The sequence below is a fragment of the Arachis hypogaea genome, chromosome 1, assembly GCF_003086295.3.
Source record: "Arachis hypogaea cultivar Tifrunner chromosome 1, arahy.Tifrunner.gnm2.J5K5, whole genome shotgun sequence".
Lineage (NCBI taxonomy): Eukaryota > Viridiplantae > Streptophyta > Magnoliopsida > Fabales > Fabaceae > Arachis > Arachis hypogaea.
The window spans coordinates 50,944,306-51,016,394 of record NC_092036.1 but is presented as its reverse complement, the minus strand read 5'-3'; the positions used below and the strand labels follow the sequence as shown (position 1 = coordinate 51,016,394).

General features: G+C 38.0%; 3 non-coding genes and 1 pseudogene across 3 annotated transcripts; 2 read left to right on the top strand and 2 right to left on the bottom strand.

Moving 5' to 3' along the window:
• The first annotated feature begins 5,087 nt into the window (after window positions 1-5,087).
• LOC112713491 (small nucleolar RNA R71) lies at window positions 5,088-5,195 on the top strand. The gene has a single exon (XR_003158468.1). It is a non-coding gene; the product is annotated as a small nucleolar RNA R71 (small nucleolar RNA).
• A 17,564-nt stretch (window positions 5,196-22,759) lies between these two features.
• LOC112723761 (uncharacterized) lies at window positions 22,760-34,839 on the bottom strand (annotated as a pseudogene).
• Window positions 34,840-40,853: 6,014 nt separating this feature from the next.
• On the bottom strand, window positions 40,854-40,962 carry LOC112717179 (small nucleolar RNA R71). The gene has a single exon (XR_003160598.1). It is a non-coding gene; the product is annotated as a small nucleolar RNA R71 (small nucleolar RNA).
• Window positions 40,963-64,716: 23,754 nt separating this feature from the next.
• On the top strand, window positions 64,717-64,820 carry LOC112713700 (small nucleolar RNA R71). The gene has a single exon (XR_003158675.1). It is a non-coding gene; the product is annotated as a small nucleolar RNA R71 (small nucleolar RNA).
• Window positions 64,821-72,089: the final 7,269 nt, after the last annotated feature.

The window sequence follows — 72,089 nt, the reverse complement described above, 5'->3', positions numbered from 1 at the left end:
TTTGTAGAAATTGCACCAACCGGGAAAGATGATGATGAGTCTGGTGTGGATTCAGATTAAGCATGGTGACTGTTTGGTTTTTATTTGTTTTAAAGTGACTGTTTCGGTTTAAAGTATGTTTATTTTTGTTGTTTTGCTAGACATTTTTAATTGTCTTTATTTTATGTTTAATTAAGTTGAATTGTATTGAATGTGGATGTAATATATTCTTGTTATTCTAGTTTATTGACGGTTTTAAAATTCATTTTATGGTAATTTAAATATTAATTATTAGGTGTAAAAAAACCAAAAAAACCGACCAAACCAAACCGCTGTTGGTTCGGTTCGGTTCGGATCGGTTGTTTAAACAGCAGCCAACCGAATGGTTGGTATCATTGTAAAATCGATCAGGTCGGTTCGGTTGGTTTTCGGTCCAAAACTGAACCAAACCGAACCGATTACACCCCTATCTATAGGAACTTAGAATTTTAGATAGTGTTATTAATTCTCCAAGTTCAGTACGTTGATTCTTGAACACAGTTATTTTATGAGTCTTGGCCGTGGCCTTAAGCACTTTGTTTTCCAGTATTATCACCGGATAGATAAATGCCATAGACACATAACTGGGTGAACCTTTTTAGATTGTGACTCAGCTTTGCTAAAGTCCCCAGTTAGAGGTGTCTAGAGTTCTTAAGCACACTCTTTTTGCTTTGGATCACGACTTTAACTATTCAGTCTCAAGCTTTTCACTTGGACCTTCATGACACAAGCACATGGTTTGGGACAGCTTAATTTAGCCGCTTAGGCCTGGATTTTATTTCCTTGGGCCCTCCTATCCATTAATGCTCAAAGCCTTGGATCCTTTTTACCCTTGCCTTTTGGTTTAAAGAGTTATTGGCTTTTTTTGCTTGCTTTTTCTCCCTTTTTTTCTTTTCTCTTTTTTTTTGTAAGCTTCTTCTTTTTCACTGCTTTTTCTTGCTTCAAGAATCAATTCTATGATTTTCAGATCATCAATAACATTTCTCCTTTTTCATTATTCTTTCAAGAGCTAATATTTTTAACATTCATAAACAACAAGATAAAAAATATGCACTATTCAAGCTTTCATTCAGAGAACAAAAAGTATTGCCACCACATCAAAATAATTAAACTAGTTCCAAGATAAAATTTGAAATCCAAGTACTTCTTGTTCTTTTGTAATTAAGCATATTTTTCATTTAAGAGAGGTGAAGAATTCATGGAGTTATTCATAGCTTTAAGACATAGACACTAGACACTAATGATCATGTAATGAAGACACAAACATAGATAAACCTTCAGCATAAAGACAAAAAACAGAAAAATAAATAGACAAGGAGATTAAGGAATGAGTCTACCTTAGTGAGGGTGGCATCTTCCTCCTCTTGAAGAACCAATGGTGCTCTTGAGCTCTTCTATGCCTCTTCCTTGCCTTTGTTGCTCCTCCCTCATAGCTCTTTGATCTTCTCTAATCTCATGGAGAATGATGGAGTGCTCTTGGTGTTCCACCCTTAATTGGTCCATGTTGTAACTCAAGCTTTCCAAAGAAGTGTTGAGTTGCTCCCAATAATTGTGTGGAGAAAATTGCATCCCTTGAGGCCCTCAGGGATTTCTTGATGAGGGACTTCCTCATGCTCTTGTTGAGTGCCATAAATGGGCTCTCTAGTTTGCTCCATCCTCTTCTTAGTGATGGGCTTGTCCTCTTCAATGAGGATGTCTCCCTCTATGACAATCCCAGCTGAATAGCAAAGGTGACATATGAGATGAGGAAAGGCTAATCTTGCCAAAGGTGAGGGCTTGTCAGCCACCTTGTAGAGTTCTAGAGGTATGATTTCATGAACTTCTACTTCCTCTCCAATCATGATACTATCGATCATGATGGCCCGATCCACAGTTACCTCAGATTGGTTGCTAGTGGGAATGATAAAGCGTTGGATGAACTCCAACCATCCTCTAGCCACAGGCTTAAGATCCGGTCTTCTCAATTGAACCAGATTGCCTCTTGAGTCTCTTTTCCATTGAGCTCCTTCCACACATATGTCCATGAGGACTTGGTCCAACTTTTAATCAAAGTTGACCCTTCTAGTGTAGAGGCATGTGTTTTCTTCCATCATTGGCAAGTTGAACGCTAGCCTCACGTTTTCTGGACTGAAATCTAAGTATTTTCCCCGAACTATTGTAAGCCAATTCTTTGGGTTTGGGTTCATACTTTGATCATGGTTCCTAGTGATCCATGCATTTGCATAGAAACTCTTGAACCATTAAGATTCTAACTTATTGAATGGGGTTGGCAAGAACTTCCCAACCTCTTCTTTGGATCTCTTCTTCGGATCTCTTGTCGGATCTCCAGATATTCGCCCTTTTTGAGCCTAAAAGGGACATCAGGGATCACCTTCTTCTTGGCCACAACTTCATAGAAGTGGTCTTGAAGGACCTTTGAGATGAATCTCTCCATCTCTCATGACTCAGAGGTGGAAGCAATTGCCTTCCCTTTCCTCTTTCTAGAGGTTTCTCTGGCCTTAGGTGCCATAAATGGTTATGGAAAAATAAAAAGCAACGCTTTTACCACACCAAACTTAAAATATTTGCTCGTCCTCGAGCAAAAGAAGAAGGAAAGATGTAGAAGAAGAAGAAAATAGAGGAGATGGAGGGTGTATAGGGTTCGGCCAAGATGGGAAGAAGGTGTTTGTGATGTGTGAAAATGAAGGAGTGAATGGGGGTATTTATAGGGAGAGTGGCCGAATGGTTTGGGTGGGTTTGGGAGGGAAATAGTTTTGAATTCTGAAGGTGGGTGGGGTTTTTGGGGAAGAGTTAAGGAAGTGATTGGTGAATGATATTTGGGGAAGAGATATGGAGGTGATTGGTGAAGGGTATTTGGGGAAGAGTGTTGTAGAAAGGTGTGAAGAGGAGAGAGAATGAGTTGAGGTTGGTGGGGATCTTGTGGGGTCCACAGATCCTGAGGGGTCAAGGAATTCTTCATCCCTGCTCCAATTGGGCATTCACAATGCCTTAGAGTGCAATTCTGGAGTTTAAACGCCAGTTTGCTGCCTTTTTCTGGCGTTTAAACGCCAGCTTTCCTTCCTATTCTCGTGTCTAAACGCCAGTTTGTTGCCCTATTTTGGCATTTAAACGCCAGTCTGGTGCCCTATTCTGGCGTTTAAACGCCCAGAAAGGTGCCAGATTGGGCGTTTAAACGCCCATTTTGCTACCCTTACTAGCGTTTAAATGCCAGTAAGTCCTTCCTCCAGGGTGTGCTATTTTCAATGCTATTTTTGATTTTTTTCTTTATTTTTGTAATTGTCTTTGTGACTTCACATGATCATCAACCTAAAAGAAAACAAAATAATATAGATAAAAATTAAAATAAAATTGGGTTGCCTCCCAATAAGCGCTTCTTTAATGTCAATAGCTTGACAGTGAGCTCTCATGGAGCCTCACAGATGATCAGAGTATGGTTGAGATCTCTGAACACCAAACTTAGAGTTTGGCTGTGGCCTCCCAATACCAAACTTTGAGTTTGAATGTGGGGGCTCTATTTGACTCTGTATTGGGAGAAGCTCTTCATGCTTACTCTTCATGGTTACAGATGGAGAACCTTGAGTCTTTACTACAAGGCATTCTTCATTCACATGAAGGATCAACTCTCCTCTGTCAACATCAATTACAGCTCTTGCTGTGGCTAGGAAGGGTCTTCCAAGGGTGATGGATTCATCCTCATCCCTCCTAGTGTCTAGGATTATGAAATCAGCAGGAAAGTAAAGGCCTTCAACCTTCACTAGCACGTCCTCTACTAGTTCATAAACCTTTTTCAGAGATTTATCTGCCATCTCCAATGAGAATTTGGCAGCCTGTACCTCATAGATTCCCAGTCTCTCCATTATAAAGAGGGGCATCATGTTTATCCCTGACCTCAGGTCACACATAGCTTTTTCAAAGGTTATGGTGTCTATGGTACAGGGTATTAAGAATTTACCAGGATCCTGTTTTTTTAGGTAAATTTTGCTGAATCAATGTATTCAGTTCATTGGTGAGCAAGGGAGGCTCTTCCTCCTAAGTCTCATTACCAAACAGCTTGGCATTCAGCTTCATGATTGCTCCTAAATATTGGGCAACTTGCCCTTCAACAATGTCTTCATCCTCTTCAGAAGATGAATAGTTATCAGAGCTCATGAATGGTAAAAGAAGGTCCAAGGGAATCTCTATGGTCTCTGTATAAGCCTCAAATTCCTTTGGTTCCTCATTAGGGAATTCCGTACTGATATTGGACGTCCCCTGAGGTCTTCCTTATTGGGATTCACGTCCTCCTCCCCTTCTAAGGTTTCGGCCATATTGATTATATCAATGGCCTTGCACTCTCCTTTGGGATTCTCTTCTGTATTGCTTGGGAGAGTGCTATGAGGAGTTTCAGTAACCCTTTTACTCAGCTGGCCCACTTGTGCCTCCAAATTTCTAATGGAGGATCTTGTTTCAGTCATGAAACTAAGAGTGGCCTTAGATAGATCAGAGACTATGTTTGCTAAGCTAGAAGGATTCTGCTCAGAATGCTCTGTCTGTTGCTGAGATGATGATGGGAAAGGTTTGCTATTGCTAAACCTGTTTCTTCCACCATTGTTATTATTGAAGCCTTGCTTCTGTTGATCCTTCGATGAAAAATTTGGATGATTTTTCCATGAAGGATTATAGGTGTTGCCAAAGGCTTCACCCATGTAATTCACCTCTGCCATTGCAGGGTTCTCAGGATCATAAGCTTCTTCTTCAGAAGATGCTTCTTTAGTACTGTTGGATGCATTTTGCAATCCATTTAGACTATGAGAGATCATATTGACTTGTTGGGTCAATATTTTATTCTGAGCCAGTATGGCATTTAGAGCATCAATTTCAAGAACTCTTCTCTTTTGAGGCGTCCCATTACTCACAGGATTCCTCTCAGAGGTATAAATGAATTAGTTATTTGCAACCATTTCAATAAGTTTCTGATCTTCTGCAGGCATTTTTTTTAGGTGAATGGATCCACCTGTAGAATAGTCCAGTGACATCTTGGAAAATTCAAACAGACCATGATAGAATATATCTAATGTGGTCCATTCTGAAAGCATGTCAGAAGGACACTTTTTGGTCAGCTACTTGTATCTTTCCCAAGCTTCATAGAGGGACTCACCATCTTTTTGTCTGAAGGTCTGAACATCCACTCTAAGCTTGCTCAGCTTTTGAGGAGGAAAGAACTTGGCTAAGAAAGCCGTGACCAGCTTATCCCAAGAGTCCAGGATATCTCTAGGTTGTGAGTCCAACCATGTTCTAGCTCTATCTCTTACAGCAAAGGGGAAAAGCATAAGCTTGTAGACTTCAGGATCAACTCCATTGGTCTTAACAGTATCACAGATCTGCAAGAACTCAGTTAAAAATTGATAAGGGTCTTCTGATGGAAGTCCATAAAACTTGCAGTTCTGTTGCAGTAGAGAAACTAATTGAGACTTTAGCTCAAAATTGTTTGCTCCTATGGCAGGGATTGAGATGCTTTTTCCATAGAAGTTGGAAGTTGGTGTAGTGAAATCACCAAGCATGTTCCTTGCATTGTTGTTTGGTTTGGCCATGATTGTTTCTTTTGCTGCTTCCTTTTTAAAAATTTCAGTAAGGTCCTCTTCAGAGTTTTGTGCTTTAGCTGCTCTTAGCTTCCTCTTTAGAGTCCTTTCAAGTTCAGGATCAGCTTCAACAAGTATGCCTTTATCTTTGTTCTTACTCATATGAAAGAGAAGAAAACAAAAAATATAGAATCCTCTATGTCACAGTATAGGGATTCCTTGAGGTGTCAGAGGAAAACAAGAATGGAAGGATGAGGTAGGTAAGGAAGAATTCTAACACACCAAGAGAGATGGAGTTCGAATTGATAATGGAGAAGGAACGTTAGTGGTTAAATAGAAAAAGATAAGAGAGGGGGGAGAAATTTTCAAAAATTAAAAGAATAAAATTTAAAATGAATTTTTGAAAAATTGGTTGTGGTTTTGAAAAAGATAAGAAATAGTAAAACAAAAAAAATCAATTAGTTAGTTGAAAAAGATTTGAAAATCAATTTTTGAAAAGATAGGAAGTTTAGAAAAGATTTTTGAAATCAATTTTTTTTTGAAAAAAGATATGATTTGAAAAAGATATGATTAAAAATATATGATTGAAATTTATTTTGAAAAAGATTTGAAAAAAAAATTAAAAAGATTTGATTTTTGAAAAAGATATGTTTGAAAAGATATGATTTTGAAAAAGATATGATTGAAAATATTTGATTTGAAAAGGATTTGATTTTTTAAAAAAAATATGAAGATTTGAAAAAGATTTGATTTGAAAACAAAATTTCTCTCCTTGTGTCATCCTGGCGTTAAACGCCCAGGAGCTGCATGTTTTGGGCGTTTAATGCCCAATTGTTGCATGGTTTGGGCGTTTAAACGCCCAGCCAGGTACCCTAGCTGGCATTTAAATGCCAGTTTTTCTTCTTCAATGGGCGTTTTGAATGCCTAGCTTTTTCTCTGTAATTCCTCTACTTTATGTTCTTGGATCTTCATTTTGCTAAATCCTTTATTCAAGAAGATATGTTTTCAATTTTAAAAAATAACAAAATGAGTTAAAACATATAATTCTTGGATCAAAACACAAGATATATGCAAGAACATTATGAACGTCAAGATGAACACCAAGAACAATCTTGAAGATCAAGATGAACATCAAGAACTCGGTTTTCTTAATGAAAGAAAACATGGAGGACACCAAACTTAGAACTTTCTCGTGTTTGGGCCATATGAATGCAAGAATGAATATGTAGAACATCATGCAGTGCAAATCAATAAATCATGAAGATTAAACAAGGCAATTCATCAAGAACGACTTGAAGATCATCAAGAACACAATGCATGTGTTTCAAAAATTGCAAGTCAATTAAAATCATGCAATTGACACCAAACTTAAAATTTGGCCCTAGATTCAAATAACAACCATGAAATATTTTTGAGTTTTTATGATTTTATGAAATTTTTTTTTGGATTTTTCAAAAATTATTTTGAAAAGAACGAAAAAGAAGAAAAAATTTTGAAATATTTTTGAAAACTTTTTGAGAATAAAATAAAAATTGAAACAAAAAGAAAATTACCTAATCTGAGCAACAAGATGAACCGTCAGTTGTCCAAACTCGAACAGTCCCTGGCAACAGCGCCAAAAACTTGGTGCACGAAATTGTGATACACAATGGCGCCAACAACTTGGTACGCACAATTGTAATCTCAACTTTTTTTCACAACTTCGCACAACTAACCAGCAAGTGCACTGGGTCGTCCAAGTAATAAACCTTACATGAGTAAGGGTCGATCCCACGGAGATTGTCGGCTTGAAGCAAGCTATGGTCACCTTGTAAATCTCAGTCAGGTGGATTCAAATGGGTTATGGAGTTTTCATAATTAAAAGATAAATAAAACATAAAATAAAGATAGAGATACTTATGTAATTCATTGGTGGGAATTTCAGATAAGCGTATGGAGATGCTTCATCCCTCTTGAATCTCTGCTTTCCTACTGCCTTCATCCAGTCCTTCATACTCCTTTCTATGGCAAGCTGTATGTTGGGCATCACCGTTGTCAATGGCTAATTCCCGTCCTCTCAGTGAAAATGGTCCAAATGCGCTGTCACCGCACGGCTAATCATTTGTAGGTTCTTGATCATGTTGGAATAGAATCTGGTGATCCTTTTGCATCTATCACTACGCCCAATACTCGTGAGTTTGAAGCTCGTCACAGTCATCCCTTCCCAGATCCTACTCGGAATACCACAGACAAGGTTTAGACTTTCCGGATCTCAGGAATGGCCGCCAATAATTCTAGCTTATACCACGAAGACTCTGATCTCAAGGAGTTGAGGGCTCTGTTGTCAGGAGAGGCAATCAACACGCATGAGTCAGGAGTCCAAGAGATACACGCTCAATCTTAAGTAGAACGGAAGTGGTTGTCAGTCACGCGTTCATAGGTGAGAATGATGATGAGTGTCACGGATCATCACATTCATCAGGTTGAAGTGCAAGCGAATATCTTAGAATACGAATAAGCATGAATTGAATAGAAAACAGTAGTAATTGCATTAATACTCGAGGAACAGCAGAGCTCCACACCCTTAATCTATGGTGTGTAGAAACTCCACCGTTGAAAATACATAAGAACAAGGTCTAGGTATGGCTGAGAGGCCAGCCTCAAAGTCTAAGGAAAATATATCGTCCAGAATGTCTCTATGATCCAAAGATGAAAATACAATAGTAAAAGGTCCTATTTATAATGAAACTAGCTACTAGTGTTTACAGAAATAGGTAAATAATACAGAAATCCACTTCCGGACCCACATGGTGTGTGCTTGGGCTAAGCATTGAGCTTTACACGTGTAGAGGCTTCTCTTAGAGTTTAAATGCCAGCTTTGGTGCCTGTTTGGGCGTTTAACGCCAACTTTTATACCAGCTCTGGCGTTTTAACTTCAGAGTAGGACAGAGAAGGGGCGTTTGAATGCTAGTTTTCATCGTCAAAACTCGAGCAAAGTATGGACTATTATATATTGCTGAAAAGCCCTAGATGTCTACTTTCCGACGCAATTGAGAGCGCACCATTTTGAGTTCTGTAGCTCCAGAAAATATACTTCGAGTGAAGGGAGGTCAGAATCCAACAGCATCAGCAGCCCTTTTTCAGCCTCTGAATCAGATTTGTGCTCAGGTCCCTCAATTTCAGCCAGAAAATACCTGAAATCACAGAAAAACACAAAAACTCATAGTAAAGTCTAGAAATGTGAATTTTACTTAAAAACTAATAAAAATATACTAAAAACTAACTAAATCATACTAAAAACTATATAAAAACAATGCCAAAAGCGCATAAATTATCCGCTCATCTGTTACCAAATTTCATTTTCCCCCAATTTCATAAAACCTAGAATATCGAAGCTGGGTTCTCTTCATTTTCCTCCAATTTCACGTGTCTGAATGTTGTTCTCACTCCCACTCTCGAAGCTGTGATACCACCTCTCCCTCCGCCTCTTCGAACTCTCGTTCCGCCTCTTCGATCTCACAGTTCGTGAACCGAAACCACAATCCGGTGTTCTCACTTTCACTCCAGCTCATGTTGTCTCGCCTCTGGTTCATCCTCTCATGCCGTCGTCTTCTCGCCTGCACTGCCGTCTTTTCGCCGGTTTCATCGTCTGCTCGTCCCACGACCTGGTAAGTTCCAGTTCTCTTGTTTAGTTAGTTTCTTGCTCCTTAAATCTTCTTTAATCTTTACGTAATAATTAATTTGCTATATAATTATTAGTTGATTTAAGTTTTTAATTGGTTATTTAGTAGTTAGGTTTTGAATTTAGATTTTCATTTATCGATCTCGAAACATGTTTATTTTCTTATTAAGTTGTTAAAAATCATACATTATTAGGTTTTCATATCCTCTGTTTTCTAGTTGTTTTTTCTTACTAAGTTAGGATTCTAATTTCTAATTTCTGTTTTGTTTGATATTGTCAATTGGAAAAACTCATATATTGATTCTAGATGAAATTGTTGTATAGAGTAGTAATTAATTTGATACAAAATAAGAAGATTTAAAAAAGATTTTATGATAACAATTCTAGTTCAAATGAAATCAGACATGGTGGACTTGCTGTCAAACAGTGATAAGGTATGGTCTCTCACTCTTTCTTTAATTTATTTTCTATTTTTCCCCTTGAAAAATAGTAGAATAGGTATTTTCTTTAAAGCTGCTTCTACTGTTATTCAAATCCTTCTGAATTTATTGTTTGTATTTACACAATTTTTCTGATGTGCTGCTGCGATGAATTCTGTTTTTTTAGTAGACTCTAGTTATGTTTTCTTCTCTTTTACCTCTTTAGTTTTGTTTGAATATTTTGACAAATAGAACTGGAATCTGTGTAATCTTAAATCCTCAATTTGATTGCTGCTGGCATAGAAGGACTCATATATAGTTCTTTAAAATTGGACAATTTAATATCACTCTTAATCGGGTTTGCCTCTTTATTAACTTTTTTTCCTTCCAATTTTCCATTTCTGTTTTTGTTAACCAATCTTTGCATAATGCTACTAGACTTGATTAATTAGTATGAGAGGATCAGAATGTTTATCTTATTCTTTCAATTTTTCAAAAAAAAAAATCCAAATATTAAGGAGCTGAGTCCATGAAGGTGAATGAATGATAAAGTAATTAAACCTGTTGCTATACACAAAAAATATGAACAGTTGAGCTAATTATATATGTGTCACACTTTGCTCATAGTCATTCTTTTAAGCTACTTTTTAGAAGGTAATAATAGAAAGCTAATAAACTTTTTTGCTATAGCAATTATGTTTTGCAGCCAAGCTAAACTGATAAATAATGCTTTAGTTTCTGTGATGAGAATAATGAAATATAGATGGAGATTCAGACTTGAGAGTACAGAAATTTAAAGATAAATGAATTACAATAAAGAAATAATATTGTTGAAATATAATAGTATGAAATAAATTGTTGGCATGTAGCTAGTGGGATTCACACTCTTATATCTTACTAGAAAGAGGTTAATAGTGTAGTGACCCGTGAACCTATCTTTGGGCTATTTTGTCATGTTCTTTTCAACTTGTATATTTATGTTGGTTCCTAAATTGATGGTACTTATTGTTCCCTATTATTCACTTTGATACTCTGCATTCTGCAATGTTTGAGTGATCAATTCATCAAGTATGTGCTGTGCACTCACCTTACCTCATCTCCACAACTCTACACTCAAAATCAAAATCATTCATTCCCTGCTTGCAGCTTCTTGTAACTAACAAAAATTATTACTACATCCAGATTAATTGATAAATTTATTATCTAATATTTGCTCAACCTATTTAATTTCGGTTACTCCTTTCAATTTTTGCCACATAAGTTTCAGATTTTTACACAGATTCGGATACTCCTTTGATTTGGTGTTATAGTGAGTTGTCCTTGTGTTGGACTTTTGGCTGCTTGTAATTATTGTTCAGTCTATGAAGGTGGAAACTTTACTTCGAATTCCAGACCACCTGCAGAGGTGATTTCATGATTATTTTTCTTCAGATTTTATTTCTGCCCACTATATGAGTTCTTATTAATTTTTTGTTTGATGTGCATCAGATGAACTTGGTTGAAGATGAATTTGGTTGACTGGTTTAAGGGAATGGTAATAAGTCATCGCAGCGATGAGCTAGTCAAGCAGATAAATACATTTTTCTAGGATTAGTATAAGGACTAAGTTTTTTATGTATAGTATCATTTTTCTTTTCTTTTTTATATGGAATGTTTATAGAATTTAAGTGTTATAAGTATTTTTTCTTTTTTCATTTTATTTGCATCACGAAGCAAATTTGTACAATGATTATTGATTAATGAAACAGGCTATAAAAGTTTCATTTTGTAAATTTGTGAATTTAATGAAATATTTCATGTTGTAGTAATTAATTTTAGTATATTTATATCATGTATAATGTAAAATAAAAAATAAAAAATAGTATAATATAACTAAAAAAATGTTACTAAAGATCTTTTGTAATATTTTTTAAGTGTTACAAAAAATATTTATGGTAACATTTTTTGAAGTGTTACAAAAAATATCTTTGGTAATATTTTTCTAAGTGTTACATAAAATATTTATTGTAACATTTTTTAAGTGTTACAAAAAATATCTATGGTAACATTTTTTCTAAATGTTACAAAAAATATCTATGGTAACATTTTTCTAAGTGTTACAAAATATATCTATTGTAACATTTCTTTAAGTGTTACTAAGAAAGATCTATTGTAACATTTCTCATAATATTACTATAGAAGATCTATTGTAACATTTTTATTAAATGTTATTAAATCTTTATAAAAATATTAGTAAAACTCTTTAGTAACATAGGGTATATTTAACATTTGTTAAAATGTTACTAATATACATAGTTAACATTTTAAAATGATTTAGTAACATTTTTTAAATGTTAGTAAAAGTCAATTATGTAGTAGTGACTCAACTTTAAAGAAGTCGGGATCGAAGATTAGCTGGCAGACAGATAACCCTTATTCAAATAAGTAACTGCCCCTAAAATCTCTCAACTCACTTCCAGGAGCCATATCTCAACTTTCCTAAGATAAAGGGACGGTTATCCACCTGAAAAGGTGGAACTACTCCAACGGTGGTTATTGGTTCACCACTATAAATACCCTAACACCTTTCAGGTATCTCCAAGTTCCAATATTCTCTAAACCTGCTAAAACCCTTTGCTGACTTAGGCATCAGAGTGTCTTTGCAGGTATCACCCCCATTCCTTCATACACTCTAGTCGGACGGCGGCTCCCAGACGTAAACTAAGTCAGAGACCATCTCATCTTGATGTTTGGGCCAACCTTATAAGCCCAATCCATTAAGTTTAGGTTACCCACGTAACATTGGCGCCGTTACCGGGGACACGAGAGATCAACCAGTAATGGTGGAAGACTTGCACGAAGATGGCAATACAGCATCCAATTCCGAGCAAGAGAACCAAGACGTTGGAAATGACGACAGGGATATAATCACTCATCAAGGGGTGACTAACCAGCATAGAAAAGGCACTTCAGGGGTAAAAGACCTGAAGGTAAACTCCTCTGAAGGGTGCGAATCAGGAAAGGAAGGACAGCCCCATGCGGCTGACTTCATGGGATTGTTCCACGGCCACCAGGGGCGCCTGGAGCAGCTAGAGCAAGAGCTAGAACGACACTGAGAAGCAGAGAGAAATTTGAGAAGTGAGATCGAGCGACCAAAGGAGCTTGAAGAAAAAGCTCTTGAGACTAGAGTCTGCGCTTCGAAGTCGAAACGTTCGCAGTGACCGAGAAGTCTCTTCCTTGGGAGGGGAAGATCCGTTCAGTGAGGATATAATGAGGGCAAAAGCGCCAAGAAACTTTAAAAGCCCCGATATGAACCTCTACAACGGAACTACGAATCCAAAGCATCATTTAAGCAATTTTAAAAGTCGGATGTACCTAGCCGACGCTTCTGATGCTACTCGCTGCAAGACTTTCCCGACAACCCTAACTAAAGAAGCGATGAAGTGGTTCCATAATCTCCCCTCGAGGTCAGTTAGTAGTTTCGACAACCTCTCGCAGAAGTTCCTCATGCGATTCTAGATCCAAAAGGATAAAGTAAAGCACGCACCGAGCCTCCTGGGAGTAAAACAGGAGGTCGGAGAACCTTTAAGGGACTACATGGAAAGGTTCAACAAAGCGTGCTTGGAGATTCAAGACCTGCCCACGGACGCAGTGATTATGGGCCTAGTAAATGGACTCCGAGAAGGTCCCTTCTCCCAGTCCATCTCGAAAAGGCACCCGACCTCCCTGAGTGATGTACAGGAAAGAGCTGAGAAGTACATCAATATGGAGGAAAATGCCAGGCTCCGAGAGCCAATTTGGCGACCTGGGCACTCTCACTCATCAAAAGAGAAAGCGAAAGAGCCCAAGAAAAAAGAGGAAGTCGGCCCTGAAAAGCCTAGGAGATACCACTCCTATACTCCTCTACGAGTTTCCCTAGTTGATGTCTACAGGAAAATTTGTCATATTGAAAGACTACCACCCCCAAGGCCCATCAAAAACAAAGGGGGGGGGGAGTCGTGGCGACTACTGTGAGTACCATAAGCTATATGGTCACTCAACAAATGATTGTTATGACCTCAAAAATATGATAGAAAAGCTGGCTAGAGAAGGTCGGCTAGACAGATATCTCATGGAAAGGTCGGACCATCACGGCAAAAACTTGGTGCGGTATTTTATAACCCACACTACTAACCGGCAAGTGCACTGGGTCGTACCAAGTAATACCTTACGTGAGTAAGGGTCGATCCCACGAAGATTGATAGATTAAGCAACAATAGCTGATTGATTGGCTTAGTTGGGCAAGCAGAAATTGGTTTTGAGATGTTCAAAAGGTTTAAGTTCGAATTCAGAATATCAAAAGTATAGACAATTAAATAAATTGGGAATAAAATATGGAGAAAATAGTTAAGGCTTCAGAGTTATCTATTTTTTCCGGATTTACTTTTCTTACTAACTACTTTAATTATGTAGGATTTAATTTATGGCAAACTATATGTGACTAGACCCTAATTTCTTAGACTTTTCTAGTCTCCTCTAAAATTCATTAACTGCCAATTCCTTGGTCAATTAGTTCCAATTAGAAGCTACATGATCAAATTCCAGTTTGCATGCCACATAAATTCTAATTACCCAAAAATAGAAGGATTATATGTCACGTATCCCGTTAAATCCAGATAATTAAAATTTAGGAGAATATGTTTTCAAGCGGTTGTTCAAGTAAAGAGCTTTTCCAAGTTTTACAAGAACTCAAATAGAAGGAGGGCCATACTTCCGTTCCACCCAAATTCATAAAATAAAGAGCGAAAATAATTCTTAAATTATAAATCCATGCATAAATTAAAATAGAAAAAGCAATAAAATCAATCCATACAAATAGGCAGAGCTCCTAACCTTAACAATGGAGGATTAGTTGCTCATGGAATGTGAGATGTAAATTTGTATAGAATTCCCTAATGGAATCCCCTAATGTAATCTCTCTAATAGAAGAGAAGTCTCCCCTTTTTATAACTAATCCTAATTAATTTAAAATCTAATATTTAAAATTAAGATAATATCTTTTCCTATTTTAAAAACAAATTTGAATTTAAATCAGAATTAACTAACTCCTCCGCGTCTTGTAACGTGGGGACCGCTTCACTGGATCCGTGCCTAACTTGGGTGCTAAAATGGGGCCCAGAAATCACCCCCTAGCAGTTTCTATATTTTTTGCACGTGGTGCATGTCATGCGTACGCGTCGATGGTCTTTTCCGCAAGTCACGCGGACGCGTCGGTCTCGCGTACGCGTCGCTGAGCAAATCTTCAAGTCATGCGTACGCGTCAGTCACGCGCACGCGTCGCCATGGATACCTCCAATTCACGCGCACGTGTCAGGCACGCGTGTGCGTCACTTCTCGCAGCCATCTCTTTTGATTCTTGTGTTGCAGAAACTCCATCAAATCCAGCCGAATGTTACCTAAAATAAATAAAATTGCACAAAACTCAAAATAGCATCCATAGTGGCTAAAATATAATTAATTCTTAATTAAACTCAACAAATTAGATGCAAATTCACTAGGAAAAGATAGGAAAGATGCTCACGCATCACAACACTAAACTTAAATTGTTGCTTGTCCTCAAGCAACCAAAACTAATATAAGCTTAGGATGTGAATTTGCATGAGAATGAGAGTTCGATTAAGCCCATGTCTCTTCTTATAGTGGGGTTTACAACTGCAATCCTGAATAGTTTTGGCATTTCACTTTATCCTTTAAAGTTCAGAATGATTGGAATCCATAGGAACTCAGAATTCAGATAGTGTTATTGATTCTCCTAGTTCAGTATGTTAATTCTTGAGCACAGCTACTTTTATGAGTCTTGGCCGTGACCCTAAGCATTTTGTTTTTCAGTATTACCACCAGATACATAAATGCCACAAACACATAACTGGGTGAACTTTTCAGATTGTGACTCAGCTTTGCTAGAGTCCCCAGTTAGAAGTGCCCAGAGTTCTTTGGCACACTCTTTTTACTTTGGATCACGACTTTAATCGCTCAGTCTCAAGCTTTTCACTTGACACCTTCACGCCACAAGCACATGGTTAGGGACAGCTTGATTTAGCCGCTTAGGCTAGGATTTTATTCCTTTGGGCCCTCCTATCCATTAATTCTCAAAGCCTTGGATCCTTTTTATCCTTTTTTAGTTTAAAGGTTTATTGGCTTTTTCTGCTTGCTTTTTTTTCGCAAGCTTTGTGTTTTTCAGTGCTTTTTCTTGCTTCAAGAATCAATTTTATGATTTTTCAGATTATCAATAACATTTCTCTTCTTTCATCATTCTTTCAAGAGCCAACAATTTTAACATTCATAAACTTCACTTTCAGAATTACAGAAAATACCACCATATTTAAGTAAATAAGACTACTCTTTAAAATTAACTCAATTTCTCATGCAATACATACTCTAAATTTTTTTTCAAGCACTTAAGGGAAAACTAAACTAGTCCTAGGATTCTCACTAATAAAGGATCATGCAACAAACAAAGCAAAATAACAGAAAATTGGAACATAACATAGAAAAAGAGGGGAGGAATAAAGATGAAAGGAACTCAACCACCTTAGTTATCCTAGCGGTCGCTTTATTCTTCAGGTTGTGTTCCTTAATAAAGATGATTCGCCTCCCTTTTGTGCTAGAAAACCTATAAGCGTAGCGTCAACACCAAACTTAAAGGTTTGCTTGTCCTCAAGCAAAGAAGAACTGAAAAATAAAAGAGATAAATATTATGAGGAGAGAAAAATAAAAGGATAAAAGAATAAGAGAGATTTAGGATTGGGAGAGAGATAAAGAAAACTAGGCGGCGCAAGTGACGCATACGCGTGCTGCACGCGTACGCATGGGTTGCAAATTTTTCATAATGATGCGTAAGTATCAAGCACGCGTCCGCATGCCCTTGATTTTGTGCGATTTGCACGAAGCCCGCCGCGCTCCCGCGTGACTCTCTGTTCGCATGGCTTGGGAGCCAAATTTTCATACGACGCGTTCGCATTGTGCACGCGCTCGCGTGGATGGCCATATGTGCAACTGACGCGAATGCGTCAGTCACGCGTTCGCGTGCCCAAATTTGTGCTTTTAGCATACTTCCTACCCCAAGCCAGCACAACTCTCTGCCGAAACACTCTTTTACGTCGAATTTGCAGGTCACGCGTTCTCGTCGGGGACGCGCCCGCGTGAATGGCGAAAATCACAAACGACGCGAACGCGTGGGGTACGTGAACGCGTGGGATCGTTTGTGCGAAAGGCTCCATTCTGGCGCAACTCTTGTCAAATTTTATTTTTCACACACATGCATATGACGCGTACGCGTTAGCGACGCTTGCGCGTCATGTGCTCTTCTTCTCTCTCTTTTTTTATCCGCTTCTTATTCTAAAATAGCTGCATGATCAGAAAATTAGTAAGAACTCAATAAAAATCAAATAAGCAAGAAAACTACTACTACAAAAAAAAACTAAGAATGAAAAGGAACGATCATACCATGGTGGGTTGTCTCCCACCAAGCACTTTTAGTTAAAGTCCTTAAGTTGGACATGTGGTGAGCTCCTTGTCATGGTGGCTTATGCTTGTACTGATCCAGGAATCTCCACCAATATTTGTATTTCCAATGGCTACCAGTATCCCAAACTAGGCGCCTAACGCCTTTGAACAAGTTGAAGTAAGTGACAAGACCCCAAGAGTGTTGATTGTGGGAATGAATTCCAGGGTCCTAAACCTTGCTTTTACACTCGTCTTCTTCTGGATCACCATTGTTCCCACCGGGTGGCAAGCAATCTGAATTCTCACAGAGATATCCAAAAAACCTTCTAGGCCCATTCAAGTAAGCTCTACACCAATCCTTGCACTTCAATTTAGAGCATGCAACCATATTGAACCTTGCTTGACATCTCTTGCCACTAACCATCTTCCTCTTACGCTTAATGCCACAAAGAGCTATAAGTTGACCATCCGTCTCTAGTAGCCCATATTCAAGTGGGAAAGCAAAGGTTAAGGATAGGAATTTTACCCACTTAAATGTTGTATTGGATGGTGATGGCTTTGGAAGAGGTCTTGCAAGCTCCACTCCTTTGTGTTCTTCTTTGAATTCTTCTACCTCTTTGCAAGCTTCCTCAATTTCAACCTCTTCTTCTTGGTAGCTTTCTTCTAATTCAATCTCTTCTTCATTGCTTACCAAAGGCATGGGAGGTTGTGCATCTTTGTCTTCTTCCATATGTGAGGGTGGAAAGTTCTCTAATTCACTGGAGTATAAACTCCTTTGATTGGTTTCCTCACTTTCTTCCATAGGATCTTGCATTGTATCTCTTGGGAAGGAACTTGCTTGTTCCCCTTCCTGGTTCTTGATCATCGTCTGCACATAATACTCTACATTTTTGACACTCGTCTTTATATCATGTAGGAATTCATTCATGAGGAGCTCAAGATCTTATGGTATTTGAGATGAATAAGGAGATGGTGGCTCTTGATATGCATAAGAAAGAAATGCTTGTTCTTGATATGAATATGGAGGTGGTGGCTTTTGATAGTTGGAACATGGAGCATTAAAGTCTCTTTGGTTTTGACCTTACCAACCAAAATTTGGATAGTTCCTCCATCCACTATAATATGAATCACTACTCGGGTGTGAGTAGTAACCCATGTGATCTCTCTCCATTATTTTTTCTTAGCACAAAACACCAAAAATGATTAAACACACCATGTGGTAAATAGGAAAGCAAAGAAGACAGAACATACTTTTTTATTATTATTTTTTTGAAAATATTTTTTTGAATTTTTTTTTGAGAAAAATTACTACGGGGACACCAAATTTAATTTCAAGCTTAATTTCTATCCTTGTTGGAATTTTCTCAAGTGTAGTATCAAAAGGTTGTTATTTTCACTTAGTTAACCCTTACTAAATAAAGGAAAGTCAAGTGATTGAGCTAACTCTTATTCACAAATCCTAATCCTCTCCCTTAGGAAGGACTACCGTTAGTAAATAGAGAATTAGCCAACAACTTCCAATTTAACTAATCACTTGAGCATTCCAACTCAAGTGTCTCCTTTTAATCATCCCCCACGTCAAGTTGGGAATCTACTCTATCAACATGCATACCATCTTCATTGTTGGGAGAAGGGAGTAGAAAGGAGACATGATAATAAAATTGAAAGTAATTAAATAAATAATAAAATTAAATGAAAAAGTACTCTTTGAGAAAGCAGTTAAGGTTTCAGAGTTATCTAATTTCCGGATTAACTTTTATTACTAATTAATTTAATCATGAAAGATTTAATTTCATGGAAAATTATATGTGACTATACCCTAATTCCTTAGACCTTCCTAGTCTCCTCTAAAATTCATTAATTGCCAATTCCTTGGTCAATTAATTCCAATTAGAGGGTGATGATCAATTTCTAGTTTATATGCCAAAAGAATCCTAATTCTCCACAAATAAGGGGATTATATGTCAAGTACCCCTTTAAATACAAACAATTAAAAATTCAGTATAATATGTTTTCAATCTGTTGTTCAAGTAAAGAGCTTTTCCAAGTTTTACGGGAACTCAATTAGAACATGGGTCATACTTCCATTCCACCCAATGTTCATAGAATAAAGAATGAAAATAATTATTGAAATATAAATCAAGACATGAATTAAATTAAAAAGATCAAACGAATCAATCCATGAAAATAGACAGAGCTCCTAACCTTAACAATGGAGGATTAGTTGCTCATGGTTCAGAGAAGAAAAATAAGGGTTCTGGAAAAAAAGGTGTACTCCCTTTTCTAAATGTACAGAGTTCCTATTATATCTAATCCTCATAAATTTAAAATCTAATTATCTAATAATAATTTCTTTTCCTAAAAATAAGATTTGAATTTAAATTCAAATTAATTAACAAGTCTTCAGCTGATGGGTGGGGACCACTTGATTTGTCCATTCTGCAGCTTCTAATCTGTGTTTTCTGGGCTGGAAACTGGGTCAAAACGTGGCCCAAAATCCACGCCAGCGATTTTTGTAATTTCTGCAGATCGCGCACGTCACGCGTACGCGTCAGTCACGCATACGCGTCACTGGTCTTCTTCACAAGTCACGCGGACGCGTCGGTCATGCGGACGCATCGTTGAGCAAATCCTCAAATCACGCGTACGCGTCAGTCACGCGTACGCGTTGCCATGGATACTCCCTGATCACGCGCACGCGTCAGGCACGCATGCGCGTCGTTCCTCGCAGCAATCTCCTTTGATTCTTGTGCTGCAGAAACTCCGTCAAATTCCGCCGAATGCTACCTGAAATAGATAAAATTTCCCAAGACTCAAAATAGCATCCATAGTGGCTAAAATATAATTAATTCTTAATTAAACTCAACAATTTAAGTGCAAATTCACTAGAAAAAGATAGACAAGATGCTCACGCATCACCCACCACCGTAGAACCCAAAAAGACATATACATATAATCTCGGGAGGATTCGGTGGAGGCGGCCTCACAAAGTCATCTCGCAAGAGGCACCTGAAGGAAGTCTACCAGGTCGGGGTGAAGTTCCTGACCTCCTAACCATCTCTTTTACTAAAGAAGATGGGCAAGGCATCATTCCTAGACATGATGATCCAGTTGTGATAACCATGATCCTTGCCAATGCCCATCTTCACAGAACCCTGGTGGATCAGGAAAGCTCAGCCGACATCTTGTTCAAACCGGCATTTGATAAGTTGGGATTGGAGGAAAAGGAGTTAAGAGCTTACCTTGACACCCTGTATGGGATGAGGGATGCACCAATAAAACCACTAGAATTTATACCCCTACACACAACTTTTGGAAAAGGGAAAAATCCAAAACTCTGAGTATCGACTTCATAGTCGTCGATGTGGGTTCAACCTACAATGCCCTAATAGGCAAAACTACCCTAAATCGGCTCGGAGCAGTGGTGTCCACCCCCCACCTTTGCATGAAATTCCCAACACCAGAGGGAATAACAATTATTAGGGGAGACCAGAAATTAGCAAGAATGCTACAATGAAAGCCTGAACCTGAGAGGAAAGGATAAGGAAGTGCACACAATTGAGCTTAGAGGGATCAGAGCTAAGGAAGAGTTGCGACCACAACCCGGGGAAAAACTGAGGAGGTACAGGTAGGAGAAGAGGAAGGAAGAAACTCTAATGTAGGAGCCAACTTGAAAGAAGATTTGAAGCAGAAGCTTATAAGGCTCTTACAAGAGAATTCCGACCTCTTCGCCTGGAAAGCCTCCGACATGCCATGGATAGATCCCGAACTCATGTCACATAAACTGTCAATATACCCCGATTCGCGACCTGTTCAGCAAAGAAGACAGAAGCTCGGACTTGAACGAGCTCAAGAAGTGGAAGAGCAAGTAAAAGCCCTCCTAGAAGCCGGCTTCATCAAAGAAGTCAAGTATCTGGCATGGCTTGCAAATGTGGTGCTGGTCAAAAAGCAAAACGGCAAGTGGATGCTGTGCGTCGATTACACTGACCTGAATAAGGCATGTCCTAAAGACCCATATCCACTTCCAAATATTGATACCTTAGTAGACTCCAGCTCGGGATATCAGTACTTGTCGTTTATGGATGCGTACTCGGGATATAACCAAATTCTGATGTATAAGCCGGATTAAGAAAAGACATCTTTAATCACACCAAAAGCCAACTATTGCTATGTGGTCATACTTTTTGGATTAAAAAATATAGGGGACACATATCAAAGGCTAATGGATAAGGTGTTTGCACCTCACCTTGGGAGTTTAATAGAAGTCTATGTAGACGACATGCTAGTGGAAACCAAGGATGAGGCCAACCTCTCAACCGACCTCTCGCAAGTCTTCAACACCATTAGGATGCATGGGATGAGATTAAATCCTGCAAAATGTACCTTCGCAGTGGAGGCAGGAAAATTTCTAGGATTTATGCTTACACAAAGGGGGATTGAAGCCAACCCTAACAAGTGCAAAGCAGTCCTAGAAATGAAAAGCCCGACATGCTTAAAGGAGGTCTAGCAGTTAAATGGCCGACTTGCCGCCCTCTCTAGGTTCTTGGCGGGATCAGGATTAAGATCCTTACCACTCTTCTCTCTACTAAGAAAAGGATGACAGTTCGAATGGACTCCGGAGTGCGAAGAACCATTCAAGGAATTCAAAAGATTTTTAAGCCAACCTCCCATTCTGACCCGACCTAAAGTTAGGGAAGAACTCGTCTTGTATTTGTCTGTAGCCGACAAAGTTGTAGCATCAGCTCTAATACAGGAAGACGAGGTCGGACAGCATCTTGTGTACTTCACCAGTAAAGTCCTACAAGGCCCTGAGTTAAGGTATCAAAAACATGAAAAGTTTATGTATGCCTTGATTGTAGCCTCTCGAAGGTTACGGCCTTACTTTCAAGTGCACACAATAAGAGTTTGAACGAACCAGCCCATGAAGCGAATCCTTCAGAAAACCGATATTACGGAAAGAATGGCTCAATGGGCCATAGAGCTATCAAAGTTCGACCTCAAGTACGAAACTTGGACAGAAATCAAAGCCCAATGCCTCACCGACTTCGTGGCAGAATATGCAGGAGATCAAGAGGAAGCCTCCACAGCATGGGAGCTATACGTGGATAGATCCTCCAACAAAGTTGGAAGCGGTGCAGGCATAATACTAGTCAACCAAGAGGGAAATCAAGTGGAAGTCTCCCTCAAATTTGAATTTCCAGCTTCTAACAATCAGGTAGAATATGAAGCCTTGATTGCAGGATTAAAGCTGGTAGAAGAAGTCGGTGCGACCAAAGTAGTCGTGTTCAGCAACTCTCAGGTGGTGACCTCCTAACTAAACAGAGAGTATCAGGCTAAAGACCCCAACATGAAGAGGTACTTAGATAAAACCTTGGAGTACCTTGGACGATTTACTGAGACCGAGGTTAAACACATAACTCGGAATCTCAACAACAGAGCAGACGCCCTCTCCAAGCTAGCTAGTACCAAGCCAGGAGGGAATAATAGAAGCCTAATCCAAGAAACTCTCCAAGAACCCTCAGTTACAAAAATAGAGGGCAGACAAGATGTCCTTGAAGTATCTGGATTGGACCTCAAATGGATGAACCCACTAATCGAATATATAAAATTCGACATCCTACCCAAAGAGGAAAAAGAGCCTAAGAAGATCTTGAGGGAAGTACTTTGTTGAAAAATATCCTTTATATAAGGGGGATCTCAACACCATTATAGAGGTGTGTCCCGACCTCAAGGACGACAGAAGTCTTGGAAGAAATCCATAATGGTATCTGCGAAAATCATTTCGGAGCAAGGTCTCTGACTAGGAAAGTCATACGAGCCGGGTTCTACTGGCCCACCTTGCAAAGAGATGCCACTGAGTTCGTAAAGAGGTCTCAACCATGCCAAATGCATGCAAACTTCCACGTCACTCCCCCCGAAGAGCTCATAAGCATAACTTCTCCATGGCCTTTTGCAAAATGGGGATTGGACCTGTTAGGACCCTTTCCTCAAGCGCTTGGACAAGTAAAATACCTAATAGTGGGGGCAGACTACTTCACGAAGTGGATCGAAGCAGAATAATTGGCCACCATCACCACCCAGAGAAGTAAAAAATTCCTCTACAAGAACATTATCACAAGGTATGGGCTACCTCACTCCATCACGATGGATAATGGCACTCAGTTCACCGATTCTACCTTTAGGAACCTAGTAGCCAGTATGAAGATCAAGCATTAGTTCATCTCGGTAGAACACCCACAAGCAAATGGACAAGTCGAGGCAGCCAACAAAGTTATACTGGCAGGGTGAAGAAAAGGTTGCAAGATGCAAAGGAAGCATGGGCTGAGGAGCTCCCTCAAGTACTATGGGCTTGGACCACACCTTAGTCTGCCATAGGAGAAACACCCTTCCGACTTGCTTATAGCGTAGAAGCCATGATACCAGTTGAAATCAATGAGCAAAGTCCAAAGGTAAGCTTCTACGACGAGGTTGGAAATATACAGGGGCACAAAGAAGAACTCGAACTACTCCCCGAAGTTCGAGAACAAGCCCAGTTAAGAGAAGCAATGTTAAAGCAAAGGATGACAAACAGATACAACAAAAAAGTCATTCGAAGAAGCTTCGCCCCGGACGACTTGGTCTTGATCAGAAATGGCATTGGAGTTAACAACTCTGGGGATGGAAAGCTTGCTGCCAACTGGAAAGGGCCATACAAAATTAATGAGGTCCTAGGAAAAGGCTACTACAAGGTTACCGACTTGAACGGCATTGAATTACCTAGGTCGTGGCATGCTTGTAATATGAAAAGGTACTATAGTTAAAAGCGAACTCCACTCCCTGATGTAACCTTTTTCCCGACTTCATGGTTTTTTTCCCAAAAAGAAGGGTTTTCCTGAAGGAAATTTTAACAAGGCATCAAAGTGGAGGCTAAGGGGCAACAATTTTCAACCCCTTAGTAGCAAAAAGTACCTTTGTGAATAAATAAAGATCTTTTTTCTACATCTCTTTGTAAATTCCATTTAAATTACTATCATTTTTCTACAAAACGCGCCGAACTTAAGCTCGACAAAACGTGAAAATCCCATGACCGACCTAAGTGGTCGTCAGGATAAAACGACGAGATACAAGTCGGCGTAAAGAGGTTATACAAGCAGATCATGATAACTCAAAAATATCACGACCAATAAGTCAGAAAAACCGAGAAGAATTAAAATGTATCGCAAAAATAACGTAAGTTATGAACAATTCTTCTAAGAAAAATTTGAATTCATAAGGAATACCAAAAAGAGATCAAAAGGAAAAAACTTCAAAAAAGGCAGGAACTGTCTCAAGTCTTTGAAATATCCAAAAACTTAGACAAAATACAGCCTGCAGGATAAAAGGTTTTTTCAGAAAAAAAAGATAATAGAGGTTTTCTATAAGAAATCTAGCAAAAGAATATGGCAAAAGCATACGCACACAGGATATTTCTTAAAAGCCCTTATCCAAAAAGGGCAGATTAATGAAGTAACTTTTTAGTTAACGGCCATAACAGGCCAGAAAAGTCAATAACAAACCATCATAAAAACGACAAAAGAAAAAATTGTTCTACAAGGGGCCCATAAGTCGGGCTCCAAATAGCTCAATTCAATTAAAAGAAGAAAAATTAAGAGTCACCTGAAGGGAGAAAAGTTGGATCAGCAGCAGGGGAGGACGGAGTAGTCTCTTCGGCAGCAAGGGTCGGAACATCCAAAGACGTCGGCTGAGACCCCTCCAGTTGTTCCTCATGAGGAGGAGACTCACAATTCTTTGGCCACGAGTCTTCAGCTCAGAGTCTGTCTCGGGTCGGGGAGGAGAAACGATAGCCGCGTTCACAACAATCTTATCAGGATCAAGAGGGGAGAGATCCAGGCCAGGAGCAATCACTCCGACTTGCTCTTTAAAAATTCTCCAGGACTCTTCCGAGCTCTCCGCCATGGAGTCCTCTAACTTTTGATAAGCCTCCCGACCTTTCTCCAACTCCCAATTGAGATTGATGTTCTCAGTAAAGACCCTCACATAATTTTGCTCCGCCTTCTCCTTCAGACCCTCCGCCATGGCACACTGGCCCATCAACCTCTTCTCCCTCTCCTAGAGTCGGGTCCTTTCCCCCTGCAGCACAACAACCTCTTCCTTAAGCTTCTTCTCCTCCTCCTAATAAAGGAAAATCCTCCCTTCCAACTCCTCAACCTTTTGGGTTGAGCCCAATGAGCTCAGGGGAGTTTTTTCCAAAATATCAAGGAGCTTCTTGCATACTCCAGCCGCCTGAACACTCTCCTGAACTAAGATATTGAGATGGTTTTGAACGGAAGCAACATCCATATTAATTCGTGTATGAGGATAGATGTGATTTCGAACAAACTTAGGGCCATCAAAATTAGCTTCCTCAGAAAAAGAAGAGTCAGACTCTGACGTCTTGCGCTTCTTCTTCTCGGGTTCAGGAGGAGTTTGGATGGGGGGAGAAAGAGAAGAGGCAGGATCAGAAGTTATTAAAATGGGACGAGAAGAGTTAGAACCTTTCTCCACCATTTCTAAAAAAGGAGAAAACAAAGAATTAGTCTACAAATCAGAAAAAGTAGGAAATAGCAAATCGGAGGATTACAAGTTGGCAGGGTATCTAAATCGACAACAAAGCTACCTAATTGGATCCGCACAAAACTCGAAGACCCTTGATGAAACTTCTTGGTGTCCAGATTAGGGGCCCTTCCCCAAACTTCTCAGAAGAATCCTACAACAGCCTCCTCAACCTCATCTAAGTCATCCAGACCATACTTTTCCATAGGAGAAGCCTCTAACCAGTATAGAGGAAAGCGGGGAGAAGAATTTTTGTACAGAAAAAAGGGATGGTGACCCTCTACGGCTTGAACTTTAAAGAAAACGATTTAGAAATCATGAAAAGATTTATCAAAAATGGAGAAAACTTTCTGACCTTGAATGGCCCGGAAAGAAATCAACTATTGCTTATTATTTTGCCCACTAAAAGGCTTGGTCATATGAAAGAGATAGAAAAAGATCTTCAAAGAGGTCGGGAAGCCCAACTCTCGACTAACAAGCTGGTAAATTTTCATAAAACCCCAAGAATTGGGGTGGAGCTGAGTGGGAGCAACTCGGCAATGGTTCAAAACCTCTATCTCAAAGTCAGAAAAAGATAAAAAAAAAACCCAGACGGGTGAAAAGACTCTCATACATAAAAAAGAAATGAGGGTCAGTATCGGTAGCCCTCCCAAAACAAACCCGGTCTTCGGGACCCGGGGCCAACAACTCATACTTAAGCTCATCCTCCTCTAAAAGGCAAATCCTATGAAGAACACGAAGTTTGGAGAGATAGTTGGTATCCACTAGGGGTTCTTCCCCAAGAATAGTAGCATCCACCCATTGCGAAAGAAACTCGAGAGAAGACATCTTTTGCAGTAAAAAGAAGTAGGTAAAAAGACAACGAGACCTACAAAGAAAAACGAAAAGGAGATCAAACACAGTGACCCTAAAGGATCAAAGCAAGCCCCACAATAAAATAGAATCACTAGGCTTACGGATAGACTCGCTATGAACACGCCAAAACTCCTCTAAAAATACAAAGTAGAGCATTCAATAATGAAGAAGAGAAGGCTAACCTTTGTATATGGAGGTAAAAGCAAGCAGGAACAACAGTGAAGCACTCCAAGAAGGAAGAGAAAAAGCTTTCTCCTTGAGAAAATGAGGATTCTGGGTAAGAGATTTTAGAAAATGAAAAAAACAGAAGAAAGAGACGGAAAAGTATTTATAAATACGCCAGGGGAAAAATAGTAAAACGAGGCTATCATTAAAGATACGCGCCGTTACCAATGTAACTGCTCCCCACGTGTAAATACGAAACCCCTAATAGATGCGACGTTTGATTAGATGCAACTGTTGAAAATTTTTAAAATCACGTCGGTTCTCACTTCACATCGGCTACAAGCCCGAGATCAAATACTCGAATCCAACTCATACCTAAAAGAAATTGGATTCAAGTAGGGGCATTATTCATACCCTGACCCAACATTAGGGCCCAAGTCCAAATGAGCCAAAAAGGCCAATCTAAAGATTGGCGTTCGCTACTCACCGGCCTCCTCAGAAGAGGTCGGGTTCGACACGCACTCCACTTTAAGGAAGTCGGGATCGAAGATTAGCTGGCAGATCACCCTTATTCAAATAAGTAACTGCCCCTAAAATCTCTCAACCCACTTTCAGGAGACCTATCTCAACTTTCCTAAGATAAAGGGATGGTTATCCACCTGAAAAGGTGAAACTACTCCAACTGTGGTTATTAGTTCACCACTATAAATACCCTGACACCTCTCAGGTATCTCCAAGTTCTAATATTCTCTAAACCTGCTAAAATCCTTTGCTGACTTAGGCATCAGAGTGTCTTTGCAGGTACCACCCCATTCTTTCATACACTCAAGTCGGACGGCGGCTCACAAACATAAACCAAATTGAAGACCATCACATCTTGACATTTGGACCAACCTTACAAGCCCAATCCATTAAGTTCAGGTTACATACGTAACAGTTCATATCGTAGTTAATATTTTGAACTTGCGAATCGCATGCACCTTAAAAAACATACAAGTTTATTTATAAATGTATATATCTCTTTAGAGAAGGTATTTATACTCAAATCTAATTAAAAATCAAACAAATACATTAATTCTTATCGTACAGAGAGATATAATATTTGAATAAATTTGAATATGCTTGAATACAAATATTTTCAAACAATAAAACATAGAGTGGCTATAACAAAATACAAGCACATTCGAAGACCAAATGAAAAATAAAAAATCAAATTTAAGAATAATCATTATATAATTAAAGAAATGAAAACATGGGTGAATTAATAATAACAAATGATGAATTCTCGTTTCTACTTTAAAAAGATTAACTTCGATTAGAAAAACCAAAAAATAAATTATTATTATATGAAATAAGTAAAGAAAAAAAAACAAATTAAAAACTAAACAAAAGATTTTGAATCTTGAATATTTACACATTTACTCATGAACTATAACTATATAATGTTCAACTGTATATGGATTTAAAAGAGAATTGACAAAATTATTAAAAAGTTATGGTTAAAAATATTGAAATTATTGACAAATTTTACTATAATTAATTATTAATTATGAACAAATTTTATAATCAATATATAATATTTTTCATAAATAATATTTAAAAGAGAAACTCATAAAAACTAATACCAAAATGTGCTACATCAACATATTTGATGTCAAAATATTATGAGTTTAAAATATAAAAGTAATATATGAAAAAAGTTATTATATATTTTTGATGTATACATAGCATGTTGTTTGAAATAACAGTAATTTTTTGACAAATGAAAAATTCAGACACTGATAAAAATTATCATAAAAAGTTGAAACTAAAATTATACTTATACAAGATAAGTTTTATTCAATAAAAATGATAAATTATTAAAGAGTAAAGTATCGTTTTTATCCCTAACGTTTAGGGTAAGTCTTAAAGTTGTCCCTAACATTTCAATCGTCCTATTTAAGTCCCTAACGTTTCAAAATTGACTCAATGTTGTCCTGCCGTTAGGGATCCGTTAACAGAATTGACGGTGGGACAAAATTGAGACGATTTTGAAACGTTAGGAACTTAAATAGGACGAAAATGTTGGGAACAAAAACGATACATAAAAATAAATTTTAATTTAATTTTATCTTTTAATAATATCAATCTTTTAATTACATCTAAGTAAATTATACTTAATTACATTACTTTCATTTTAAATAAATTTATTTTTTTATAATTTTAAAAAATTTTGATACATTAGAGACAAAATGTATAATTTATATTTTATTGTATATATATTATTTTTTTCTTTTCTGTAAGTTTATATTCTAGCCATTCTACAAACATTTCATGATAACAAAAAATCTTTAAGATTAAAATAAAGAAATTAATTTATTTAGGGTGAAAGTAATATGATTAAGTGTAATTTACTTAGATGTGATTAAAAAACTAATTGAATACTATGTATAGTAAAAAATTAATATTATTGAAGGATAAAATTAAAATTATTTCTATGTATCGTTTTTGTCCCAACGTTTTCGTCCTATTTAAATCCCTAACGTTTTAAAATCGTCTCAATTTTGTCCCGTCGTCAATTCTGTTAACGGATCCCTAACGGCAGGATAACATTGAGTCAATTTTGAAAAGTTAGGGACTTAAATAAGACGATTGAAACGTTAGGGACAACTTTGGGGCTTACCCCAAACGTTGGGGACAAAAACGATACTTTACTCATTATTAAATTTTTGTTCATAATTTCATAAATACCCCTCTCCTTTCTTTTTCCTTCTCTAATCTTAACCCTACCTTCCATCTTTCTCTGCCACCATAATCCCTTCCACCGTCACCATCCCCTCCACCATCTTCACCCTCTCTTAGAATTGTATGCAATAATAAATTTTTATCCAAAAATTAAAAAATGTAATTCAAGACCCTCAATCTATAATGAGATGATCCACAAGGAGACTTCCGTTCTTACTTCTTACACTAAACAGATAACCCAATCTTTTTTTGACATATTATTACATACACAAATCTCAAATAGGAAAAAGTTACAATATTTTCAACTCTTCTTATGAGTACATTGAATCAAAAGAGAAAGCTTAATCAAACCGAAGGAAGAATCTTCTTAACAATTCTTGGCTAAGAATAGTTATATGAGAATCAAGAGATTTGATGGTTTCTTCCTTCTGCTTTTCCAAATTAGCCAGAGCCTCTTGAAGCTCAACCTCCACCTTTTTCCTCCCTTCTGCAATCTTCAACTCTACCTCAGCTTGTGTCTCCTTCTTCATCTGATTCAACGTTTCCACCGATATCTTCGCCCTTGCTACCTTCATCATGGTCATGACCTGCTCTTCCAGCTGCTTCACCTCCTCTAATGTGTCATTCACGCTGCTCAGCCTCTCCCTAATGGCTGCATCTCTCTCATCCATGAATTTTTTTTAGAGGAGTAAAGTACACCTTTTCTAGTGCCACCATGAGGAGCAAGAACTCAACCATGATGATTGGAAGGATCAGAATGAAGTCAAAGAGTGTTGCCTTCTCGATCTCCTTCGTGAGTGACGGAGGCACGAGTGCCAGCGATGTGGCTGCCAGTATAAAGAGGAGACGAGGGCGGAGGGGGAGGTGGTGAGAGGTAGTTGGGGTGGAGAAGAAAATGGAGTGGTAGTGCTTTTGGAGTTGGTGATAGTTGAAGGAAAAGGAAGGGTGAGGAGAGTGAAGGGGATGGTGACGGCAGAAGAGATTGTGGTAGCAGAGAATGGTGGAGGGATAGAAGGTAGAGGAGGGAGGGGTGGTTAAATTGTTAAGGTTAAGGTTAGGGAATGAAAAAGAAAGGAAAGGGATATTTATGAAATTATGAAAAAAAGCTTTAATTATTGGTCATTTTTGTCGAATAAAACTTATCTTGTATGGGTATAACTTTAGTTTCATTTTTCATGATCAATTTTGTCAGCGTCTGAATCTTTTACGATAAAAAATAATTATTTACTCTATGAAATCATATATGATTATGAATTATCAATGCGGGATTGTCCATAAGTAATTGAAGATTTCAATTACGCATGCATTGTATAAATTTTATGAAAATTCGTCTTTGTTTTCCTTTATGTATTACTCTTGGAATATAGCTATTCCGGCGTAGCCCAATAAGGGCTAGAGGTCCAACATGTGGACTGCTGACCCGAAAGGGCCTCAACCCGCACAAGAAGATGACCCGTACATCATTTCTCTCCTGGATGAAGACCTGGATAGCTGGCAGAAGCTTCCAAACGAACGGGCCCAAGTCAAAGGGTCCAACTGGGTACAAGGTATAAATGGGAAGGGACCTACCCCTCCCTAGAGGTAAGTTAATTCTACCCTAATTAGTTGTCTCATCGTACGGATGCATACTTTAGCATCAGAGTGTCCTTGCAGGTGGCCCCACCTGCCGACCCACAGACGATCGGAATAACACCTCTCCATAAAGCTCGCTGCCAGGTCTAGAAACACCCTATTGACCCGACGTCTATCCGATCCATTACTCCAATGAGAAACTGAATATTGGCATCGTCTGTGGGAACCTGACCCAATTATGAAGCTCATCTCTCGTACAGAAGAGGTACAGGTGAGGGAAGGAGCCCGCCTACGGAGCAAGGTGAGTTTGGGGACCTCACAGGAACGTCCGAGGTCCCCGTCTCGCCAGGGCACCACCCACATCCGGTCTCCTCAGAAACACCCGTTTGGTTGTATTAGGAGTGATAGCTCTCGGATTATGAAAGAGCTCAGACACAGAGTGCAAAACTTGGAGAGGGAACTGGCAGCAAGAGACCGTTATCATCCTAAACACAGCCAGGACTCTCATCCAAGCCTGTTACGAACCTGATCTCCCATGAAGAGGTTAGAAGACCATAGGAAGAGTCCTAGTAGGGATGATGATCGTGACCAAACTGACGTTTAGTCCCTCACCTACACTTATGGTAGGTCGGAGGACCGTGGGGAGTGAAGGATAGACAAAGGAAAGAAATAGTGAAATCCCATTATAATGATAGCTACTTCTTTCCACCCATCTATCCTCTAGGTTCGTAGTGCAAAATTCAGAATCCACAAACTAATCGGCAAGTGCATCGGATCGTACCAAGTAATACCTCAGATGAGTGATTTGTTTAGTTAGACAAGTAGAAAATGATGTTTTGAGGGTTTAATTGCATTAAACAGTAAATTCAAAGAATTAGAAAGCAAGTAGTAAACGGGTTGTGAAGATTATATGAGAGACAGTTAAGGTTTCAGAGTTGTTTATTTTCCGAATTTCTATTTCTTACCAACTACTTTAATCATGCAAGATTTAATTCATGGCAAACTATATTTGACTAAACCCGAATTCCTTAGTAATTTAGTCTCCTATAACCTAGTTAATCACCAATTCCTTGGTCAACTAATTTTAATTAGAGGTTTAAGTCCAATTCTACTTTATCAACCACAAAAACTCTAATTACCCAAATATAAGAGGATTATATGTCACGTATCCCATTAAGTATAGATAATTAGTTATTTAGGAGAAATTATTTTCAAACTGTTGTTCAAGTAAATTACTTTTCCAAGATTTAACGAGAACAAAATTAGAATAAGGGTTATTCTTCCGATCTACCCAAATCCTTAAGATGAAGAATGAAAACAAATCCTTGAAATTGAAATCAATACATTAATTAAAATAGAAGAGTAACAGTATTAGTCTATAGAATAAATAGAGTTTTTAACCTTAATAGTGGAGGTTTAGTTACTGATGGCTCAGAGAGAAAACAAGGGTTTCAAAGTGTAAAGTGTAGAATGTGGTGCATAAGAGAGAAGAGAGCCCGAAGGGCTAAATTTTTTTCCTTTTTATATCTAACCTAATTAATGTAAAATATATTGTCTAAAGCTAAATAATATCTTTTTCTATAGTAAATAATATAAAGTTTTAATCAAAAAGTCCTTGAAGATCTCATTGCTAGCTCGTGGAGACGTGGGGACCACCACAAAATCCTAAAGCTGGTGCCAAACATGGCCCGCGTGTGCTTATTGCTTTATCTTGATCTTGGCATCAAACTTGGAGATCCTAATTTTGGCTCCACCATGCCAGCGTGAATGGGGAGCTTGTGATGATCTTGGCACCAAACTTGGAGATTGCCACTCTTGGGGTTGTAATGGCTCCATTTCTTCCTTCTAAACTCTGTCAAATCCACCCGAATACTACCTGAAATAAACCAAATTGCACACAACTCAAAGTAGCATTCATAGTGGCTTAAAAATACTTAAATCTTGATTAAACTTAACAAATTCGAATGCAAATTCACTAGAAAAAGATAGAAAAGATGCTCACGCATCACAACACCAAACTTGAATTGTTGCTTGTCCTCAAGCAATCAAAACTAATATCAACTTAAGATATGAATTTGTATGAGAGTTGAGTGCTCAATTAATCTCCTATCTATCTCAAAGTGGAGTTAATAACACTGAAACTCTGAATAGTTTCGGCATCTCACTATCCTTTGAATCTTAGGAATATTAATGTCATTCGAAATTAGAATCCTGATAATATTATGAATTCTCTTGCCTTTTTACATCGGATTAATCCTTGAACACAACAATTTTCTTTTCTTTAGTGCTTTGCACCTTGAGCCTAGCCGTGACTTTAAATGTTTTGTCTCAAGCTTTACTTGACACAGAAAACGCCACAAGCACTTAACTGGAAAACTCTTTTGAGTTCTGATTTCTCTTTTAATTGCTCCAAGATAGTGGTGCTTAAAGCCTTTGGCATACTCTGCATTTACACTTGGTCTCGACTCTTAGTGCTCTGTCTCAAGGATTACTTGACACATTCACACCATAAGCATATGGCTAGGAAAATAACTCTTTTGAGGTTTTAATCATACTTGACCTTCCTAGCCATTGATGTTCAAAGCTTTGGACCTTACCTTTTATTCTCTTTTTCTTTTTGCTGTTTCTTTTGCTTCAAGGATTAATTTCTTATTTAATTTGGAGAATTTATAATAGTTCCCTAAATTCTTGTTCCTCATGCATCAACATCCTTTGTTTTAAATTCAAATATGCACTATTCATATCATTCATTCAAAGTCACAAGTAACACTACTACATTTAAGCAAATAAAACTACTCTTAAAAATAAACTCAATTTCTCATGCAATACATCGCTTCTTTTTTTTTCTTTTTAGATTCAAGCTCACTGAGCGGTATATGAGACATTGTTTTTCAATTTAAAAACAAATAATAGAATTAAACTAAAATCTAGGAATTGAAAATACTAAAGATTATGCAACAAAATAAACAAAGCAACAGAAAATAGGAATATAACATAATAGGAACAAAAAGAAAATAGGAAGTGAAAAAGGGACTAAACCACCTCAGTCGCCACGGTGGGGGTCTCTCTGCTTAGGCTGTGGTCCATATGGTCCTCTCAAGAGCCCAAAGTCATGTCTTAGCTGAACAAGCTCATGGGGTTGAGTTTCTTGCTTTGTTGGCAACTGATGGAGAAGAGTATTCTGAATATCCTATGTTGCCCTCATTTGATCAAAGGAGGAAGTAAGTTGCTCCTAGCAGCTATCCTGTGTCATCCTCATCTGCTCAAGAGAGGATGTGAGCTGCTGCCAGTACTCCTGAGGTGGAAAAAATTGTCCCCGAGGCAAGGGAGGCTGGTCTTGCTGAGCCTTTTCTTTGGCTTGCTCTCCTCTGTGAATCTTCTAGTATTCCCTGACCTATTTCATATTCTTCTTAGTGATAGGACTCTAAACTGGAATAGGGAAATCGTGATCTACCTTCACCCTAGCAATGTCACATAGGTGGTAAATGAGATGTGGGAAGCCCAGCCTATCATGCTTAGAGGAGTTGGAGGCAATGCTATAGATTTGTTGTCCAATGATGTCCTCTACCTCCACCTTCTCTCCCTTCATAATGCAGTGAATCATAGTGGCCCAGTCCACAATGCATTTGGACTGGTTACTAGTGGGCATGAGACACCTCCGGATGAAGTCAAGCCATCCCCTAGCCAAAGCAAGAAGGTCACTGCTCTTAAGTTGGTACGGTCTCCCTTCCAAACCTATTCTCCACTTGGCCCCTGGAATACATATATTAGCGAGCACTTGATCTAATTGCTGATCTCGGTTTACCCTCTTGCTGTAGGAATCTTCTTCCATGTGATCAATGAGTGGCAATCGGAAGGTTTGTCGAATATTCCTTAGGCTGAAGTCAAGGATTTTTTTCTCTCACAAAGCTTTGGTGGTTCTTGTCATTGACTCCAGTGACATCTTTGTATGTGACACAAAGGTTGCCATAAAATTCTTGAACCATCAATTGTCCGACCTCAGTGTGCTGATTGTACAGAAATTGACACCCTCGCTTTTGAATTTGGAACTGGATTTTCAGATACTCATTCGGTTGAAGTGCAAATTTCGCTTCCAGAATCACAAACCTCTTGAAAGTGACCTCAAAAAAATGCTCCTTATGTAATTTATAGCAAAATCTCCTTGAATCATAAGAATCGGTGGCCTGTTCTTTTCCTTTCCTCTTTCTTGAGGTCTCAGTGGTCTTTAGTGCCATGAGAATAAACAAACAAAGCGACAATACCAAACTTGAAGCTTTACTCGTCCTCGAGCAAAATAAAATAGAGCGAGGAGGAAGAAAGAGGAGAAGAGGGATGGAAGCAATGTGGACGGAAGAGGAAAATAAAATAAAAGAGAAAAGGAAATTGTAATATATATATATATATATATATATATATATATATATATATATATATAAGTTGGGGAATAGAGTGTGGGGATGGGGTTAGTGGGTGAAGATTCGTTCAAAGGGTGGGGGTATTGGGAACAGAAAAAGAGGGTGTGGATGGGATTGGGGAGAAGATTTGGGGAAGGAAAACTTGTCAAGGTGGGGGTTGAATGAATCTAAGAGATTCAGTTTCACAATTGAAAAGATTTGGACAAAGAGGTCTAAAAAAACTTTGCTGGCGCCAAACTTGGAAAACCTGGCGTTTGGAGCTGCATGCCCAGCAACAATTTCCTTCTCTTGGCACCAAACTAGTTTTGCTAGTTTGGCGCCACCCTTGAATCTTTTTTTGGCCAGTGGTGGCACCAAACGCCAGGGGGACCAAGTTTGGCGCCACCCTAACAGTAAAAATTGGCACTTTCTTTCTTATTGGTAGCGCCAAACTCCAGAAACCTAGGTTTGGCACCACCCCTCCAGTAAAATCCTCCATCTTGTGTGCATCACCTGGCGCCAAACATGGAAATCCCAAGTTTGGCGCCACCCCTCCAAGAGAAATTCCTCAAAATTATGTCACACCTGGTGCCAAACTTGGAATTTCCAAGTTTGGCACTACCTCTCCAGGGAAAAATGGCTCCAATTCGCTTCGTATGTGGTGCCAAACTTGGGCTGGCTAAGTTTGGCGCCACTCTGCTTGAATCTAACTCCTCTAGGGTGTCTGAAATTCCTTCTGAGTGCACCTGTTCCTATTTTAATCACTCTGCATGAACAAAACACATATAAAACAAAGGAAAACTACAGAATTATCATCAAAAGATAAATATAAATAAAAAGAAAAGTAAACTGAGCATGAAATCAAGGGATACTATGGTTAGGTTGCCTCCCAACAAGTGCTTCTTTACCATCACTAACTTGATGGTCAGTTTTGCTAAGTTAGTAGATGAGTGGACCTTTAGCGATCGATCTCGCCTCTAAGATAATACTTCAACCTCTGGCCATTGACTAAGAATAGTTTATCAGAATTCTATTCCTAAAGTTCCACGTGACCATACGGTGATACTTTGCTTACCACAAAAGGTCTGAACCAACATGACTTCAGCTTCCCGGGAAAGAGCTAGAGCCTTGAATTGAACGATAAAACTTGCTGGCCTGGCTCAAAAGCTCTTGTGGCTATCTTCTTGTCATGCCACATCTTGGTCTTCTCTTTATAGAGCTTGGCATTGTCATAAGCAGATGCTCGTAACTCATCAAGCTTATTTAGTTAGAGCAGCCTTTTTTCTTCTGCAGCCTTGGCATCAAAGTTCAGGAGCTGTATTGCCCAATATGCTCTGTGCTCCAACTCCACTGGCAAGTGAGAGGCCTTACTATATACTAACTGGTACAGGGACAACCCTATAGGGGGTCTGATGAGCGGATAATTTATACGCTTTTTGGCATTGTTTTAAGGTAGTTTTTAGTAGGATCAAGTTACTTTTAAGGATGTTTTCATTAGTTTTTATGCTAAATTCACATTTCTGGACTTTACTATGAGTTTTTGTGTTTTTCTATGATTTCAGGTAATTTCTGGCTGAAATTGAGGGACCTGAGCAAAACTCTGATAAAAGGCTGACAAAGGACTGCTGATGCTATTGGATTATGACCTCCCTGCACTCGAAATGGATTTTCTGGAGCTACAGAACTTCAAATGGCATGCTCTCAACTGCGTTGGAAAGTAGACATCCAGAGCTTTCCAGAAATATAAATAGTTCATACTTTATTCGTGATTAGATGACATAAACTGGCACTCAATGCCAGTTCCATGCTGCATTCTGGAGTCAAACGCCAGAAACACGTCACGAACCAGAGTTGAACGCCAAAAACACGTTACAACTTGGCGTTCAACTCCAAGATAAGCCTCAGCTCGTGTAAAGATCAAGCTCAGCCCAAATATACATCAAGTGGGCCCTGGAAGTGGATTTATGCATCAATTACTTACTTTTGTAAACCCTAGTAGCTAGTTTAGTATAAATAAAACTTTTTACACGTCTTTGATAGTCTAGTCTTTGATTGTATTATTTTGATCTTTTGATCACGTCTGGGGGCTGGCCATTCGGCCATGCCTAGACCTTCATCACTTATGTATTTTCAACGGTGGAGTTTCTATACACCATAGATTAAGGGTGTGGAGCTCTGCTGTACCTCGAGTTTCAATGCAATTACTACTATTTTCTATTCAATTCCGCTTGTTCTTATTCTAAGATATTCGTTGCACTTCAACATGATGAAGGTGATGATCCGTGACACTCATCATTATTCTCACCTATGAACGCGTGACTGACAACCACTTCCGTTCTACCTTAGACCGGGCGCATATCTCTTGGATTCCTTAATCAGAATCTTCGTGGTATAAGCTAGAATTGATGGCGGCATTCATGGGAATCCAGAAAGTCTAACCTTGTCTGTGGTATTCCGAGTAGGATTCCGGGATTGAATGACTATGACGAGCTTCAAACTCGCGATTGTTGGGCGTGATGACAAACGCAAAAGAATCAAGGGATTCTATTCCAACATGATCGAGAACCGATAGATGATTAGCCGTGCTGTGACAAAGCATTTGGACCATTTTTACTGAGAGGATGGGATGTAGCCATTGACAACGGTGATGCCCTACATATAGCTTGTCATGGAAAGGAATAAGAAGGATTGAAGGAATGCAGTAGGAAAGCAGAGATCCAACAGGGACAAGCATCTCCAGACACTTATCTAAAATTCCCACCATTGAATTACATGAGTAACTCTATCTTTATTTTCTGCTTATTTATTATTATTATTATTCGAAAACTCCATAACATTTACTATCCGCCTAACTGAGATTTACAAGATGACTATAGCTTGCTTCATACCAACAATCTCCGTGGGATTGACCCTTACTCACGTAAGGTATTACTTGGACGACCCAGTGCACTTGCTGGTTAGTTGTGCGGAGTTGTGACTAAGTGTGATTCACGTTTGAGAGCACTACCAAGTTATTGGCACCATTGTTGATGATCACAATTTCGTGCACCAAGTTTTTGGCGCCGTTGCCGGGGATTGTTTGAGTATGGACAACTGACGGTTCGTCTTGTTGCTCAGATTAGGTAATTTTCTTTTTATTTTTCTTCTCAAAAAAGTTTTCATAAATATTTTTTAAAATTTTTTCTTTGTTTTCGAAAAAATTATTCAAAATTTTTAAGAATGAATTCTAGTGTTTCATAAAGTATGTTGAAGCTTGGCTGGCTGTAAAGCCATGTCCAACTCAATTGGATTGAGGCTTCAAAACCATCAGCATAGAGGCAAGTTAATTGGAATATCAGTTGTTACATGCCTGATTTATATCTTCTAAAGCTGGCTGGCTATTAAGCCATGCCTAACCCTTGGATTGGAGATTTAGGCTAATATTGAAAGATTCTTGGAATTCTTATTAAAAATTTTGGATTTCTTATTTTCTTTTTTTTTTCTATATGTTTTTCGAAAAAAAATAAAAGAAAATCCAAAAAAATCATAAAATCATAAAAAAACCAAAAATATTTTGTGTTTCTAGTTTGAGTCTTGATCAATTTTTAAGTTTGGTGTCAATTGCATGTTTTTAAAAATTTATGCATTATTTTTCGAAAATTCATGCATTCATGGTGTTCTTCATGATCTTCAAGTTGTTCTTGTTAAGTCTTCTTGTTTGATCTTGATGTTTTCTTGTTTTGTGTCTTTTATTGTTTTTCATATGCTTTTTTGCATTCATAGTGTCCATGCATTAAAGATTTCTAATTTTGGTGTCTTGCATGTTTTCTTTGCATAAAAAATTTTTCAAAAATATGTTCTTGATATTCATCATGATCCTCAAAGTGTTCTTAGTGTTCATCTTGACATTCATAGTGTTTTTGCATGCATCATTGGCTTTGATCCAAAATTTTCATGTTTTGGGTCATATTTGTGTTTTTCTCTCTCATCATTAAAAATTCAAAAATAAAAAAATATCTTTACCTTTTTTCTCTCAAAATTTTGAAAATTTGGGTTGACTTAGTCAAAAAATTTTAAAATTAGTTGTTTCTTGTAAGGCAAGTCAAATTTTTAAATTTTAAAAATCTTATCTTTTCAAAACTTTTTCAAAAATCAATCTTTTTCATTTTTTATTTAATTTTCGAAAATTTAATGTTTTAGACTATTTTTCAAAAATTTTTTTTCTTAATTTTATCTTTATTTTCGAAAATTATGCTAACAATTAATATGATTGATTCAAAAATTTGAAGTTTGTTACTTTCTTGTTAAGAAAGGTTCAAATCTTTAAATTCTAGAATCTTATCTTTTAGTTTCTTGTTAGTTAAGTAATTAATTTTAATTTTAAAAATTAAATCTTTTCCAACCATATCTTTTTAATCATATCTTTTATATCATATCTTTTTCAAAATTTTATCTTTTTCAAAAATTTGATTTTAAAATATCTTTTCTAACTTCTTAACTTCTTATCTTCTTATCTTTTCAAATTTGATTTTAATATCTTTTTCAACTAACTAACTAACTTTTGGTTTGTTTCTTATCTTTTTCAAAACCACCTAACTAATTCTCCCTCTTAATTTTTGAAAATATCTCATCCCTTTTTCAAAATTCTTTTTAAATTAACTAATTGTTTTAAATTTTAATTCTATCTCACCTTTAATTTTCGAAAATCATTAACTGCTTTTCAAAATTAATTTTCGAATTCTCTCTCTCTCATCTTCCTCTATTTATTTATTTATTCACTAACACTTATCTTCATCTCAAATCACTACCTCTATCCTTACCCTTGTGTTTGGATTCTCCATTCTTCTTATTCCCTTTCTTCTTCTACTAATAATAAGGAACCTCTTTACTGTGACATAGAGGATTCTTCTTCTTTTTCTGTTCTCTTCTCTTTCATATGAGCAGGAACAAGGAAAAAGGCATTCTTGTTGAAGCTGATCCAGAACTTGAAAAGACTCTAAAGAGGAAACTAAGAGAAGCTAAATTACAACAATCCAAAGACAACCTTGCTGAAATTTTTGAACAAGAAAAGGAGATGGCAGTCGAACCCAACAACAATAATGCAAGAAGGATGCTTGGTGATTATACTACACCTACTTCCAAGTTTGATAGAAGAAGCATCTCAATTCCTGCCATTGGAGCAAACAATTTTGAGCTGAAACCTCAATTAGTTGCTCTAATACAACAAAACTGCAAGTTTTATGGACTTCCATCAGAAGATCCCTATCAGTTTTTAACTGAGTTCTTGCAGATCTGTGAGACTGTAAAGACGAATGGAGTAGATCCTGAAGTCTACAGGCTTATGCTTTTCCCTTTTGTTGTAAGAGACAGAGCTAGAACATGGTTGGATTCACAACCTAAGGATAGCCTGGACTCTTGGGATAAGCTGGTCACGACCTTCTTGGCTAAATTCTTTCCTCCTCAAAAGATGAGCAAGCTTAGATTGGATGTTCAGACATTCAAACAAAAAGATGGTGAATCCCTCTATGAAGCTTGGGAAAGATACAAGCAGATGACCAAAAGGTGTCCTTCTAACATGATTTCAGAATGGACGATTCTGGATATATTCTATTATGATCTGTCTGAGTTCTCTAAGATGTCATTGGACCATTCTGCAAGTGGATCCATTCACCTAAAGAAAACGCCTGCAGAAGCTCAAGAACTTATTGACATGGTTGCAAATAACCAGTTCATGTACACTTCTGAGAGGAATTCTGTGAATAATTGGACGCCTCAAAGGAAGGGAATTCTTGAGATTGATGCTCTGAATGCCATATTGGCTCAGAACAAAATGTTGACTCAGCAAGTCAACATGATTTCTCAAAGTCTGAATGGATGGCAACATGCATCCAACAGTACTAAAGAGGCCTCTTCTGAAGAAGAAGCTTATGATCCTGAGAACCCTGCAATAGCAGAGGTAAATTACTTAGGTGAACCTTATGGAAACACCTACAATTCATCATGGAGAAATCATCCAAATTTCTCATGGAAGGATCAACAAAAGCCTCAACAAGGCTTTAATAATGGTGGACGAACTAGGCTCAGTAATAGCAAGCCTTTTCCATCATCTTTTCAGCAACAGACAGAGAATCTTGAGAAAAGCACTTTTAATTTAGCTAATCTAGTCTCTGATCTGTCTAAGGCCACTTTAAGTTTCATGAGTGAAATAAGATCCTCCATTAGAAATTTGGAGGCACAAGTGGGCCAGCTGAGTAAGAAAGTTACTGAAACCCCTCCTAGTACTCTCCCAAGTAATATAGAAGAGAATCCAAAGAGAGAGTGCAAGGCCATTGATATACTCAACATGGCCAAATGCAAGAAGGAGGGAGAGGACGTGAATCCCAATGAGGAAGATCTCATGGGACATCTCTCAAGCAGGAAGGAGTTCCCTATTGAGGATCCAAAGGAATCTGAGTCTCATATAGAGACCATAGAGATTCCATTAAATCTCCTTCTGCCATTCATGAGCTCTAAAGATTATTCTTCCTCTAAAGAGGATGAAGATGTAACTGGAGAGCAAGTTGCTAAATATCTAGGAGCCATCATGAAGCTGAATGCCAAGTTATTTGGTAAAGAGACTTAGGAAGGTGAACCTCCCTTGCTTATTAGTGAACTTGATACATGGGTTCAGCAAACTTTACCTCAAAAGAGACAAGATCCTGGCAAATTCGTAATACCCTTTACTATAGGCACTATGACCTTTGAGAAAGCTCTGTGTGACCTAGAGTCAGGCATAAATCTTATGCCACTCTCTGTAATGGAAAAACTGGGGATCATTGAGGTACTGCCTGCCTTATTCTCATTACAATTGGCAGACAAGTCAGTAAGACAAGCTTATGGATTAGTAGAGGACGTGTTAGTAAAGGTTAAAGGCCTTTACATTCCTGCTGATTTCATAATCTTAGACACTAGGAAGGAGAAGGATGAATGCATCATCCTTGGAAGACCTTTCCTAGCCATAGCAGAAGCTGTGATAGATGTTAACAGAGGAGAATTAGTCCTTCAATTAAATGGGGACTACCTTGTGTTTAAGGCACACGGCTATCCTTCTATAACAAGGGAGAGTAAGCATGCAGAGCTTCTCTCAGTACAGAGTCAAACAAAGCCCCCACAGTTAAACTCTAAGTTTGGTGTTGAATCCCCACAACCAAACCCTAAGTTTGGTGTTGGGACTATACAACATTGACCTAATCACCTGTGAGGCTCCATGAGAGCCCACTATCAAGCTATTGACATTAAAGAAGCGCTTATTGGGAGGCAACCCAATTTTTATTTATCTAAATTTATTTTTATTTTTTCATTCTTTTATGTTTTATTAGGTACATGATCATGTGGAGTCACGAAAAAACTATTAAAATTTAAAATAAATTAAAAAATAGCAGAAGAAAAATCACACCCTGGAGGAAGGACTTACTGGCGTTTAAACGCCAGTAAGGAGCATCTATCTGGCGTTCAATGCCAAAACAGAGCATGAATGTGGCGTTGAACGCCAAAAACAAGCAACACCCTGGCATTCAAACGCCAGAAATGCACCCTGAGGAGAGCTGGCGCTGAACGCCAGAAACAAGCATGGAACTGGCGTTCAACGCTAGAAACATGCTACACATGGGGGTTGAACGCCCAGAACATGCATCACTTCGGCGTTTAAATGCCAGAATTGCATGCAAAGGCATTGTACATGCTTAATTGGTGCAGGGATGTAAATCCTTGACACCTCAGGATCTGCGGACCCCACAGGATCCCCACCTACCATATTCTCCCCCCTTCTCAACATTTATCCTCTCTTTCCAATAAACACTCTTCCCCATAAACCCCACCTACCTTCAAAATTCAAATTTTTTTCCCACCCAAAACCCACCCTAAATGGCCGAACCTACTTCCTCTCCCCTCACTATATAAACCCCTCTATTCTTCTTAAATTTCACACAACACCACCCCTTCTTCTACACATTGGCCGAATACACCTCCCACACTCTCCTCCATATTTTCTCTTCTTCTTCTTCTTTTCTTTCTTCTCTTGCTCGAGGGAGAGCAATATTTTAAGTTTAGTGTGGTAAAAGCATAAGCTTTTTGTTTTTCCATTACCATTGATGGCACCTAAGGCCGGAGAAACCTCTAGAAAAGAGAAAGAGAAGACAAAAGCTTCCACCTCCGAGTCATGGGAGATGGAGAGATTCATCTCCAAAGCCCATCAAGACCACTTCTATGATGTTGTGGCTAAGAAGAAAGTGATCCCTGAGGTCCCTTTCAAGCTCAAGAAAAATGAGTTTCCGGAGACCCAACATGAGATTCAAAGAAGAGGTTGGGAAGTTCTAACCAACCCCATTCAACAAGTCGGAATCTTGATGGTTCAAGAGTTCTATGCCAATGCATGGATCACTAGGAACCATGATCAAAGTATGAACCCGAATCCAAAGAACTATCTTACAATGGTTCGGGGGAAATACTTAGATTTTAGTCCAAAAAATGTGAGGTTGGCATTCAACTTGCCCATGATGCAAGGAGATGCACACCCCTACACAAGAAGGGTCAACTTTGATCAATGGTTGGACCAAGTCCTTAGGGACATATGTGTTGAAGGAGATCAATGGAAAAGAGACTCCAAAGGCAAGACGGTTCAATTAAAAAGACTGGACCTCAAGCCTGTGGCTAGAGGATAGTTGGAGTTCATCCAACGCTTCCATCATCCCCACTAGCAACCGATCTGAAGTTACTGTGGATCGGGCCATCATGATCCATAGCATCATGATTGGAGAGAAAGTAGAATTTCATGAAGTTATCTCCCTTGAATTCTACAAAATAGCCAATAAACCCTCTACTTTGGCAATGCTAGCTTTTCCTCATCTTATTTGCCATCTATGTTACTCAGCTGGAGTCATCATAGAAGGAGACAACCCCATTGAGGAGGACAAGCCCATCACTAAGAAAAGGATGGAGCAAACAAGAGAGCCCACTCATGGAACCCAAGAGACGTATGAGGAAGCTCATCACCAAGAAATCCCGGAGATGCCTCAAGGGATGCACTTTCCTCCCAACAACTATTGGGAATAACTCAACACTTCTCTTGAAGATTTGAGTTACAATATGGATCAATTAAGGGTGGAACATCAAGAGCACTTCATCATTCTCCATGAAATTAGAGAAGATCAAAGAGCAATGAGGGAGGAGCAACAAAGGCAAGGAAGAGACATAGAAGAACTCAAGGACATCATTGGTTCTTCAAAAAGAAAGCGCCACCATCACTAAGGTGGATTCATTTCTTGTTCTTATTTTTCTGTTTTTCAGTTTTTATGCTTATTATGTCATCTATATTTGTGTCTCTGTTACATGATCATTAGTATTTAGTAACTATGTCTTAAGGCTATAAACAATTCCATGAATCATTCACCTCTCTTAAATGAAAAATGTTCCTAATTCAAAAGAACAAGAAATACATGAATTTCGAAATTATCCTTGAATTTAGTTTAATTATATTGATGTGGTGACAATACTTTTTGTTTTCCGAATGAATGCTTGAACAGTGCATAATTTTGATCTTGTTGTTTATGAATGTTAAAATTGTTGGCTCTTGAAAGAATGATGAACAAAGAGAATGTTATTGACAATCTGAAAAATCATGAAAATTGATTCTTGAAGCAAGAAAAAGTAGTGAAAAAGTAAAAGCTTGTGAAAAAAAAAGAAAAAAAGGGGCGAAAAAAATTAGAAAGAAAAAGAAAAAGCAAGCAGAAAAAGCCAATAGCCCTTAAAACCAAAAGGCAAGGGTAAATAGGATCCAAGGCTTTGAGCATCAATGGATAGGAGGGCCCAAGGAAATAAAATCCAGGCCTAAGTGGCTAAATTAAGTTGTCCCTAACCATGTACTTGTGGCATGCAGGTCCAAGTGAAAAGCTTGAGACTGAGTGGTTAAAGTCGTGATCCAAAGTAAAAAGAGTGTGCTTAAGAGCTCTGGACACCTCTAACTGGGGACTTTAGCAAAGCTGAGTCACAATCTGAAAAGATTCACCCAGTCATGTGTCTGTGGCATTTATGTATCCGGTGGTAATACTGGAAAACAAAATGCTTAGGGCCACGGCCAAGACTCATAAAAGTAGCTGTGTTCAAGAATCAACAAACTTAACTAGGAGAATCAATAACACTATCTGAAATTCTAAGTTCCTATAGATGCCAATCATTCTAAACTTCAAAGAAAAAAGTGAGATGCCAAAACTGTTCAGAAGCAAAAAGCTACAAGTCCCGCTCATCTAATTAGAATTAATATTCATTGATATTTTGGGATTTATAGTATATTATCTTCTTTTTATCCTAATTTATTTTCAGTTGCTTGGGGACAAGCAACAATTTAAGTTTGGTGGTGTGATGAGCGGATAATTTATATGCTTTTTGGCATTGTTTTTAGGTAGTTTTTAGTAGGATCTAGTTACTTTTAGGGATGTTTTCATTAGTTTTTATGCTAAATTCACATTTCTAGACTTTACTATGAGTTTTTGTGTTTTTCTATGATTTCAGGTAATTTCTGGCTGAAATTGAGGGACCTGAGCAAAACTCTGATAAAAGGCTGACAAAGGACTGCTGATGATGTTGGATTCTGACCTCCCTACACTCAAAATGGATTTTCTAGAGCTACAGAACTCCAAATGGAGCACTCTCAACGACGTTGGAAATTAGACATCCAAAGCTTTCCAGTAATATATAATAGTTCATACTTCATTCGTGATTAGATGATGTAAACTGGCGCTCAACGCCAGTTCCATGCTGCATTCTGGAGTCAAACGCCAGAAACACGTCACGAACCAGAGTTGAACGCCAAAAACACGTTACAATGTGGCGTTCAACTCCAAGATAAGCCTCAACTCGTGTAAAGATCAAGCTCAGCCCAAAAATACACCAAGTGGGCTCCGGAAGTGGATTTATGCATTAATTACTTACTTCTGTAAACCCTAGTAGCTAGTTTAGTATAAATAGAACTTTTTACACGTCTTTGATAGTCTAGTCTTTGATTGTATTTTTTTGATATTTTGATCACGTTTGGGAGCTGGCCATTCGACCATGCCTGGACCTTCATCACTTATGTATTTTCAACGGTGGAGTTTCTACACACCATAGATTAAGGGTGTGGAGCTCTGCTGTACCTCGAGTTTCAATGCAATACTATTTTCTATTCAATTCCGCTTGTTCTTATTCTAAGATATTCGTTGCACTTCAACATGATGAAGGTGATGATCCATGACACTCATCATTATTCTCACCTATGAACGCGTGACTGACAACCACTTCCGTTCTACCTTAGACCAGGCGCATATCTCTTAGATTCCTTAATCAGAATCTTCGTGGTATAAGCTAGAATTGATGGCGGCATTCATGGGAATCTGGAAAGTCTAACCTTTTCTGTGGTATTTCGAGTAGGATTCCGGGATTGAATGACTGTGACGAGCTTCAAACTCACGATTGTTGGGCGTGATGACAAACGCAAAAGAATCAGGGTCTTAAATGCAGTCTGGTATGCTCAGAGAGCATCATTGATGAGCGAATATTTTATATGCTTTTTGGCATCATTTTCATATAATTTTTAGTATGTAAGTTTTATTATATTTTCATAGGCTTTAGTGCAAAATTCATATTTTTGGATTCTACTTTGAGTTTTTGTATTTTATGATGATTTCAGGTATTTTCTGGCTGAAATTGAAGAGCTTGAGCAAAAGTCTGATTCAGAGACAGAGAAAAGCCTGCAGAAGCTATCAGGATCTGACCTCTTTGCATTCGAAGGAGCATTTTTAGAGCTACAGAAGTCTAAATGGAGCACTCTTAACAGCTATGTAAAGCTAACATCTAAGGCTTTCCAGAAATATATAATAGTTTATACTTTGCTTTGAAAATAAAGGTCCAAAACTGACGTTCAACGCCAGCCACTGATAAACCCCGTTTTTAAGGTTTATCTTGTGTTGAATTTAGAGGGTTTGTCAAATTTTCTCCCAAGTATCCAATGAAATAGCATGGTTTTGTAAATTCTCCTTTAATTGCGCTTAAGATTGAAAACATGCTTTTTAGGACTTAAAATAGCTAAATCTAATTCTCCTTGATTCTATTAGATGCCATGATATGTTTGCTAAGTGATTTCAGATTTAGGAGGCAAGGATTGGACCAAGGGAATCAAGAAAAAGCATGTAGAAATGGAGAACTCATGAAGAAATGATGGAATCGCAAAAGCTGTCAAGCTGACCACTTTGCACTCAAATGACCATAACATGAGCTACAAAGATCTAAATGAGGCGGTTCTAGTTGCGTTGGAAAGCTAACATCTGGGGCTTCGAAACGATATAAGATTTGCCATAGTTGCATCGCGTATAGGGGTGCGTATGCGTACAGTGCGTGGACGCGCCGATGGTGGCACATGATCCACTTAATGCAACTCATGGCCAGCGATTTTAGAAGCCTTGTGGGCCCAATCCTACTCATTTCTGATGCTATTTAAGCCAAGGATTGAAGAGGAATCAGGATACTTTTGATCATTAGTCATAGTTCAGTTTTAGAAGTAGTTAGAGTTAGTTTCTAGAGAGAGAAGCTCTCTCTTCTCTCTAGAATTACGATTAGGATTAGGTTAGAATTTCTTAGATCTAGATTTTAATCTTTGCTTCCATCTACTTTTACTCTTTAATTACTTGTTGTTGCAATCATCATTCTTCTATTCTTTTGTTGTAATCCCTCCTACTTTGTTTTTATACTTTGTTGTAGATCTACTCTTGTTCCTTCTCTTTTCTTTCAATTCAATTTGAGGTAATTCATAATAATTGTGTTTCTTTTTATATTTTGTTGTTAATTCCTTGCAATAATTGTTGTTAGATTCTATTCTTGTTGTCAATTTGCTTTGCTTTTCTTTTGTACCTTCCAAGTGTTTGATGAAATGCTTGGTTGGATTTTAGTATAGATTTTGTTCCTCTTGGCTTTGGTTGAGTAATTAGTGACTCTTGAGTTATCTAATTCCTTTGTTGATTGATAATTAGAAGTTGCTAATTGATTTGAATGCCTCTAACACTAGTATCTCCTTTAGGAGTTGATTAGGACTTGAGGAATCAAATTGATTCATCCACTTGACTTTCCTCCATGGTTAGAGGTTAACTAAGTGGGAGCAATGAACAATTTGTGGTCATAATTGAGGAGGATAACTAGGATAGGATTTCTAGTTCTCATATCTTGCCAAGAGCTTTGTTAGTTGTTAGTTTATTTTATTTTCCTTGTAATTTACATTCTTTGTCTAATATCTTAAAAACCCCAAACATACCTCATAACCAATAGCAAGGAACTTTATTGCAATTCCTAGGGAGAACGACCTGAGGTTCAATACTTCGGTTTATAAATTTTAGGGGTTTGTACTAGTCACAAACAACTTTTTGTATGAAAGGATTATTGATTGGTTTAGAAACTATACTTGCAACGAGAATTCATTTGTGAAATTCTAGACCGTAAAAAATCCATTCATCAGCCACCAGCCCCAGTCTTGTTGTCCAACGCCCAAAGTGGAGTAGCTGGCATCCAAACGCCTAAAAGGGAGTCCAATGCTGGCGTTCAATTCCCAAGAAGGGTCTAGCTCATGGATTTCACTCAAGTTCAGCCCAAACACTCACTAAGTGGTCCCTAGAAATGGATTTTCGCACTAATAGACCATTTTATCTTATTTCCTGCAATCCTTAGTTATTGGATTAGTATATATAGAACAATGATCACCCTTGTTCAAGACTTTATGCCATATTTTCGAATTACATTGTTCCTTTGTACAATATGAGTCACTAACCTCCTAAGGTTAAGGTTAGGAGCTCTGCTAATTCTCATGAATTAATAATATCACTATTCTACTTCCATCTATGCTTGATTCTATTCTAAGATGTATCTTCGTTCTTCATTCTAATGGATTGGGAGTGTAACTTAACTATCATCCCAATTTCACATGGGTTCTTGCAAGTCCTTGACGGGATAGTATTGAACCACCAACTTGATTATACATCTCTTAGACGGCTAATCCATGGCTTCATTGGGGACTTCTCGAGACATCAGTTCGGTCAAGGTGCGGGGCAATTAGGGCTTTTGTGGTATAGGCTAGAACCAAAGGAGCAGCATTCTCTTATTCGGAAGATCTGACCTTGTCTATGGCGTTTTGAGTAGGATCACCAAGGAAATGGACTGCTAGAGCTTCACCCCCATTCAGATTGGATGACCGCTGACCCGACGTTTGATCTGAAGCAGAGGAGATTAATGATCGCTGACCCGGCGTTAATCATATACAGCCTGCCATGGAATGAATCAATCAGAAGTTAGAGTATATGGTGAGAAAAGTTAATCCAGAAGGATGAAGCATCTCTGAAGCCTCAACCATTCTCATACCATTAATTTCACATTTATCTAGTAACATTTTATTCATTTATCTATTTTATGCATTTTCTCGTGACAAATATATTTTCTATCCGCCTGACTAAGATCTGCAAGGTAACCATTGCTTGCTCAAACCAACAATCTCCGTGGGATCGACCCTCACTCACCTGAGGTATTACTTAGATGACCCGGTATACTTGCCGGTCTATCTGTGCAAAACGCGCGGAGTCAGTTTCGTGCACCAATCATCAAGCATCCTTGCTCAGTCCTTTCTTAAAGTGCTCACAGTCTTCTCTAGGATTCTCTTGAATTCCCTGTTGAAGACTTCAACCTGTCCACTTGTCTGTAGGTGATAGGGGGTTGCCATCTTATGACGAACTCCATATCTCTACAGAAGTGAGTCCAACTGTCTGTTGCAGAAGTGGCTTCCTCCATCACTAACAAGTGTCTTTGGGTCACCAAACCGGCTGAAAATATATTTCTGCAAGAATCTCAGCACCACTTTGGCATCGTTAATGGGTAAAGCCACAGCTTCCACCCACTTAAACACATAATCAACCGCCACTAAGATATAGGTGTTTGAGTATGAGGTTGGGAAAGGTGTAAGACCCATAATTTTTGAAAATTCTTATTATGAGTCCATTTTAATTTAATTGAGATTTTTGAATTTGATACTTTAATTTTTATAAACAAAGAAACTTAATTATAATATCTCTAATTTTAAATTATAATACTTGATTAAAAGTCAATTAGTAAATTGAGAATTAAGTAATATTTTTAATGTAACTTTAAGGGGATTGAATTATATTTTAAATTTATGCATTATACCCTAATTTTATTAAAATTATCCTAATCTATTAACCCTAAATCCCCAAATTGGGACTCACTAACCCTAACCCCTTGTCGCCACTCATATTCACTCACCTCACTCACCTTCGAAACCCAATTCCCCCTTTTCTCACTCTCCCTCAATCAGAAGCACGATAAACACACACACACACACACACACACACACACACACACACACACACACACACACACACACACACACACACACTCATGGCTACTGAAAAGAAAAGAAAGAAAGCAAAGAATGGATGGATAGCTGTGCTACAAGCCGAGGAAGAGAGAAGAAACGGTGCGCACGCGAGGGAAGGGCGGCGTTGCTGTCGCTGCCGTCTCTGGGCTGCCGCTGTCGAAGCCAAATGCCAAGCCCAGCCACCATCGAGCCATCCTGCCAATGCTGCCAACGCCAACGATGAGTGAGAGAGATCGGGCAGAGAGAGAGAAAGCTCGTCAAGGAGCTGTGCGAGAAAGAAGATGCAAAGAAAGAGAACGATTTGTGCCGCCAATCGCACCGTCTCTGACGCAAAAATTGCCGCCGTTCGTGCCTCTCGTCACTGTCAGCTTTGTGCTGAGCTTTTGCTGCCTTCAAATCCGCCATCTGGTCACTGGGTATTGCGCGGGTGTAGCTGGAATCACTGTCAAAGCTGCCACTGCTTCATTCTTCGTTCTTCGTTCTTATGCCGCCAACACCGATGATGAGAGAGAGATCGGGCAGAGAGAGAGAGAGAAAGCTCATCAAGTAGCTGTGCGAGAGAGAAGATGTTAAAAGAGAGAACGATTTGCACCGCCAATCGCGCCGTCTCCACCGTAGGAATCACCGCCGTTCGTGCCTATCGTCACCGTCAGCTTCGCACTGAGCTTCTGCTGCCTTCAAGTCCGCCATCTGGTCATCGAGTATTGTGCAGCTGTAGCCAGAATCACTGTCGGAGCTGTCGCTGCTTCGTTCTTAGTTCATTTTTTTGTGCGGTGAGTTATTTCACTCCGAAAGCTCTTTATCGCTCTTTCGATATATGTGTCACTGAGGTTTTATGGCATTAATTGCTATAAGATTGAGTTTTGATTATTATATGTTGTGATTAGAGTTGCTGTGGTTGCTGCGAAAGTGGGTTGGAATTGAGGTTGCGGCTGCCAAGGTTACAGACCAAGAAAAAGGGGTTTTGACGCGGTATATAACTTTCGAATTCTGACGAGTTGAGGTAGGGTTTTTCTTAAAATTTATTTCATATTACAGAGTTGTTATAAATAGATATTGAAATGAAAAATATATTTCTGTGATTCTGTTTGTCTTGTGGATGTGGTTATTTGCTAGATTTAATTACTAATTGCTTGATTGGTGTGCAGTTGTTGATAAGGAATTGGTTTGTAAAGTTATTTAGTTGATTATTATGAAAAGTGATTTTTCTTGGTTTTGGAATTAATTTGATAATGAAAATGAATTGATTTTGGAAGCGATTTGATTTTGAATTAATTTGATTTTATAAATGATTTAATATTGGAGCTAGTTCGATTTGAAAATAATTTGATATTAGAACGGGTCGAATTTTAGAGAATGATTGAGATTTGGAAATGAGTTTGATTTATTGGAAATAAATTGAATTAGAGAAATAAATTGATTTTGAAATGGTTTGACATCGAACCTGATCTATTATCAAAATTGGTTTAAAAATTAGAAAGGATTTGATGTTTGATATTCAAGCTAGTTTAAAAATGGTTGGAAAATGTGGTTTTTGTGGGACCCGTAAAGGTGGCATAGTCCAAATTTTAGAGGAGATGCTGCCAAAATTTTTATAAAATTTGAGGCTTGGTTGAAATGTTATCTAGAGAACTGTAGATTTAAGAATTACAGTTGATTTTGAATTGGTTAATAAGATAATGAATTGTGCTTGAGTTTATTACGGAAAGTGTTATATCTTGAGTAACTTGATTATGATTGTTGAAGCGAGATGAAACATGTTTAATAAATAGAAAGCATTTGAAATTTAAAATGTTTGTGGGGATCGTAGTGGCATTCTGCCCGCAGGTGGTGGGGATCGTGGTTATTTACCGCCCACCAGGTTTTAAAAAAAATTGTTTTGTGGGGATCTTGGTTATTTACCGCCTACCAGATTTGTTATGAAATTATTGTGGGGATCGTGGTTATTTACCGCCCACCAGATTTTAAAGAAAATTATTTTGTGGGGATCATGGTTATTTACCGCCCATGTGTGTGTTGCTTTCGAATTGAAAACGTCTGTAGGGATCGAGGTTATTTACCACCCACAAATGGTGGGGATCGAGGTGGTTTACCACCCACCAGGTGAGGATCGTGGTACTGTACTACTCACCAGTTTTCAAGAAGATGATGCCTGGGTTAGCTACCGAACATGTCGGGTTGGCTATATAATTGACAAATGAGATAGTTAGCCATAGGACAGACATGCATCATATGAATTTGCGTGCATTGTTTGGGTTTGCATTTGTTTTGGTTTACCTAACTGTTTAACTGTCTCTAATTGCTATCTGAGCTACTTAGTGTAACTATTACCTATACCTGTATTTTTCTTGTCTATTTTGTCTGTGTTTGTTCTGGTGTGGCACTTTTGAGATTGAGTTTTGGTGCTGAATTGATGATAATGTTGGTTGATTGCGTGATTGGTTTCTGACTGAGACTTAGTGAAGTATGAAATATCAAACTAGTTCAGCATAGGCTTAATGAACCTATGTTTGGAATAGGTTAGTCATTCATACTGTTAGGGAACTTTTAGGATTCTTTTATTTGAAAAGGGAGTTTGGATTTGTGGTTAATTAACTGATTTCTTTTAGAAACATTTTGGATTCTTTTATAGTTAAACCATTGGTTTTCAAAGGATTCATAAGACAACGGTAATCACTGAGCTTGAAAACGATTTTCTTATTAAATATCTTCTTATGACAATTCTGAAACTCCGTGGTGAGATCGTGTGGTTAGGTTCTCAACCCCCTACAGCTTTATCTTTTCAGGAGACGAACGAAGAAGCTTATAAAGAGTTTAATCACAATTTTGCTTATACGATTATATTGTTATATTAGTTTAACTGTTATGTATTCCCTCACCATCAATATTGTATTTTAAAAGAGGGATAGGAATTTTTATGTTCTGTATGTATATTATATTCATAAGCTACTTATGTAAGAACTTTTGTACATATGTATATGCTTCCTTGTTTTCAAGATAAAATATTTTTTCGATTTTTCAAAGAAAACTATGATACAGTTTTGAGTCAGGCTCCTATTTTATTATTATATATATGAAGTCATCATAATACTCCTTGCTATCAGAGTAGCACAGTCGGAAGCATGATATTCTTATAGTAAAGGTGTTATGAAAGGCCCCATGAAATCAATTCCCTACACATCAAACAATTGAATCTCTAGAATCCCCCACTGTGGCATCTCATGGTTGATAGGGAAATTCTGAATTCTCTAACACTTGTCACAGTTTTTCACAAATGCTCTGGAGTCTCTGAAGAGAGTCAGCCAATAAAAACCGCTCTGAAGGACCTTAGTAGCCATCTTTTCACCACCAAAGTGGCCTCCATACTCAGAGCCGTGACAATGTCAGAGGATTTTCTTTGTTTCCTCATCTAAGACACAATGCCGGATAATTCCATCTGAGCATCTCTTAAATAGATAAGGTTTTTCCCACAAGTAGTACTTTGCATCACTTAAAAGCTTTTTAATTTGTTGTTAGTGTACTCCTTGGAGATGAACCTCATGGCTTTGTAGTTTGCAATATCTGCAAACCACAAAGTCCTCTAAATCAGAAAGAACTGCTCATCCGAGAATGTCTTAGTCGCAGCAGTGGGTGGTTGCATTTCCCCGATCTACAGGCTCAATTCAGGAAAGGTGGTTAACCACTTGATTTTTGGACCTATTTCTATCTTTAATCTCAATGTCAAACTCCTGAAGAAGCAGCACCTACCTAATCAATCTTGGTTTAGAATCCTGCTTGGTTAGAAGGTACTTAAGAGCATAGTTATCATAACCGAACCGGTGATTGAACCGGTTAGGTTACTGGGTCACTTGGTCACTGGTTCAACCGGTGGATCACTAGTCGAATCAGTTAACCCGGTATAATTAAATAATTAAATAAAATTTAATTATTTTTTATTATAAGTACTTTTATTTTATTTTTATAAAAATAATTATCATTTTCAAATTTTAATACTTTATTAATTAGTTTATGTTTATGATTATTATTATGTTATTATAGGTAAAAGCTCACATATAGTTGTTTTCATGTAAAGTTGATATTTAAGAATCGTTAGATGATTTGACAAGTTTGACTAAATATCATCTAACGATTTTCAACTATCAACTTCATATGAAAACAACTGCATGTGAGTTTTACCTATTATTATATAATTTATTAAAAAAAAGATATTAATAGATATCATATAATCATGAAAAGAAAAAATAAATTGTGATTAATAAAATTTATTTATTATCTTTTTAATTTGTATATATTTAATAAAATTTATAGTTAAATAAAATATAATTGATTTAAAAATGAGTGACTTTATAATTAAAATAAATTGAATATAAATAAAATAAAGATTGTTATATGTATCATGATTTGTACATAGATTAGTAAAAAACACTGCAACTGGGTGGTACAATCATCGTTGTTGCATTCTAGAGTAAAGGGGTTTAAACCCCATGTTGGCCATTTTGGAAAATTTTCCAAAATTCACAAGCCTTCACACTTGGCAAGACATGGAGCATATGGAGCACGGTGGAATGCTGGTGTGTCGACGCGTCGTTGGTTTTCCTTCAACTGCGACCTGAGTGATTCGGTACAGTCCGGTTTTTACCGAATTTGATTGGTTTTCACCAATTCATTCCGGGTTTGACCGGTTCGTGTTGATTTTCTACCTTAAGCAGTTCGAAGCTTGGACCAGACCGATATTGGGTTCGGTTTACTGATTTTTTGGTCGAACCGGCTGATCCGGTTCGGTTTTAATAACTATGCTTAAGAGCAGCATGGTCAGTATAAACACATATACAACAACTAGTAATTCCTTTTCTATAGTTGTGTAATCCTTTTGAGAGACATTTAGTACACGGCTAGCATAATAAATGACATGCATAAAGTTGTCTTGTCTCTGTCCCAAGACAGCCCCTATAGCATAATCACTGGCATCAAACATCAATTTGAATGGTATATCCCAATTAGGAGGAGCTTTGATGGGAGCAGAGACATAGTTTGCTTTCAGATTTTCAAAGGCATGTAAACAGTCATTATCAAAGTTAAAAGGAACATCAGCAACCAAGAGGTTGCTCAATGGTTTAGCAATTTTAGAAAAATTCTTTATAAACCTTCTGTAAAATTTTGCATGACCTAAGAAACTCCTAACTGCCTTAGCATTAGTTTGTGGTGGTAATTTTTCAATCACCTCCACCTTAGCTCTATCAATGTCAATTCCTTTGCTTGAAATCCAGTGCCCAAGAACAATACTTTTAGTAACCATAAAATGACATTTCTTCCAATTTAAAACATGGTTTGACTCTTAATACTGTTTCAAGACTAGGGACAGATGCTTAAGGCAGGATTTAAAAGAATTATCAAAAATAAAAAATCATCCATAAATACCTCAATAAAATTTTTAGCCATATAAAAAAATTGAAAGCATACACCTCTAAAAAGTCGCTGGGGCATTACAGAGTCGAAACCACATCCTCTGGTAAGCAAAGACTCCAAAGGGGCATGTGAATGCCGTTTTCTCTTAGTCTTGAGGGTCCACTACAATTTGGTTATAGCCAGAATATCCATCAAGAAAATAATAAAAAGCATGATCGGCTAACCTCTCAAGCATTTGATCAATGAAAGGTAAGGGAAAGTAATATTTTCTTGTTGCAATGTTGAGCCTTCTGTAATCAATACGCATCTGCCATCCAGTGAAGTTCCTTGTGGGAATCAGCTCATTCTTTTCATTTTTTATCACTGTCATCTCACCTTTCTTGGAAACTACATGCATGGGACTCACCCAAGGGCTGTCAGAAACAGGGTATATAATCTGGCTTCCCAAAGTTTCATTACCTCTTTTTGGACCACCTCTTTCATGGTTGAATTTAATCGCCTTTGTGGTTGCACAACTGGTTTAGCATCATCTTCAAGCAGGATCTTGTGCATACACTTGGTTAACAAAATCAGCAGGAAAAATAAATGGACCCACTTTCACAAGCAAATTCTTAATAACTCCCAAAGGAAATTTAATTGAACGGTCAGTAAGTTAAAGAGATATGCGAGTAGGTTTTACCTCATCAATTTGGAGCTTTCTCATCAGTGAAAGTGATTTGAGGTTGATGCTAGCTCCAAGGTTGCATAAGGCTCTCTAAATAGTGACATCTCTAATGGTGCAAGGAATCAAAAAGCTTCCTGGATCCCGCATTTTCTCAGGAAGGTCCTGCTAAATAATTGCATTGTATTTCTTTGTCAAAACCACTGGCTCACTTTCTTTCCAATTCCTCTTATTGGTCAACAACTCCTTCATAAACTTGGCATAAAGAGGCATTTGCTTAAGTGCCTCTACAAAAAAGATGTTGATTTGAAGCTTCCTGAACACCTCTAAAAATCTTGAAAATTGCTTGTCTTTTGGAAGCCTTCTGAAGCCATTGAGGATATGGTATTTTGGGCTTATACTCAGGTGCCTTAGGCAATATCAAATGTGTGTCAAGAGTGACCGAAAAAGGATTGTCTGCACGCCTAGGAGGGGCGTGTTCGACCTCCTTCTTTTTCTCCTCCGGAGCTTCTTTTTCAACTAGCTCCTCATCAACCTTAGTCTTAGAACCTGCCACTTTACCACTTCTTAAGTGAATGGCCTTGCATTCTTCTCTTGGATTTATCACTATATCACCAGGAAAAGTATTAGGAGGCCTCTCAAGTACTTGCTTGCTCAACTAACCCACATGCATCAACACGTTTCTGAGTGAAGCTCTAGTTTCCTACATAAAACAATGTTGATTCTTGGAGAGCTCTGCAACAATAGCCACAAAGATAGGAGTATTCTGAGGTTGAGCTTGTGGTTGTTGTGGTTGAGAGGACTAGAACTGACAGTTATTGAAATTGTTTTTATTAAAACTGCCCTGAGAATTATTAAAATTCTGCTGCCTCTGAGGTTGATCTCTCCACCCAAAGTTTGGGTGATTTCTCCACCCCTAATTAAAGGTATTAGAATATGAATCATTATTGGGGTTTCTAGGAGCATTCCCCAAAAAATTAGCTTATTCATGAGGGAAATGAGCATAATCATAAATCTCACCTTGAGTGAAGCCACCACTCATATCATAAAGAACATCATGAGGAGCTTTTTGAGTATTAATAGCTGAAACTTGCATCTCACTCAAGTGTTGGGTGATAACACTGATTTGCTGGAACAACATCTTGTTCTGAGCAAGAAGAGCATGTACGGCATCCAACTCTATGACTCCTTTCTTTATAGAGGTTCTCTCAGAAGAATATAAATATTGGTTGTTAGTAACCATCTCAATCAGATCATGAGCATCTTCAGAAGTCTTCTTCATGTGAACGTATCCCCCTGCGGAATTATCTAAAGACATCCTAGCGGTCTCTGAAACTCCATCATAGAAAATCTACAATTGAATCTAGTCTGGAACATAATGGCTCTTTGCTATGTGTGGACACAACTCCGTTCAACTAACCAGCAACTGTACTGGGTCGTCCAAGTAATAAACCTTACGTGAGTAAGGGTCGATTCCACAGAGATTGTTGGTATGAAGCAAGCTATGGTCATCCTGTAAATCTCAGTCAGGCGGATAGTAATTGATTATGGATTTTCGAAAATTAATAAATAATAAACATAAAATAAAGATAAAGTTACTCATGTACTCCAATGATAGAGATTTCAGATAGGTGTATAGAGATGTTGTGCGCCTCCTGAATCTCTGCTTTCCTACTGCTTTTATCCAATTTTATCACTCCCTTCTATGGCAAGCTGTATGTAGGGCATCACTGTTGTCAATGGCTACATCCCATCCTCTCAGTGAAAAAGGTCCAAATGCTCTGTCACAGCACAGCTAATCATCTGTCGGTTCTCAATCAGGTTGGAGTAGAATCCCTTTATTCTTTTGCGTCTGTCACTAACGCCCAGCCTTCAGGAGTTTGAAGCTCGTCACAGTCATTCAATTCCGGAATCCTACTCGAAATACCACAGACAAGGTTAGACCTTCCGGATTCCCATGAATGCCGCCATCAATTCTAGCTTATACCACGAAGATTCTGATTAAGGAATCCAAGAGATATGCGCCCGGTCTAGGGTAGAACGGAAGTGGTTGTCAATCACGCGCGTTCATAGGTGAGAATGATGATGAGTGTCACGGATCATCACATTCATCAAGTTGAAGTGCAACGAATATCTTAGAATAGGAATAATTCGAATTGGATAGAAAATAATAGTAATTGCATTGAAGCTTGAGGTACAGTAGAGCTCCACACCCTTAATCTATGGTGTGTAGAAACTCCACCGTTGAAAATACATAAGTGAAAGGTTCAGGCATGGCCGAATGGCCAGCCCCCCCAAAACGTGTTTATTAGTCTCCTCAGGTGAAGAATAAAATAAAACTGAGACCAAAGATGTCTAATACAATAGTAAATTATCCTATTTATACTAGACTAGCTACTAGGGTTTACATGAGTAAGTAACTGATGCATAAATCCACTTCCGGGGCCCACTTGGTGTGTGTTTGGGCTGAGCTTGATCTATCCACAAGCTGAGGCTTCTTTTGGAATTGAACGCCAAGTTGTAACGTGTTTTGGGCGTTCAACTCCGGGTCGTGACGTGTTTCTGGCGTTTTACTCCAGACAGCAACATGGAACTGGCATTGAGCGCCGGTTTACGTTGTTAATTCCCGAATAAAGTATAGACTATTATATAATTCTGAAAAGCTCTGGATGTCTACTTTCCAACACCATTGAGAGCGCGTCATTTGGAGTTTTGTAGCTCCAGAAAATCCATTTCGAGTGCAGGGAGGTTAGATTCCAACAGCATCAGCAGTCCTTTGTCAGCCTCCTATCAGAGTTTTGCTCAAGTCCCTCAATTTCAGCCAGAAATTACCTAAAATCACAGAAAAACACACAAACTCATAGTAAAGTCCAGAAATGTGAATTTAACATAAAAACTAATGAAAACATCTCTAAAAGTAGTTTGAACTTACTAAAAACTACCTAAAAACAATGCCAAAAAGCGTATAAATTATCCGCTCATCACAACACCAAACTTAAATTGTTGCTTGTCCCAAGCAACTGAAAATCAAATAGGATAAAAAGAAGAGAATATACTATAAATTCCAAAATATCAATAAATATTAATTCTAATTAGATGAGCGGGACCTGTAGCTTTTTGCTTCTGAACAGTTTTGGCATCTCACTTTTTCCTTTGAAATTCAGAATGATTGGCTTCTCTAGGAACTTAGAATTTCGGATGGTGTTATTGATTCTCCTAGTTAAGTATGTTGATTCTTGAACACAGCTACTTATGAGTCTTGGAGGTGGCCCTAAGCACTTTGTTTTCTAGTATTACCACCGGATACATAAATGCCACAGACACATGACTGGGTGAACATTTTCAGATTGTGACTCAGCTTTGCTAGAGTCCCCAGTTAGAGGTGTCCAGAGCTCTTAAGCACACTCTTTTTGCTTTGGATCACGACTTTAACCACTCAGTCTCAAGCTTTTCACTTGGACCTTCATGACACAAGCACATGGTTAGGGACAGCTTAATTCAGCCGCTTAGGCCTGGATTTTATTTCCTTGGGCCCTCCTATCCATTGATGCTCAAAGCCTTGGATCCTTTTTACCCTTGCCTTTTGGTTTTAAGGGCTATTGGCTTTTTCTGCTTGCCATTTCCTTTTCTTTCTATTTTTTTCGCCATGTTTTTTTCGTAAGATTTTGTTTTTCACTGCTTTTTCTTGCTTCAAGAATCAATTTCATGATTTTTCAGATTATCAATAACATTTCTCTTTGTTCATCATTCTTTCAAGAGCCAATAGTTTTAACATTCATAAACAACAAGATCAAAAATATGCACTGTTCAAGCATTCATTCAGAAAGCAAAAAGTATTGTCACCACATCAATATAATTAAACTAAATTCAAGGATAAATTCGGAATTCATGTACTTCTTTGTTCTTTTGAATTAAAAACATTTTTCATTTAAGAGAGGTGAAGGATTAATGGAATTATTCATAACTTTAAGACATAGTTACTAAACACTAATGATCATGAAGTAGAGACACAAAACATAGATAAACATATAATATAAAAATCGAACAGCAGAAAAGTAAGAACAAGGAATGAATCCACCTTAGTGGCGTCTTCTTCTTGAAGGACCAACAATGTCCTTAAGCTCTTCTATGTCCCTTCCTTGCCTTTGTTGCTCCTCCCTCATTGCTCTTTGATATTCTCTTATTTCATGGAGAATGATGGAGTGCTCATGATGTTCCACCCTTAATTGTTCCACATTGTAGCTCAAATCTTCTAGGGAAGTGTTGAGTTGTTCCCAATAGTTGTTCGGAGGAAAGTGCATCCCTTGAGGCATCTCAGGGATTTCTTGATGATGAGCTTCCTCATGCATCTCTTGAGATCCGTGGAGGGTCTCTCTTGCTTGCTCCATCTTCTTCTTGGTGATGGGCTTATCCTCTTCAATGAGGATGTCTCCTTCTATGATAACTCCAGCTGAGTAACATAGATGGCAAATAAGATGAGGAAAAGCTAGCCTTGCCATGGTGGAGGACTTTTCGGCTATTTTGTAGAATTCATGGGAGATGACTTCATGAACTTCTACTTTCTCTCCAATCATGATGCTATGAATCATAATGGCCCGATCCACAGTAACTTCAGATCGGTTGCTAGTGGGGATGATGGAGCGTTGAATGAACTCCAACCACCCTCTAGCCACAGGCTTGAGGTCCAGTCTTCTTAGTTGAACCGGCTTGCCTTTGGAGTCTCTTTTCCATTGAGCTCCTTCCACACATATGTCCATAAGGACTTGGTCCAACCTTTGATTAAAGTTGACCCTTCTAGTGTAGGGGCGTTCATCTCCTTGCATCATGGGCAAGTGGAATGCCAACCTCACATTTTCCGAACTAAAATCTAAGTATTTACCCCGAACCATTGTGAGATAATTCTTTGGACTCGGATTCACACTTTGATCATGGTTCCTAGTGATCCATGCATTGGCATAGAACTCTTGAACCATTAAGATTCCGACTTGTTGCATGGGGTTGGTTAGGACTTCCCAACCTCTTCTTCGGATTTCATGTCGGATCTCCAGATACTCTTTTTTCTTGAGTTTGAAAGGGACCTCAAGGATCACCTTCTTCTTTGCCATAACATCATAGAAGTGGTCTTGATGGCTTTTGGAGATGAATCTTTCCATCTCCCATGACTCTGAAGTGGAAGCTTTTGTCTTCCCTTTTCCTTTTCTAGAGGATTCTTCGGCCTTAGGTGCCATTGATGGTAATGGAAAAACAAAAAGATTATGCTTTGACCACACCAAACATAAAATATTGCTCGCCCTCAAGCAAGAGAAGAAAGAAGAGAAGAAGAAGAAGAAGAAAATATGGAGGAGAGTGAGGGAAGGTGTTTCGGTCATTTAGGGTGGGTTTGGGTGGGAAAGATTTTTGAATTTTGAAGGTAGGTGGGGTTTTTGGGGAAGAGTGGATGGATGTGAGTGGTGAAGGGGGTAATTGGGAAGAGAGGTTGAGGTGATTGGTGAATGGTTTTTGGGGAAGTGTGTTTATTGGAAAGAGAGAATGAATGTTGAGAAGAGGGGAGAATATGTTAGGTGGAGATCCTGTGGGGTCCACAGATCCTGACATGATCTTGTGGGGTCCACAGATCCTGAGGTGTCAAGGATTTACATCCCTGCACCAATTAGGCATGTAAAATGCCTTTGCACACCATTCTGGCGTTTAAACGCCGAAGTGATGCACACTCTGGGCGTTCAACGCCCATGTGTAGCATGTTTCTGGCGTTGAACGCCAGTTCCATGCTTGTTACTGGCGTTCAGCGCCAGCTTTCCTCAAGGCATATTCCTGGCGTTCAAACGCCAGGATGTTGCTTGTTTCTGGCATTCAGCGCCAGAAACATGCTCTGTTCTGGCGTTGAACGCCAGCCAGATGCACCTTACTGGCGTTTAAACGCCAGTAAGTCCTTTCTCCAGGGTGTGATTTTTCTTCTGCTATTTTTGATTCTGTTTTTAATTTTAGTATTTTTTTCGTGACTCCACATGATCATGAACCTAATAAAACACAAAATAACAATAAAATAAAATTAAAATTAGATATATAAAAATTGGGTTGCCTCCCAACAAGCGCTTCTTTAGTGTCATTAGCTTGACAGTGGGCTCTCATGGAGCCTCACAGATATTCAGAGCATGATGAGGGCCTCCCAACACCAAACTTAGAGTTTGAATGAGGGGGCTTCTCAACACCAAACTTAGAGTTTGGTTGTGGCCTCCCAACATCAAACTTAGAGTTTGATTGTGGGGGCTCTTTTTGACTCTGTACTGAGAGAAACTTTTCATGCTTCCTCTCCATGGTTGCAGAGGAAGGTCCTTGAGCTTTAAACACAAGGTAGTCCCCATTCAATTGAAGGACTAATTTTCCTCTGCTAACATCAATCACAGCTTCTGCTGTGGCTAGGAAGGGTCTTCCAAGGATGATGCATTCATCTTCTTCCTTCCTAGTGTCTAAGATTATGAAATCAGCAGGGATGTAAAGGCCTTCAACCTTTACTAACACGTCCTCTACTAATCCATAAGCTTGTCTTATTGACTTGTCTGCCAATTGAAGTGAGAATAAGGTAGGCTATACCTCAATGATCCCCAGTTTTTCCATTACAGAGAGTGGCATAAGATTTATGCCTGACCCCAGGTCACACAGAGCCTTGTTAAAGGTCATGGTGCCTATGGTACAATGTATTAAGAATTTACTAGGATCTTGTCTCTTTTGAGGTAGAGTTTTCTGAATCCATTATCTAGTTCACTAATGAGCAAGGGGGATTCACCTACCCAAGTCTCATTACTAAACAACTTGGTATTCAGCTTCATGATAGCTCCTAGATATTGAGCAACTTGCTCTCCAGTTACATCTTCATCCTCTTCTGAGGAGGAATAGTTTTCAGAGCTCATGAATGGCAGAAGGAGATTTAGTAGAATCTTTATGGTCTCTATATGAGCCTCAGATCCCTTTAGGTCCTCAATGGGGAACTCCTTCTTGTTTGAGAGACGTCCCAGGAGGTCTTTCTCACTAGGATTTTCGTCCTTCTCCTCCCTTGTGCATTCGGCCATATTGATTACTTCAATGGCCTTGCAATCTCCTTTTGGATTCTCTTCTGTATTGCTTGGGAGAATACTGGGAGGAGTTTCAATGACTTTCTTACTCAGCTGGCCCATTTGTGCCTCCAGATTTCTAATGGAGGACCTTGTTTCACTCATGAAACTTAAAGTGGCTTTTGACAAATCAGAGACTAAGTTTGCTAAATTAGAGGGGCTCTGTTCAGAATTTTCTATCTGTTACTGAGAAGATGATAGAAAAGGCTTGTTATTACTGATCTTATTTCTTCCACTATTGTTAAAGCCTTGTTGAGGCTTTTGTTGATCCTTCCATGAGAAATTTGGATGATTTCTCCATGATGAGTTATAGGTGTTTCCATAAGGTTCACCCATGTAATTAACCTCTGCCATTGCAGGGTTCTCAGGATCATAAGCTTCTTCAGAAGCTACCTCTTTAGTACTGTTGGATGCATTTTGCCATCCATTCAGACTTTGAGAGATCATGTTGACTTGCTGAGTTAACACTTTGTTCTGAGCTAATATGGCATTTAGAGTATCAATTTCAAGAACTCCCTTCCTCTGAGGCGTCCCACTATTCACGGAATTTCTCTCAGAAGTGTACATGAATTAGTTATTTACAACCATGTCAATAAGTTCTTGAGCCTTTTCAGGCGTTTTCTTTAGGTGAATAGATCCACCTACAGAATGGTCCAATGACATCTTGGAAAATTCAGATAGACCATAATAGAATATATCTAATATGGTCCATTCTGAAAACATGTCAGAAGGACACTTTTTGGTCATCTGCTTGTATCTTTCCCAAGCTTCATAGAGGGATTCACCATCTTTTTGCATGAAGGTCTGAACATCCACTCTAAGCTTGCTCAGCTTTTGAGGAGGAAAGAATTTATCCAAGAAGGCCGTGACCAGCTTATCCCAGGAGTCTATGCTATCTTTAGGTTGTGAGTCCAACCATGTTCTAGCTCTGTCTCTTACAGCAAAAGGGAAAAGCATGAGCCTGTAGACTTCAGGATCTACTCCATTTGTCTTAACAGTCTCATAAATCTGCAAGAACTTAGTTAAAAACTGGTAAGGATCTTCAGATGGAAGTCCATAAAACTTGCAGTTCTGTTGCATTAAAGCAACTAGTTGAGGCTTAAGCTCAAAATTGTTGGCTCCAATGGCAGGAATGGAGATGCTTCTTCCATCAAATTTGGACGTTGGTTTTGTGAAGTCACCAAGCATTCTCCTTGCATTATTGTTGTTGGGTTCGGCTGCCATCTCCTTCTCTTGTTCGAAAATTTCAGAAAGGTTGCCTCTGGATTGTTGTAGTTTAGCTTCTCTTAGTTTCCTCTTCAGAGTCCTTTCAGGTTCTGGATCAGCTTCAACAAGAGGAAGAAGAGAACAAGAAAAGAAAGAGGAATCCTCTATGTCAAAGTATAGAGATTCCTTTATGTTAGTAGAAGAAAAAAAAAGGGCAGAATAGTGAAGAAGAATGGGTAAGGATAGAGGTGGTGATCTGAGATGAAGAGAGATGAAGAGAAGTGTTAGTGAATAAATAAATAAATAGATAGAAGGAGAGATAGAGAATCTCGAAAATAATTTTGAAAAAGGGGTTAGTGATTTTCGAAAATTAAAGATAAGATATGATTAAAATTAAAATTTAAACAATTAAAAAGAAATTTTTTGAAAAAGAGGGAGGTATTTTCGAAAATTAGAAGGGGAAAAGTAGTTAGGTGGTTTTGAAAAAGATAAGAAACAAATAAAAAGTCAAATAGTTAGTTGAAAAAGATATTAAAATCAAATTTGAAACGATAAGAAGATAAGATGTTAGATAAGATATTTTGAAATCAAATTTTTTGAAAAAGATATGATAAAAAGATAAGATATAAAAGATATGATAAGATATGTTTGAAAAAGATTTAATTTTTAAAATTAAAAATAATTACTTTACTAACAAGAAACTACAAGATAAGATTTTAGAATTTAAAGATTGAACCTTTCTTAACAAGAAAGTAACAAACTTCAAATTTTTGAATCAATCACATTAATTGTTAGTGTAATTTCGAAATTTTTGAAATAAAGATAAGGAAGAGATTTTGAAAATGTTTTGAAAAAGATTTTTAAAATTTTCGAAAAAAAGAAAAAAATGAAAAAGATATGATTTTTGAAAAAAAGATTTTTGAAAAGATAAGATTTTTAAAATTTGAAAATTTGACTTGACTTGTAAGAAACAACTAATTTTAAAAATTTTTGACTAAGTCAACTTCAAATTTTCGAAATTTTGAGAGAAAAAAGGAAAAGATATTATTTTATTTTTGAATTTTTAATGATGAGAGAGAAAAATTAAAAACGTCATTTTTGTGTTTTTCTCTTTTCTTCAAGATGAACACCAAGAACACTATGAAGATCATGATGAACATCAAGAACATAATTTTGAAAGATTTTGATGCAAAGAAAACATGCAAGACACCAAACTTAGAAATCTTTAATGCATGGACTCTAACAAACAAACAAAAAATGCATATGAAAAACAACAAACAACACAAAACAAGAAAACATCAAGATCAAACAAGAAGACTTGTCAAGAACAACTTGAAGATCATGAAGAACACCATGAATGCATGAATTTTCGAAAAATGCAAGAAAATTTTTTTAAAGCATGCAATTGACACCAAACTTAAAAGTTGACTCAAGACTTGAACAAGAAACACAAAATATTTTTTATTTTTATGATTTTATGATTTTTTTTGTATTTTTATTATTTTTTTCGAAAATTATATTTTAAGAAAACGACAATAAAGAAAAATTTTTGAAAGATTTTTGAAAACTTTTTTTGAAAAGAAAATAAAAAGAAAATTACCTAATCTGAGCAACAAGATGAACCGTCAGTTGTCCATACTCGAACAATCCCCAGCAACAGGGCCAAAAACTTGGTGGACGAAATTGTGATCATCAATGTTGTACTCTTTATTGCTATATGGAATAATTATAATGGCTCTTTGCTATGTGTGGACACAACTCCGTTCAACTAACCAACAAGTGTACTGGGTCGTCCAAGTAATAAACCTTACATGAGTAAGGGTCGATTCCACAGAGATTGTTGGTATGAAGCAAGCTATGGTCATCTTGTAAATATCAGTCAGGCGGATAGTAATTGATTATGGATTTTTGAAAATTAATAAATAATAAACATAAAATAAAGATAAAGTTACTCATGTAATCCAATGATGGGGATTTCAGATAGGCATATGAAGATGTTGTGCTCCTCCTGAAGCTCTGCTTTCCTACTGCTTTTATCCAATTTTATCACTCCCTTCTATGGCAAGCTGTATGTAGGGCATCACTGTTGTCAATGGCTACATCCCATCCTCTCAGTGAAAAAGGTCCAACTGCTCTGTCACAGCACGGCTAATGATCTGTCGGTTCTCAATCAGGTTGGAGTAGAATCCCTTGATTCTTTTGCGTCTGTCACTAACGCCCAGCCTTCCGGAGTTTGAAGCTCGTCACAGTCATTCAATTTCGGAATCCTCCTCGAAATACCACAGACAAGGTTAGACCTTCTGGATTCCCATGAATGCCGCCATCAATTCTAGCTTATACCACGAATATTCTGATTAAGGAATCCATGAGATATGTGCCCGGTCTAGGGTAGAACGGAAGTGGTTGTCAATCACGCGCGTTCATAGGTGAGAATGATGATCAGTGTCACGGATCATCACATTCATCAATTTGAAGTGCAACGAATATCTTAGAATAGGAATAATTCGAATTGGATAGAAAATAATAGTAATTGCATTGAAGCTTGAGGTACAGCAGAGCTCCACACCCTTAATCTATGGTGTGTAGAAATTCTACCGTTGAAAACACATAAGTGAAAGGTTCAGGCATGGCCGAATGGCCATCCCCCCCAAAACGTGTTTATTAGTCTCCTCAGATGAAGAATAAAATAAAACTGAGACCAAAGATCTCTAATACAATAGTAAATTATCTTATTTATACTAGACTAGCTACTAGGGTTTACATGAGTAAGTAACTGATGCATAAATCCACTTTCGGGGCCCACTTGGTGTGTGTTTGGGCTGAGCTTTATCTATCCACGAGATGAGGCTTCTTTTGGAGTTGAACGCCAAGTTGTAACGTGTTTTGGGCGTTCAACTCCAGGTCGTGACATGTTTCTGGCGTTTTACTCCAGACAGCAACATGGAACTGGCGTTGAGCGCCAGTTTACATCATCAATTCCCGAATAAAGTATAGACTATTATATATTACTGGAAATCTCTGGATGTTTACTTTCCAACACCGTTGAGAGCGCGCCATTTGGAGTTTTGTAGCTCCAGAAAATCCATTTCGAGTGCAGGAAGGTCAGATTCCAACAGCATCAGCAGTCCTTTGTCAGCCTCCTATTAGAGTTTTGCTCAAGTCCCTCAATTTCAGCCAGAAATTACCTGAAATCACAGAAAAACACACAAACTCATAGTAAAGTCTAGAAATGTGAATTTAACATAAAAACTAATGAAAACATCCCTAAAAGTAGCTTGAACTTACTAAAAACTACCTAAAAACAATGCCAAAAGGCGTATAAATTATCCGCTCATCAAAGTCCAATTCTAGTTTATCAACCACGAAAACCCTAATTACCCAAATATAAGAGGATTATATGTCATGTATCTTTTTAAGTTCAGATAATTAGTGATTTAAGAGAAATAGTTTTCAAGTTGCTGTTTAAGTAAATTACTTTTTCAAGATTTAACAGGAACACAATTAGAATAAGGATTATTCTTCCAATCTACCCAAATCCTTAAGATGAAGATGAAAACAAATCCTTGAAATTGAAATCAATACATTAATTAAAATAGAAGAGTAATAGTATTAATCCATAGAATAAATAGAGTTGCTCCTAACCTTAACAATGGAGGTTTAGTTGCTCATGACTCAGAGAGAAAACTAGGGTTTCAAAGTGTAAACTGTAGAATGAGGTGTGTAAGAGAGAAGAGAGCCCGAAGGGCTGAATTTTTTTATATCAAACCTAATTAATGTAAAATATATTTTCTAAAACTAAATAATATATTTTCCTATAGTAAATAATATATAGTTTTAATAAAAATGTCCCTGAAGATCTCGTTGCTGGCTTGTGGAGACATGGGGGCCACCACAAAATCCTAAAGCTAGCGCCAAACTTGGGCTGGGCCAAATTTGATGCCACTATGCCCGCGTGTGCTAATTGCTTTATCTTGATCTTGGTGCCAAACTTGGAGATTGCAAAGTTTGGCGCCACCTTCTGGGATTGTAGTAGCTCCATTTCTTCCTTCTAAACTTTGTCAAATCTGACCGAATGTTACCTAAAATAAACCAAATTGCACACAACTGAGAGCCACATTCATAGTGGCTTAAAAATACTTAAATATCGATTAAACTTAATAAATTCGAATGCAAATTCACTAGGAAAAAATAGGAAAGAAGCTCATGCATCACAACACCAAACTTGAGTTTTTGCTTGTCCTCAAGCAACCAAAACTGATATCAACTTAAGATGTGAATTTGTATCAGAGTTGAGTGCTGAATTAAGCTCCTGTCTATCTCAAAGTGGGATTAACAACACTAAAACTTTGAATAGTTTCGGCATCTCACTATCCTTTGAATTTTAGGAATGTCATTGTCATTTGGAACTAGAATCCGAATAATATTATGAATTCTCTTGCCTTTTTACATTAGATTAATCCTTGAACACAAAAATTTTCTTTTCCTTAGTGTTTTGCACCTTGAGCCTAGCCGTGACTTTAAATATTTTGCCTCAAGCTTTACTTGACACAGAAAACACGACAAGCACTTAACTGGGGAGTTCTTTTGAGTTCTGATTTCTCTTTTAATTGCTCCCAAACAGTGGTGCTCAAAGCCTTTGGCATACTCTGTATTTGCTCTTGGTCTTGACTCTTAGTGCTCTGTCTCAAGCATTACTTGAAACATTCACACCACAAGCATATGGCTAGGAAAATAGCTCTTTGTGCTTTTAATCATACCTGACTTTTCTAGCCACTGATGTTCAGAGTCTTGGACCTTGTCTTTTATTCTCTTCTTCTTTTTGCTGTTTCTTTTGCTTCAAGGATTAATTTCTTATTTAATTTGGAGAATTCATAATAGTTCTCTAAATTCTTGTTCCTCATGCATCAACATCCTTAGATTCAGATTCAAATATGCACTGCTCATATCATGCATTCAAAGTCACAGGTAACACCACAATATTTTAGCAAATAAGACTACTTTTAAATATAAACTCAATTTCTCATGCAATACATCACTTCTTTTTATTTTCCTTTTAAATTCAAGCTCAATGAGCGGTACATGAGACTTTTTTTTTCAATTTAAAAACAAACATCAGAATTAAACTAAAACCTATGAATTGAAAATACTAATAATCATGCAACAAAATAAACAAAGCAACAGAAAATAGGAGTATAACATAATAGGAACAGAAAGGAATTAGGAAGTGAAAAAGGGACTAAACCACCTCAGTCGCCATGGTGGGGTCTCTCTCCTCAGGCTGCGGTCCATATTGTCCTCTAAGGTGCCCAAAGTCTTGTCTTAGCTGAACAAGCTCATGGCGCCAAGTCTCTTGCTCTGCTGCCAGCTAATTGAAAAGAGTGTTCTGAATATTCTGTGTTTTCCTCATCTGATCTAAGGAGGAAGTAAGCTGTTTCCAGCGGCTATCCTGTGTCATCCTCATCTGCTCAAGAGAGGATGTGAGCTGCTCCCAGTACTCCTGAGTAGAAAATAGTATCCCTGAGGCAATGAAGGCTGGTATTGCTGAGCCTCTTCTTCGGCTTGCTCTCCTTTATGAATCCTCTGGTATTCCATAACATATTCTATAGTCTTCTTAGTGATAGACCTCTCAACTGGAATTGGAAAATCATTATCCACTCTCACTCTAGCGGCTTCACAGAGGCAGTAGATGAGATGCAAGAAACCCAACCTTGCATGCTTAGAGGAGTTGGAGATAATGCTATAGATTTACTGTGCAATGATGTCCTCTACCTCCACCATCTCTCCCTTCATAATGGCCCGGTACACAGTGCATTCGGACTGGTTGCTAGTGGGCATGAGAGACCTCCGGATGAAGTCTAGATATTCCCTAACCAAAGGAAGAAGGTCACTGCTCTTAAGTTGGTATAGTCTCCCTTTTGAACCTATTCTCCACTGGACCCCTGGAATGCATATATTAGTGAGTATTTGATCTAATTGATGATTTCGATTTACCCACTCGCTGTAGCACTCTTCTTCCATATGATCAATGAGTGGCAATCTGAGGGTCTGTCGGATATTCCTTGGGCTTAAGTCAAGGATTTTTCCTCTCACAAAGCTTTGGTTCTCATTGACTCTAGTGAGATCCTTGTAGGTGACCTAAAGGTTGCCATAAAATTTTTGAACCATCAATTGCTCGACCTTAGTGTGTGGATTGCACAGAAATTGCCACCATCGCTTCTGAATTTGGAACTGGATTTCCAGATACTCATTCATTTGAAGTGCAAATTTCACTTCCAGAATCGCAGTTCTCTTGTAAGTGACTCATAAAAATGATCCTTATGTAATTTGGAGTGAAATCTCCTTGAATCATAAGAACCGGTGGTTGGTTCATTTCCTTTCCTCTTTCTTAAGGCCTCAATGGTCTTTGGTGCCATGAGAATAAATAAAAAACAAGCAAAGCGACAATACCAAACTTGAACCTTTTCTCGTCCTCGAGCAAAATAAAATGGAGCAAGGAAGAAGAAAGAGGAGAAGAGGGATGGAGGTAATGTGGAAGGAAGAGGAAAAGAAAATAAATGGAAAAAGAAAATTGAAAAAAAAAATATATATATATATATAAGAAAAAAAAGAAGGGTTTGGAGACTTAAGAAAAAATGAAAGTGGCAAGGAACGGGTGGGGATTACGTTTGAATGGACAGGGGAAGAGGGAGTTGGGTTGTTGTGATGGGATATAGGGGGTTAAGGGTGGTTTATATAGGGAAGATAGAGGGTATGTGTGTAGAGGTAGGTTGGTGGGGTGTGGGGTGTGGGGTCAAAGGGAAGGAAAAAAGTGTGACTAGTGTGGATATGGTTGGGGGAGCTTTATATAAAGGTTTGGGAGTAGAGTGTGGGGATGGGGTTAGTGGGTGA